Source organism: Enhydra lutris, unplaced genomic scaffold (genome assembly GCF_002288905.1).
Source record: "Enhydra lutris kenyoni isolate GAN:26980312 unplaced genomic scaffold, ASM228890v2 scaffoldscaffold18, whole genome shotgun sequence".
NCBI classification, from domain to species: Eukaryota; Metazoa; Chordata; class Mammalia; order Carnivora; family Mustelidae; genus Enhydra; species Enhydra lutris.
This window is the reverse complement of record NW_019154102.1, coordinates 14,949,602-15,021,690: the sequence shown is the minus strand read 5'-3', so window position 1 is coordinate 15,021,690 and position 72,089 is coordinate 14,949,602. Positions and strand designations below refer to the sequence as shown.

The 72,089-nt window shown below is 38.9% G+C and overlaps 1 pseudogene; it reads right to left on the bottom strand.

Moving 5' to 3' along the window:
- Positions 1–42,710: 42,710 nt before the first annotated feature.
- On the bottom strand, positions 42,711–58,599 carry LOC111147924 (annotated as a pseudogene).
- Between the last annotated feature and the right edge of the window lie 13,490 nt (positions 58,600–72,089).

Below are 72,089 nucleotides of genomic sequence, written 5' to 3'. Positions count from 1 at the left end.
GCATGAATGCATGTATGTGTGCACATACCCACAGAGATAGATGGTGGTGGTAGAAGTCATGTAAGGCTTTTAAGATAGCTCTTCATGAGAGGGTGCCTGGGTGGCTCAGTGGGTTGGGTCGCTGCCTTCGGCTCAGGTCGTGATCTCAGAGTCCTGGGATCGAGTCCCGCATCGGGCTCTTTGCTCAGCGGGGAGCCTGCTTCCCTCCTTCTCTCTCTCTGCCTGCCTCTCCATCTACTTGTGATCTCTCTCTGTCAGATAAATAAATAAAATCTTAAAAAAAAAAAAAGATAGCTCTTCATGAGAAGCACAGCATAATTATTGTACTAGTTTCCTAGGGCTGCTGTAAAAAATGACCACAAACTTAGTGACTTAAAACTAACAGAAATGTTTTCTCTCACCATTGTAGAAGTTGGAAGTCTGAAATCAAGGTTTAGGCAGGACTGTGCTCCCTCCATTGGCTCTAGGGGAGAATCCTTACCTCTTCCAACCCACCAACATCTGGTGGCTCCCAGCATTCCTTGGTGTGCCACATAACTCCATTCTCTGCCTTTTTTCACATGGTTTCTCCTCTTCTCTTCTTTTTCTCCTCCTCTGTTGTCTCTTTTAAAGACTCTTGTCATTGGATTTAGGTCCCACCCCACTAATCCAGTATGAGGTCATCTTAATATACTTTTAATTCCATCTGCAAAGACCCCTTTTCTTTCTTTTTTTTTTTAAGATTTATTTATTTATTTTAGAGCACACAAGTGTGAGTGGGGAAGGGGCAGAGGAAGAGAATCTTCAAGCAGACTCCCTGTTGAGCACAGAGCCTGACATGGGGCTCTATCTCACCATCCATGAGATCAGGACTTGAGCCAAAACCAACAGTTAGATGCTTAACTGACTGAACCACCAGGCACCCCAAGACCCCTTTGCCCAAGAAGGTCACATTCACAATTCTAGGAGTTAGACATAAACAGATCTTTTAGGGGGCTACCATTCAACCCACAACAATTGGGTAGACCAAAACAAGCCATTGAAACTAGAAATCTAAGTATTAAGTGAAGGTTTTTTAATTCTCCCTGATTCTCCAACACTCCATACTTTTCTCTTGTCTGAAATATCTGGCTACTGCCTTAGATCCCAACTTAATGTTGCCACTGGACTTAAGCTCTGCTCTTAGCTCTGAGATCTGTTCATCACCTTGGTTCTCATCTTGGCTTAATCGCTGGAATAGATCTTGATATCTACTTGTATGAACAACTTACTAACCCTGCAGCCCATCTGGTTTGTCACCTTCCATGCTCAACATGGCTTGTGTCCAATTGCCCTGTTCTTGTTACCAATAGGACATACCCATAGTGTTTCAGTGAGTCAAGTAATTATTGCATAGGGGCATGACCCAGTAACTAAAGAGTCTTCTAAAAGGCCTGAGTGGAGCTAGAAACCACTGCATCCCCCCACCAATGGTAATGGAAAGCAGGTGCTTCCCAGAGCCTCCATATTCCATGGCCTCCCTTTATCTTGAATTTCTTTTTACAGAAAAGGATTTGTTCTGAGTAATTGGGATTTATATCATCCTGTGAAAATTTTGGATTTCAGGTATGCTTTGAGATAAACCCATCTTGTTTCTTTCTTGTCCAAGTTCTGCATTTCATTTTTCTTGTTTATCTTTTGCTCTTCTGGCAGTGATGTTCTTCTTTCTCCCTTCAAAATGAACCAGTTACAATTTTCTACTTGAAAATAAATTTCATCATACTTTATTCCCTGTTTTCCAGGTCATTTGTTTTTCTAAGTGACTCAGATCTAGCCAAGAATTTTGTTAGGAACTCCCAAATATGATGCATTGTAATTCTCCTTGAAGGTGAAAAGTTAAAAGTATAAGACCAAGTCTAGCCTTTGGCCTGAAGCTTTTACCCAGAATCCTAAAAGCTGAGCATATCATGTAATTTTGACAGACGTTTTCCCCCACCAAAAAGTTATCCAGAGACTTCATATTGCTGCTACTACCATAACCTCTGTGCCATGAAGACTCATAAAAGCAATAAATGCAAGTGAAAATTACTTGTTATTTAAATATTTTGGTTGACAGTCTTGCTTTGCTTTATTGCTTTATAAATCAATAAGTCTTTTTAAAAAATCTCATAACTAAGGAAGTGTGAAAATGTCAATTTGATCAAAACATCAAACTACTACCAGTATGAGATTATAAGATATTTTTGTAGAATGTTTAAGTGAATATTATCAAAGTTATATTTATTATACTAACCAGGCCTCTAAATTTGAGCAGTGTTCCTAGTTCAATAGACTGAGCACTAGATTGGCAATAATACTCCTAAATTCTAATTTTGGTTCTACAGTTTATTGGCCATGTGTGGTAAGTAAGCCATTTGTTGTTTCTTTGCATTTGGCCTTGTAATATATAAAAGCAGAAAAAGAGTAAGGCTTGCCCAGTTGAGTGTTTAATATTTAATTTGAGGAATTCTTGGCTCCAGGGCCAGTTTTTATTTTCTAATCAAGTACTCATAGAACAGTGAAAGGGAGCTTCTTCTCCTTGCTCCCTGGCCTCCATTCAGCCCCATACTGCAAACCACAAACTCTCCCAAACAAGGGCATTCGTGGCCCTATAGAACAATTGTGACCATCCTTGAGAGCAAGTGTATGAATGACTCAAATATGTTGTTATTTTTGTACATTTATTCAGATTGCCTTTAAGCTTCTTTTCTAAAGTTAGGTTACCCAATCATGAAAATGATTTCAGAAAATAATAAAGAGCTTTAAAATAGTGATAAGAGTGCCACAAAAAATGAACAAGTGAAGAATTAAGATTCTTTCACCCAGAGCATGGAAAATTTATCTAGGGTTGGGGATGAGCCTATTGCTATCAGCTTCAACTGTTTGAAAGTTATTTCATAGGTATAATGACTTTGTTCCTTATCCTCACAAAGATTAAGGCAACAAGAAAGTGTTACTCAGCCATAAAAAAAGAATGATACCTTGCCATGTGCAACAACATGGATGGACCTAGAGGATATTATATTAAGTGAAATAAGTCAGAGAAAGACAAATGGCCTGTGATTTCATTTACATGTGGAAACTAAAGAACAAAACAAATTAACCAAAAAAAAAAAAAAAAAAGCAGAAACACACTCTTAAATACAGAGAACAGACTGGTGGTTGCCAGACAGGGAGGGAGGAGGAGGTTATGGAGGAGAGTTATGGGCAAAATGAGTCAATGAGAGATACTGGCTTCCAGTTATGGAATGAGTAAGTCACAAGGATGAAAGGTACAGCACCGGAAATTGCAGTGGTATTGCGATAGCATTATATGGCGACAGATGGCAGCTACACCTGTGGTGAGCACAGCATAACTTACAGACTTGTAAAATCATTATATTGTACACCTGAAACTAATGTAACATTGTATATAAAAAATACTTCAACTTAAAGGAAAGAAAGAAAGAAAAAAGACAAGAAAGTCATCATGAAGGAATTAAATTACATACAGGTAGCAAGGTCTATTAAAATACCAGACAGATAGCTGCCTTTTCTAAAAAAAAAAAAAAAAAAAAAAAAAAAGGAAGAAAGATCCTGATCCATTGCAGTTCTCCCAGAGTCAGAGAAGTGAGCTGCCTCTTCACAGCTCATCACATTCATCAGCTTCCCAGAGTCTTAAATGCCCCCTGAAGGAACTTTGTAGCTTCCCTTCATGTCTTGTTTCAGTCTGTTTGAAGTCCTGCAGCATTGTTGAATAGAAGCCCCTCTGTACAGGCAGGCTTCCTCCCTCTTTTCTCTGGGAAGGAAGGGCAAATGATCACCACCATCCTGCAAATACTCAATTCCTATACCACTGTCTTATTTTTTTTCTTATTTTTTCTCACTGGGTTTATCTTCCAAAGACTTAATTATTGTTTTTACCCCTTTGATTTTATGATGAAGGGCAATTCTGACACATTCTGACCCTGAGAAGTAGAGAATTCTTGCCTTTATCTTTGCACTGAGAATTTAAATACAATGGAATCTATGGATAGAAATATGTCATTTTTCTTTTGCAGATTGCCAAATGTGAGATTTCTTTTCATAAAAAGCAGTATATCAATTTTCTATTGAAATACCCTTTTTGTAAAGTATGAAAAAATTTAATCTTGTGCTCTGTTGCTGTCAGAGAGGTGAATGGCTGGCTCTTCTACTGCAAAACAGCTGCCAGCAAAAATGAGGACCAGGTATCATTTCTCTCCCTGGTGAACTGTCAGGCTTCTCTTTATGAATCTGGTACATTACAGGTGGCTGAAGTCGCTTCTCATTGTCAGGACCTGGTGCAAACAGTTGTTTGTTTCTCTACCTATGACATATAGGTCCTAGGATTGAAGTGCATTCTGAGTTACAATGTACTTAATGCAGAGAACTGAATCAAATGTGTTTTACATTTATTTTAAAATTATTTTTATTAAGAGAAATTCACATAACAGCCATTTTAAAGTGAACAATTCATTGGCATTAATACCACAATATTGTGCAACTACCAGCTATATCCAATTCCAAACTATTTTTATGACTCCATAAAGAAATCCTATACCTAACAACCTATAGATTTTTGGCAAACAGCAGTCTGCTTTCTGACTCTACAAATTCACCATTTCTGGATATGTCATATAAATGGTCTTGTACGCTATGTGACCTTCTGTACCTGACTTCTTTCATTTAGCACAATGTTTTCAAGATTCATCCACATTGTACCATATATCAGCACTTCATTCCTTTTTTATGACTGAATATTGTATGTATATACCACAATTTGTTTATCAATTCATCCACTGATAGATTGTTTCTACCTTTTGGCTATTGTGTATACTGCTGCTATGAGCCTTCATGTACAAGGATTTGCTTGGGTACCTGTTTTCAGTGCTTCTGGATATACACCCTAGAAGTGGAATTACTGGGCTATACAGTTTTCCTACATTTGAGGAACTGCCAGTTTTCCTACATTTATTTCTGAAAGAGAAAACCCACAGCATTAACAAAATGAACTTGTCTTAGCAGGGAGAGCACAGCCCTCTGAACTTCTGAGAATCCTCTGAACAATCGAAGGGCACTTAGTCATTGGCAGTGGACGTGTGTGCTAGCTGACTGATCTCTGTGCCCGGACAGACAGAACCAAAATAGATTCTGCACCACATGCACGATCTGCATAAAATATCAGAGAAAGATATCTCAAGGCAGCCCCTAAATCCAGGTAAGTTTTTGCCAGTTGTTTCTTTGGGATGCTTCAATCATTGCAGACTGTTGCCCTTTGACCACGTAGCCACTTTAATAAGCCTCAAACCCAATTAAGAATATTGCTTTAATTGAAGAAGCCAATTCTGATGAGGTTCATTCTGATAAAAATCCAAAAAACAGTCTCAGGTTCCCAGAAGTCAGGTTTGTGCCCATTCCCTCCTATCAACATAAGGATTTACACTTTAAATGTTTGACTGATTTTAATATATTAATTACTATTTAATTACCACATAGGAAAACATCTGTCTGTTTTTCCAAAAACTTATGCTGTCTGGGCAAACTGGCATTGAAGACTACTCTAATTTGCCCATTTCAGAAATAAACTGGCCTTCTAAAAGTCCAGTGAAAAGTCCTGTGAAAAGCTTAAAAGTCCACTAAAAACTTCCTTTCAGTTTTCTGATGTCCATAGACATTTCCCTTTGTGACACTGATATTGGAGACGCAGTGGATAACAGCCCACTCCCATCCTGCAGGGCCAATGGAGGTGACATTAGGATGTCTAACTTCATGACACAGACGCAGTTTAGCATCCCTGTAATCCCATGTGTAATTAAGCTGTGCTGGTCATAGTGTGTAATGGAATTATAAGCGTAACCGAATTAAGATGGAAGAAATTAGAAACAAAACCATTACACTTTCTTGGAGGTTTTATTCAAGTTGGTATAGTTAAGATAATGTGCACCCAGAAAATAAGCTCACCTGTCCTGGATCTTGCCATGTTGTAATTCAGAATTTCTCCTTGGGGTTATGAAGCTATTACCGTCTGAGTGGCATCGTTGCCAGAGAATGAATCCTCAGAAAACCCTGGGCAGCTCGAGTCAGAGGAACTGCTCCTTGGCTGCTAACCCACTGTGTCTGTAATAGTTCAGCCTGATCCCTGACATTACGCAGCTGAGTCACATGCTCTTGGAGATGACTTCCACTCTAAGTAAAAAGGTCAAAAAGGGACAGGGAAGCAGGGTAGCTTGGTGCTCTGCAGATACACTCTGGTCAGATGGCAAAGGAACAGATGAGGGAGAACAGACCATATGGGGTCTCCTTCTCTCATCCAGAAAAAGCCCTCCTGGAGGAAGGCTCACAGTCTCCTGAGAAGAGAGTAATGACTACACATGTGAAGAAACAGTGTCACTGCAGTGGGACTTTTGAATCTAGTCATACATAATTGGTGGTGGCAGCCAGGAGAGAGCCTGACAGTTCAGGCTTCAATAATATATAGAATTTGGCTCACAGAAGAATTTGTGTTAAAATTTTAAGCTAGTTAGACCCCTAAAGTTTGATTAACATTTTCCAAAAACGGGAGAGATCATTGTATGAGAGTCAATTTCTCAGGAATTTCTCAGTCATTTCTAAGTAACTTGTCTTCTTGGGCTATTACAAAATTCTTAATATTTTAAGTTAATTGATATTTTTTTAAATCTTGAGAAATGCATTTGATCCTATGTAATAACTCACAGCAATATTTTTGGATGGTGCCTAGGTGTCCTGCTTAGTAAACTAAGTCCAGGCTCCACATAAAATAGAGATCAGCAGGTGATGTCCTTTCAGCTGGTACATAGGATCCTTCCTTCTTGCCAGGGCAAGTTCTTGGTAAACGTGCAAGTCTCATATGACTAATGAGAGTTGGTTTGGCCCCTCGTGAGCTCTGAAGTCCATTAAACCAAAATAGGAATCAGGGTGTCACATCTACTTTGTGAAAGCTCCAAGAATTATTCCTATCTCCAATACAGAGAAAATGAATTGATGTGTCCCTAGCTTCCCAGTAAATAACTACAGTGGAAAGTGTCCTTCCATTTTATACCCAAATTACAATAGCATTCTATCCTAGCAGTCCCTTTGCTAGAAAGTCACCTGTCTCAAGGTGCTTTTAACTACATCCGAAACTTTATTTGTACTCTTTGTATATAAAACTCTAAAATAGAGCTTTTTTATTTATCCCCTCTGGCCTTCTCAATACACTGCTTTGATCTTCAGGAGATTGGCTGTCATGGGCTCAGTTTTTTCTACTGTTGCCCCCCTCTCAGCTTCAGGAAAGAGAAACCCTTTTCCTTTGGGCCAAAGGGAGCATCTTGACAATGTTTCCTACTTTTTGATGGGGTCAGAGTGTGGATACAATGCCTTTCTAGGCCAGGGTTTCCTTATCCCAGGCCCTCAAATGCTGGTTATTTCTGTCTCTGAGCTGCTGTTGTTTGCTCTCATTCCTGACAAGCACAGAAGCTTGATAGTGCTGCCACCCCGGGGAGAGCTCAATGCCGACATGAGCCTGCTCAACTCCTCTCCATACCTCAAAGTCCAGAACCAAATGGATCCCTAATCCAGAGAGAAGCAGAAGTCCTTCCTTCAGTTTCTTTCCTACGTGGGGATTATCCAGTTCCCAAAATGATTTATAGTGGGAACATCCATTTTCTAAAAGAAAAAACTTACTGCAACCCAACCACTGAGCCCAACAGCTGCCCCTTGGACCCAGTAATTCAAAGTGCTATAAGATTGGCCTATTTCACAAAGCCAGGGGTAGTCTCTTGTACTATTTCTTAGGTACAGAGATCTCTAGGTGCATTCATGCAGCAGTCAGGGTTCAGCCAGGGTCTGGAAATGGATTATGTACTCCATGAAGGTAACTGAGGGAAGTTAGTAAAGGCACCACTCACAAGGGATGAGCAGGGTTTATAGAAATCAGCAGGGGTTAATGTAGTGTCTGGGGTTAACAACAATGAGGAGCTATTGCTGCCCATAAATTTGAAGTGAGAAAGGGAGAATGTGTTTCCTAGAACCCAGATAGAATATGGAGAGAGCTGCTGAACCAGCGTGGTAACCCTGAACATGCTGTTAGAGAGGAAGCAATGGAGAGGGGCAATAAATAGCCTAACCTCATGCTTCTCCACCTTCCCTTCTCCTGCCACAGTGCCTCTCAGCACCACCTTGCTCACCAAAGCCAGCCTTAGCCAAAGGGCAAGGGAGCTTGTTGCTGCAGTCCATAAAGGTCAGCCTCCCAGCACTAAAGCAGGGCAGAGAAGGACACAGATTAGACCTGAAGTGACAAAAGAAGGTATCCAGCAAAACTAGCTATTGTAAAGTGCCTTGATCTTTTTCCTCTAAATTCATTAGATTGAAACTTAAAAGTTTCAAGACATGTTCTAATGTCAGGGTAAGGATTCTATCAATAGATTCACCTGATTTTTGCCTTTTGATTTTAAAGGCCTTAACCATATGTCCTCTAAATGACTGCTCTCCTAAACCTAAAATGCCTGATAGTTTTTATTGGTTCCTACTCACCAGCACCCCTTTCTTTTCAAATACTTTATTGTATTTTTCTGTTCTTCTAAATACCCCTCATGATTTCCTTAAGGTGCAGCAACTAAAGCTGCATACCTTATTCTAGAAGCATGCAAACTCAGATAAGAATAGGAAATATGCTAAATCATGAGATCTTGAGCAGTAAAACTAAAATAAAATTTAGAAAAATAGAAAATACAGCAGTATTGAAAATTGAGACAATTTAGAGGTAGTTAGGAATTAATAGAAACTCACATGATAAACTGAAATTCATAGTGGGCTTTGGGGTACAAGTTTCTATAACTTCTAATATATTTTTGGCAGCTTGATATTGATCCTATTTTAGGGGGAGTATTTTGCATAGCATAATCAAATAGCACTCATGACTAGATATGACTCCAGTCCCAAAATATAGCTCCAAATGTAATAATACCAACAAAGTCTGAAAGAGGTGGGGATGAGGATGAAGAGAGGTAGACAGGTAAATCTCCCATTCTGTTTGAGAATGAGCACCTGTTGATTTTTGTTAATATGAAAATGTAGGCTTAAATATGTAAGGGTAGCCATTAGCCATATAAAGATGGGAATTAAAACTTTTTAAACACTAGAGAGAGGAGAAAAAGAATCACAAAACTCTACCATCTAGAAAAATCATGAAAGGCAAAAATATGCAAGAAGAAATGTAAGTTGGAAACATAAAATATGACAGGCCTGCCATATTCTTCCTCATTACCCATCTGGAAATTATCTTTGACTCCTCTCTCGTTCAGCATGTCAGTGTGGTTGATTCACTTGATTTTTCATTGGAAATATCTCTTGGGTCTGACCACTTTGATTCTCACTTCCACCCCTCTGGTTCCCTTGGCCTGTATGAATACAGTAGCTCTAAGACAACATATCCTACCTTGGCCTCACCAAGCAATTAATGCAATCTTCATAGAGCATAATATCAAACCCTTGCTCAGGGCTTCCCTTTTATTACCATCCATCTGTCCTTCTTACCCGATTTTCAAGAACTTCTATACCAGCTAACTGTGTTTCATCAATTCTAAGACATATTTTTTTAAAAAGATTTTATTTATTTGTCAGAAGAGAACACACAGGCAGGGGCAGAGGCAGGCAGAGGGAGAAGCAGTCTCCCCACGGAGCAAGGATCCCGTTGCAGGACTTGATCCCAGGACCCTGGAATCATGACCTGAGCCAAAGGCAGACACTTAACTGACTGAGCCACCAAGGCATCCCTCTAAGACCTTTTTTTATTAAAGTATATTAAAACATCCTGAAATCAGAGTGCATCTTATGGTTGATGGCAATCTTGACATCTTAGATTCAATGAAATACGGTTCTTTTCTCAGTTCTTGGCTTGCTACAGGATACCTCTGTTCTAGAAAACAGGACCTCTCACTTTGCTGTGTTATGACTCATTCTTTCACAGCTCCAGACATTTGTTCAGACATTTCCTTCTGTCAGGGCATCCCTCTCCCCTGCCTCCTTTTCTATATGGGCCCATCTTTGAGGCCCAACTCAAAGGCCTCCTTTACAAAGAATGCTCTGTTTACCACCTCAGCTGGAAACAATCTTCCCTTTGAATCCTTTCAGTTCTTTCTTTGTAACTCTAGCAACACTTACCACATAGTTCCTTTTAGTTTATATACTTGGGTACATATTTGGTCTGTACACAGGACTCCTTGAGTCCTGCAAATTGCTTGGGAAGGCAGCTAAAATTGTAACATTCTGTGAAAGAATGTAAGTTTGCTTCCCTAATGCAATCCAGGACATTCGAACAATTTCTTTAAAATCTATGCAGTACTACCATTCCAGAACTCATTAAGGCCCTGCTTTGAATTGCCCTCTATAAGTAATATATCATTAGTGCATCAGAGAGGCCTAAGACTATGGATCAGCAACACATACTGGTAGACACCCAGCTGGGATGGGGAGCTGCTAGGTGTGGCTGCTAGACTGGCAGGACTCCCTGGCCCTATTCCTGACTGTAGCCACTGGAATGGTCAAGCTCTGAACAACCATGTTGTATAGAGATTTCCAGCCCTCTCCACTGTCTATCCTCATATGAGCCATGATGTGAATCCATGATGGGGTTGAGTGGAAGACTCTGGTTTTTCAATTTACCCTTCCCTCGGGAAACCCAGACTGGACTGGAAGTCCAAGAATTCTGGGTTACCCGAACAGATGCCTACAGGGAGACAATGAATCTAGCCCTGTCAGAGGGCATACCCTGGAAAAGAGTGTTGACACCATCATCTGCAAGAGATTCTTCTCCATCACAGCTAAGTTTGAACTCTCCCAAGTTATGTAAATAAACCTTTGCTGCAATACATTCACAGGCTTTTCTCTCAGCAAAATTTCATGGCCACAAGAAGATAAAAATCTGCTCAAATGCTCTCTTACTATTGACATGCCATTCTCTGGCTAAATGTAAAATGATTTGTGAAATGTCCTGCTGAGTTCTGCATCCTAAGGCTAATGCCATTTCTAAAAGGCCTCCCAGTTAACAAACTTTCAGACTTTCCATGGGTAACCTCTCCAGACTCAGTCTTGGTTTGAGAAACTTGAGACTTCTGCCAGCTTCTGCATTCTAACGTCTGCTCAGTGCTCTACACAGCTCACTTCCCCTGCACTGGGTGTCTGCATTAATGAGCACAAAGCTCCCTGTTCTTGGAGGCAAAATGGCTGGCATGTTCCTTGAAAGCTTTCCATAGAATGTTATTGCTTTCCAGAAGGCCTTGCATAAAGGTCACGATTGTCGAGCTGATTTCACCAAAACAAACCATTTTAAGAATTTTTTTACTCATTAAAAAAGTCATAAGTTTACTACAGAAAATGTAGATGGTATAGTATATTATGAAAAAGGAGGTAAGAATCACTTAAACTCTGACCTCTCATTGTTAACACTATGGCATGTATCTTTATAATAATTTTTCCTTGTGTATATAGCCATACAATTTTAAAAAAAAAATATTTGTTATAGAATTGGAATCACACTTTGCAAACTCTTTTTTTTTTTAGTTTGTTTTTCTCCCTTAATGATAAATGATTAACATTTTCCTTTGTCATTATGTAACAGTTAACAGTGTGGACTCTGGAGCCAGCTTGTCCAGATTTGGTTCCTGGCTCTGTCGCTTACTGTGTGACCCTTGGACACATCCTTTAAATGAAACACATACTAGAGTCCTCATTTGTAAATGGGAATAATAATAGTTACTTCACAGAGTTGTTGTGAATATTTAAGTGAGTCAGCATTTGCCAAGAACTTAGAACACTGCCTTAGGACTTTATAGTACTAGCTAGCACAATTATGACTACTCCTGCATTTTGTTCCACAATATCATTTTAAAGACTAGATAGTATTACATATTTTGGGACATAGCATAATGTATTTACTCAAGGTCCCATTGTTGGATTGTACTTTTTTAGTATTTTGAGCAATACTGCAAACAGACAGCCTTCTTCCATTGCATTTGTAACAGGACAGACTATATGCACCAAGCAGGGAAGGAAAGGAAAATAGTGATGGGAAATGGGAGTACCATGTTTTACCCTTTGTTTTGAGCTTAGTTGGGGAGGCAGATGACATCAGTACCTCACTTTTGCCTGGAAAGCTGCTGCTTCAAAACTATTCAGACTTTATGGTACCACCCAGTCAAATATCTGATGGTCCTTCCCAGATTGAATCACTAGTAATCCTATCCACAGATCCTGATCAGAGAAGGCTCCTTGGCCAGCCATGTCATATACTTCTAGTTCTTCATGCAACAGCTGTCATATAATTACTCAGCCCTGTTGGTTCTGTTCCAGGTTAGCCTTGGAGGATATTCCATGAACTCAGTAAGTCCCTGGAGCCTCCCTCTCTTCTAGTCTGGTACATTTGAAGGTCCTGTTAGAGATGCTCCTGCTCTCTCTTTGAGCTTGATTCCTGTGGCCTTCCTCCCAACACTACGGGGGACAAGCAGAAGGGACCTTTGTCTGAGGCCTGATTCCCTGTCCTTAGTAATGAGGATGGTTATGATGCATTCTGGTAGAATGGGAACAGGATCCTCTCTATAGGTTGAGAGAATTATAGACTTAGAGATATTACATGGCTTCATAGAACCAGCCACCTTAGGCAACAAAACTAGTCAGTGCAGATGAACATCGCCAACATGCAGCCCTTGCTGGGAGGACAGTGACTCATAAGATTACCTTCATGCAGCTGTTCATGGGGAAGCATGTCAAATGCCTATTTCTGCTGTCTCTCTGTTAAATGTATCACCATCAAAACCATCTACTTGGCTCTTAGCTTCTCCTAATGAAAAGGTCATAACCTACTATATTCCAGAAGACTCACAATTTCTGGATTTCTGCCTTTATTATCTTCTGGGTTCCCTGGAAAGTTCTGCCTACATGCTACCCCCGTGGAGTTCTGGATGAATACATTGCCTAGAGAATTTACTTAGTACATGGAGACAGGAGAGCTCTCCCATAACTTCAACTATCTCCAATGAACTGGGCATTTAACCTGGTGCCAGGGGTCTGTGTTTCTGCCAAGTAGGTAAACACTTTAAAATACAAGGATGAGGGACGCCTGGGTGGCTCAGTGGGTTAAAGCCTCTGCCTTCGGCTCGGGTCATGATCCTGGGGTCCTGGAATTGAGCCTCACATCGGGCTCTCTGCTCAGTGGGGAGCCTGCTTCCCCCTCTCTCTGCCTGCCTCTCTGCCTACTTGTGATCTCTCTCTCTGTCAAATAAATAAAATCTTTGAAAAAAATTTAAAATAAAATAAAATAAAATACAAGGACGAGGCCATCGACATTAAATAGAAATAGTGGCAAAATGAGCAAAATTAGTCAGTACTGTTAGAAGTCAGGGAAGTGATTATCCTTAATAGGGGGAAGAGGTGCAAAGACTAGTAACCTAGTCTAGGTTTTGACCTGGGCACTAGTTACATGGATGTGTTCATTTTATGCAAGTTTAATGAACTGTACACTCAGGATAAGTGTACTTTTTGTATGTGTGTTGTACTTCAATAAAAAATTTAACTGGGGCATATTGATAAACTGGATTAAATATGGGAATATTCATCTCTATTAAGACTAGTGACCCTTTCCTATGGCCACCAGATTTAGCAAATAAAAATACAGGATGCCCCATTAAATTTCAATTTCAGATAGACAACAAATAATATTTTAGCCTAAGTATGTTCCATGCATTATTTGAGATATGTTTATAATAAAAAAGTATTCATTGCTCATATGAAATTCAAATATAACTGATCATCCTGTATTTAATCTGGCAACCCTAATCCTAAATCTTCTGTTTCATTTTTTATTTAATTAGAAAGTGAGAAAAGGATATATCTTAAATATATTAAGGATATATAGTATTGGAAGGAAATATTAAAATGCATAAGTAAAGTATAGGAGACAGAAATGAGAAAATAAGTGCTCTAGTTTTTAATTTTCTCCATTCCTCCTTCATTTCATACCCCTCTTCTGTTTTCAGTTTCTCATTCCAATTTCATGTCAATGAAAAGAAATGAGATAAGCCAAAGAAAGTAGTGTCAAAATCTTACACACTTTCATTTATTGAGTTTGAATTTGCAACTTTCTTGGTGTTTCTGAAAATTTCAGTCCTGATTTGTCTGTGTTCTTGTTTCTTATTTTTTACTGATCTATTTCCCCTCTTTTTCAGAACTCTGTAACCTCCGCACAGCTGGAATTTGAACTCTTCCCAACATAAGCAGTGTTTTTCCTTCCTTTTCTTATCTTTAGATTTCATAGGCTAAACTTGAAAAATCTATTTGCTATTGATCTCAGAAAGGTCATTTTTTCCCTTTTCTTTCTCCAGCAATGTTAACTAATATGCAGCTGGTACATTTCAACTATGCTTCTCACACAGTTGGTAGTTTTGTACCAAGTTTTCCAAATTCCATCTTCCTTTTTTTTCTATACTTCCCATTCTTAAAGGTGAAGAAATTCCAGCAATAATTATTTAGTACAACTAGGCTCTGTCAGTAAATGGAATCATGTCTCAAAGGTTTTGTGCTTTGACACATTTTCAGTACATAGAAATGAAGGCAATAAAATGAAATTATTTCCTGCTTCCCCAAAAGCTTCCAAGTTGTGATTTTATATAACCAAGAGCATTACCACTTTATTTAGACTAAAACTCTTAAGTAAAAAATGATTTTAGGGGCACCTGGGTGGCTCGGTGGGTTAAAGCCTCTGCCTTCGGCTCAGGTCATGATCTCAGGGTCCTGGGATCGAGCCCCGCGTTGGGCTCTCTGCTCAGCAGGGAGCCCGCTCCCCCCCCCTTTCTCTCTGCCTGCCTCTCTGCCTACTTGTGATCTCTCTCTCTGTCATAAATAAATAAAATATTTTAAAAAATTATTTTAATATCCTTTTATTAAACAATAAGTACATCTCTGAAAACGCTTGAGGGGAGGGGGTGCCTGGCTGGTGCAGTCACTTAAGCCTCCAAGTCTTAGTTTGGACTCAGGTCCTGATCTCAGTGTCTTGAGATCAAGCCCACATCAGGCTTCACACTCAGCATGGAGTCTGCTTGAGTTTCTCTTTCCCTCTCCCTCTGCCCACCCCCTGACCCCCTGCTTGCTCTTGCTTGCTCTCTCTCTCTCTCTCAAATATAAAAATAAATAAATAAAAACAAAACACTTGAGGGGAGGATGAAAAGGAAGAAGGAAGTTACATCCACATCAAGGAAAGATGATAATGAATTTCAACAACCCACACTTGAAACCACTGCCATAAAAGCTGACCAATTAATCTTTTTAAAAGTTGATGGGTTTTCTGCAATGTTGTCTACTAATATATATTTCTGATTGAATCATTTCATTAATCATTGATTCAGTCTTTTCTAAGTGACTCCAGGTCAAAAACACTCCATGTTTTTCACACAATTGATGGGAATGACAGGTTATCTTGTGGTCATGGAGACTTAAACTTTTTAAAAATCGTATATATTAATGAATGTGTGTGTGTGTGTGTGTGTGAATAAGTGTTACTATTATCAGTTACTTTTGTGGAGAGAGAGGGCGAGGAGGAGGGCAGAATAATAAAACCTACTATGTGCAGAGAATTAAAAAATACACAAAGATAAATTAGCTTAACAAACGAGGCCAAAAAAACATTAATTTTTATAGAACAGTATTAGCATAGGTACATAAATCAAAAAGCTCTGAAAAAGTACATTAATCAATAAATGACTTAAATAATCGCAGAATTTTTAATAACTCTAATAGTGTTTTCAACTCTAATAGTTCCCCTGCAAAAGCAATAGTGACATTTAGCAGCTAAATAAGCTTCCACGAATGTGCTGAGTTGCTAACAATTACTTACCAATTACTTGCTTTCTTGTCCTTAACATTCCTATAACATTCGAAAGTCTTCAAAATCTGTCCCCACCTACTATTCCCACCTGTCTCCCACAATTCATTCACCTGACCTTGAGTTATTTCTGAGCAAGTCTCTTTATTGGCTCCTAGGTCAGTGTCTTTGTACCCTGGGGGCTGCTAGAATACCCCCTTATTCACTTCCTCCCTGCCCTCCCAACTCATATCCACCTGCCCCCCCATGCCCAGCTCAAAACCCACCACATTCATTAAATTATATCAGCCTTCTCTAGCCAACAGCCATCTTTTCTTTTGCCTGACTATATTAGTAAATTATGGTATATACCACTAATGTGGTATTTTATTACATATTAGCTTATACCAGCTTCTGCAATATTTGAGTTACTTAATATGCATGGGTATATGAACACACTTTTATAAACCGTAACAACACATCATTCCAATGTAAATATATTATTGTCCTCATTAACTAGTTTTAAGCCTCCTTCAGATGGAACTTCCACATACATTTTCATATGGTATTTAGGAACGCAGAACATATTCCAGGGCCCCTCAATAAATATTTTCTGATGAATAAATGCATGGAAGGCCACCCAAATTGGAGCTAAACTACCAAGGTTTGCATTTACCACTTGTTACCCATCTAATTTTGAACTATTTAATATCCATGCTTCAGTTTCCTTATCTGTACAATGGGAATAATAATAATATTTACTTCATAGAGTTTCTTTGAGAATTAAATGAATTAATATTTACATGTAAAGTGCCTAAAACAGCTTGTCTAGCACATTGCAAGTACTCAATAAATATCAGCTTTTGAATGAATGAATGACAGAGAGTGTACTGCAATTAAAATCTAGAGAAAGCAATAGCTACTTTTTGTTATTCCTGGAAATATGATTATAAAATAACATGTAGTTCATAAGAATGTTAAGGGAGGGGCACCTCGGTGGCTATGTTGGTTAAGTATCTGACTCTTGGTTTTGGCTCAGGTCATGGTGTTGTGGTTGTGGGGTTGAGCCCCAAGTGGGACTCCCTGCTCGCGGAGAGGAGATTCTCTCCCTCTGCTCCTCCCCCACTCATGTGCGCACACACACACACACACACACACACACACACTCTCTCTCTCTCTCTCTCTCTCTCTCTCTCTCAAATAAATAAATCTTTTTTTTTTAAATAATGAAAAGGGAAATTAATATATCTCTAAGATGTAAACCATGATGATTTATTCACAGAGAGATTTTCAGAGTGAAGTGTTTTCTGTATTACCGATTTTTAAAAACTAATTCCAATATAGTTAACATACAGTGTTGATTTAGTTGCAGGTGTACAATATAGTGATTCAACAATTCTATTACTCAGTGTTCATCACTGTAAGTGTACTCTTAATCCCCCTCATCTATTTCAACCCCCCACCCACCAGCTTCTCTGATAACCCTCTGTTTGGTCTCTACAGTTAACAGTCTATTTTTTGATTTGACTCTTTTTTTCCCCTTTGTTCATCTGTTTTGTTTCTTAAATTCTACATATAAGTAATATCATATGGTGTGTCTTTCTCTGACTGACTTATTTCACTTAGTACTATACCCTCTAGTTCCATCCATGTTGTTGCCAATAGCAAGATTTCATTCTTTTTTACAGCTGAGTAGTATTCAGTTGTATGTATGTGTTCTTTATCTGTTCCTCTGTTGATGGACATGTGGGTTACTTTCATATCTTGGCTATTGTAAATAATGCTGCTGTAAGCAGGAGAGCATATATCCCTTCAAATTAGCGTTTTTATGTTCTTAGGGTAAATACCCAGTAGTGTGATTTCTGGATCATAGGATTGTTCTATTCTTTAAGTTTTTGAGGAATCTCCGTATTGTCTTCCACAGTTGCTGCACTAGTTTACAGTTTCACCAGCAGTGCACAAGGGTTCCTTTTTCTCCACATCCTTGCCAATATTTGTTGTTTCTTGTATTTTTGGTTTTAGCCATTCTGACATGTGTGAGGTGATATCTCATTGTGATGTTGATTTGCATTTCCCTGATAATGAGTGATGTTGAGCATCTTTTCTTGTGTCTGCTGACCATCTGTCTTCTTTGGAAAAATATCTATTTATGTCCTCTGCCCACTTTAAAATTGGATTATTTGTGTTTTTTTGTGTTGAGTTGTATAAATTCTTTATATATTTTGGATACTAACCTTTTACCAGAAATTTCATTTTCAAATATCTCCTCCCATTCGGTAGGTTGTCTTTTGGTTTTGCTGGTTATCTCCTTTGCTGGGGAGAAGACTTTTATCTTGATGTGGTCTCAATAGTTTAATTTTGCTTTGGTTTCCCTTACCTCAGAAGACATACCTAGAAAGATGTTATTATGGCCAATGTCAGAGAAATTACTGCATGTACTCTTTTCTACTATTGTAATGATTCAGGTATCACATTCGGGTCCTTAATCTGTTTTGAGTTTATTTTTGTGTATAGTGTAAGAAACTGGTCCAGTTTCATTCTTTCGCATATAGCTGTCCAGTTTTCCCAACACCGTTTGGCTGTTTTCCCAACTGTTTCCCAAAACAGACTGCTGTTTTCCATTGCATATTCTTGCCTCCTTTGTTGAAGATTAATTGACCTATATTTGTGGGTTTATTTCTATAGTGTTCTATTGATTTATGTTTCTATTTTTGTGTCACTGTCACACTGTTTTGATTATTACAGTTTCATAACATAACTTTAAGTCTGAAATTGTGATACCTCCAGCTTTGTTTTTCTTTTGCAAGATTGCTTTGGCTATAAGGGTCTTTTGTGGTTCCATACAAATTATAGGATTGTTCTAGTTCTGTGAAAAATGCTGTTGGTATTTTTATAGGGATTGCATTAAATCTGAAGATTGCTTTAGGTAGGAATAGACATTTTAAAAATATTGGGTCTTCTGGAAGCCTGGGTGGCTCAGTGGGCTAGGTGTCCAACCCTTGATTTCAGCTCAGGTCATGATCTCAGTGTTGTGAGATGGAGCCCCACATCAGGCCTCCACACTGGGCATTGAGCCTGCTTGAGATTCTCTCCCCCTCTCTCCCTCTGTTCCTCCTCCCCTTTAGAAAAATATATTGGGTTTCCTAATCCAGAGTACGGAATGTCTTTCCATTTCTTTGTGTCATCTCCAATTGCTTTCATCAATGTTTGATACTTTTCATAGTACAGGTCTTTCACCTTCTTGGTTAAGTTTATTCCTAAGTATTTAATTAGATTTGGTGCAATTGTAAGTGACATAGTTTTCTTTATTGCTCTTTCTGCTATTTCATTATTGGTGTATAGAAGTGCATTGGATTTCTGTACATTGATTTTGTATTCTGCCACCTTACTGTATTATTTATAAGTTCTAGCAGTTTTTTTGGTGGAGTCTTTAGGGCATTCTATATATAGTACCATGTCATCCGAAAATAGTGAAAGATTTACTTCTTCCTTACTACTCCTACTCCTTTTATTTCTTTTTGTTTTCTGATTGCTGTGGCTCAGACTTCCAGTACTATGTTGAATAAAAGTAGTGAGTGTGAACATCCTTGTCTTGTTCCTGACCTTAGGGGAAAAGCTCTCAGTTTTTCCCTATTGAGTATGATATTAGTTGTGGGTTTCTCATATAAGGCCATTATTATGTTGAGGTATGTTCCTCTAAACCTGCTTTGTTGAGGGTTTTTATCATGAACAGATGTTGTACTTTGTTAAATGTTCTTTCTGCCTCTAATCAAATGATCATATGGTTCTTATCCTTTCTCTTATTGATGTGATATATCACATTGATTGATTTGTGGATTTGTCAATATTAAAACACCCTAGGATCCGAGGGATATATCACACTTGATCATGGTATATAAATTTTTAATGTATCGTTGGAATGAGTTTGCTAGTATTTTGTTGAGGATTTTTGCATCTGTGTTTATCAGAGATTTTGACCCATGGTTCCTTCTTTCTGTAGTGTCCTTATCTGGTTTTGGTATTGGGGTAATGCTGGCTTCATGAATTTGGAAGCTTTCCCGCCTCTTCTATTTTTTGGAAAAGTGGGAGAAGAATGTTAATTATATTATATATATATATAAATATATTAATTTTATATATTATATATAACATTTATATATATAACATTTAAACATCATATGTATATATTATATTATTATGATATATATGTGATATATTGTGATAATATATATTTTTATAATAATACATTATTATATGATATATGTGATGTTATTATATGATATATATGTGATATTATTATACGATATATATGTGATATATATGATATAAAGATAATGTGTATATTATATTATTATATGATATATATGTGATATAACCTTAGCTTGCTGAGGTTAATTTAGCAAGTTAAATATTTGTTTTTACAATTCAAATTGTTATGATTAGAAAACAGTTCTCTGTCACAAACACACAAACAGTGTAAAAAAGATTTCCAACACTAATGATTTACCCATAGATCAGTCTTAAATCATTTCAAGTAATTTTTATTGCTCTCTCTATATAAAGATCATATCTATATGATCTTTAAATGTTTGATAGAATTCATCTATGAGGTGAGGACATCTGGTCCTGGACTTCTGTTTGTTGGGAATTTTTTGATTATTGATTCAATTTTGTTGGTTATAATTAGTCTGTTCAAATATTCTTTATCTTCTTGATTCAGTTTTCAAAGGCTGTATGTTTCAAGGAATTTATACATTTCTTCTAGGTTGTGCAGTTTGTTGGCATATAATTTTTCATAGTCTTGTCATACTTTGTATTTCTTTGGTTTTGGTTGTTATTTCTTCTCTTTGTTTCTGATTTTGAGTTCTCTCTCTCTGAGTTTTGTTGATCTTTTCAAAGAATCAGGTCCTGGTTTCATTGATCTGTTCTATTGTTTTTTTAGTTTCTATATCATTTATAGATCTATTCTGCTCCTATCTTTATTATTTCCTTCCTTTGACTGGCTTGGGTTTTGTTTGTTCTTATTTTTCTAGCTCTTTAAGTGTAAGCTTACATTGCTTATATAAGATTTTTTCTGCTTCTTGAGTTAGGCCTGTGTTGCAATAAACTTCCCAAAGTTTTTTGGGAATCCCAAAGATTTTTTTGCTGCATCCCAAAAGATTTTGGACCATTGTGTTTTCATTTTCTTTTGTCTCCCTGTATTTTTTTATTTCCCTTTGATTTCTTGATTGACCCATTCATTAGCTAGTAGCATGTCATTTAACCTCCATGTATTTGTGCTCTTTCCAGATTTTTCCACGTGCTTGATTTCTAGTTTCATATCATTGTGGTTGGAGAAGTGGTGTGGTATACCTTAGATCTTTTTTAATTTGTTGAGATTTGTTTTGTGGCCTAATATGTAATCTGTTCTGAAGAATGTTCATGTGAACTTGAAGAGAATGTGTATTTTGCTGTTTTAGGGTAGAATGTTCTGAATATGTTTATTAAATCCATCTGTTCTGGTATGTCATTTAAAGCCACTGTTTTCTTTATTTTCTGTTTGGATGATCTATGCATTGATATAAGTGAAGTGTTAAATTTCCCTCCTGTTGTATTACTATTCACTTGTTCCATTATATTTGTTATTAACATTTTATGTATTTGTGTGCTCACATGTTGGATGCATAAATATTTACAATTGTTATGTCTTCTTTTGGATTGTCCTCTTAATGATTATATAGTGCCTTTTGTCTCTTATTACAGTCTTTGTTTTGAAGTCTGTTATGTCTGGAGGTGCCTGGGTTGCTTGGCTGGTCCTCCACTCTTTTGTCAAATCCAGTGAGAATCTTTATGATCATTGTTTAAATTCTCTATCTGGTATATTATATCTGTTTTGCTTAGGTCTCTTGCTGTGGCTTTGTCCTCTTCTTTCATTTGGGACATAGTGCTCTGTCTCCTCATTTTGTCTAACTCTCTGTGTCTGTTTCTGTGTATTAGGAAAGTCAGTTCTTGAAAGTAGTAGGTGGGGCACCACACTTTTAACAAGATGATGCTTTGCCAGCTGTATGTGTCTTTGTGGAGACCAGGGCTGGCCAGCCCAGTCTTCAGAGCATGCATGGACAAAGTATGCAGTTTTAACAAGAGGCATGCTTCATGGGAGATGACTGGGCATCACCAGTACTGAAGCTCCACAAGTTGTGCAGTAAGGAGATTCAGTGTTGGCAAGGACTGCACCAGTCTTCTGGTAGAGGAGACCTGTAGCAACAGGACTGAGACAGGAATGGCTGGAGGAGGTGGGGCACAGTGTAAGAAAGTTAGGTAGTGAATGCTGGCATAGTGTTAGTTCCTGCAAGTGACTGCATGTTTGTGCTAGGCAGGAGAGAAATGATGCCAGCCAGCTTCTTTGTCATGGAGGCATCTCCCAGCAAAATCTGTCCCTCTGGGACATACTCCAGAATTAGTAAATAACTCTGCCTCCCATATGTACCAGGCATTTTTCAAACTGCTGCTTCTATGCTGTATCTCCAGGGGGTGTTTGTTGTGTTATCTCTTTAAGGGCAAGGACTCAGTTTCCTCTCACCCTCCAGGCTTTCCAGAGATTTTTAAAATTTTAGGCTTTTAGTCCCAATGGTTGTAAGAACTGACAAAATTTGGCCTCTCTGGTTTTCCGAACAAAATGCTATGGACTTTATCTTCACCATGGCAACTCTTCAGTGTGAGGGTCTGTTTCTCTCCCTCCTCCATGTCCAGGACTCCTTCCCATAGATGACATGTAAGTCCATTCAGCTCCCACATCTCCACCCTTCCTACTCTCTTTGATGTGGTCTTGGGTCATTTTCTGACTTATTTACACTGATGTGAATGTTACCGAGTTGGTGGGAGGAAGTGAGCTTAGGGTTCTCGTATTCTACCACCTTCCCCCTTACTTTGTATTTTTTTAAATAAAAAATCATATAAGCCTTATATAAAAGAGATTTTAGTACACTAATTTTTCTAGATATCCCATTACTTTTAGATCTGAATAAATGATATTGCTGAATATTCCTGACCTTGTTTATAATGTTTAGAATATAGTAGCAATTATTTCTACATGATTTGCTTTTCATATCTGTGTTTAACTACTTCCGTGTGTGTATATGAGTTAATTTTGAAATAGAAATTGACAATAACAATTTCATGACGAACTTCTTAAAATATATTTGTTTTTAAAATTTTATCAAAACATTAGCTTGCCAAGGTTAATTTAGCAAGTTAAATATTTCTTTTTACAATTCAAATTGTTATGATTAGAAAACAATTCTCTGTCACAAACACACAGTGTAAAAAAGATTTCCAGCACTAATGATTTACCCATAGATCAGTCTTAAATCATTTCAAGTAATTTTTATTGCTCTGTGGAGCCATCTGCTGGTCAGTGGTGTTTATGTATGTAAATATAAAAGTCTATGTATATGTTTTTTTCTGAATGGATAAAGCCAGGCTCTAATTAGATGAGTACTTCCCATAAAGTATAACTAGAAATTTGTGACCCAAACAAAACCTACCAGGAATATTCTTCCAGATATAAGTAATGAGAGCAATTTGGCAAAGATAATGGAGAAAATAATCACATTTAAAAAATGAGTAGATTCTATATTTTGGGGAATTTTTCACTCTTGAAAGAGGTTTTTGTAAACTTCTTAGAAAAACACCAACATGCACACACATACATTCATGTATATACATTATATTTTTTTTTCAAAAATCTGTATAGATCAATGCCTTTCTACTTATTAAAATTAATAAGGTAAACCAAAATGTTATATTTGTTATTATTTTGTCTGGAAACTATATTTTTATAACTTTTAATTAACTATGAATTCATAGCCTTTTACAGTTTTAACACGTTTCAATTAACCATTATTATTATCACTTCTTTTTTGTAACTTAAATATTCACAACCTGTTCAGGGGAAGTTTCCTTGTATAGTTTCTTTTGTCTTCTAAATAATTCTATCCTTGCATCCTTGATTTCTGTCAAGAATCTGATATTTCAAATGCAACATAATTTTTCCTGCCCCTAAATTATGGAGTCATCTATCCTATAAGAATCTTGGTTCATTTTAATGAAGAATAGCCTAAGAGACTAAAATCTGGGTCTTAAGGGTACCCACATGAGATTTGGTTGTAGGCAAAACTGGTACTGTTGATGTTGGTATTGCTTATGACAGAGCTAGGTAAATTAATATTTGTTTTTAAGGTTATGCATGTACATTGACCTTTGTCCAGTTTGATATTGGGAAAAATATTATGTTTCTCTACTTTTTTTTTTTTTGGTATTTTTTTTCTTACCACCATGACTTGCCATCTTTGGTAGATATTTATATTAGTACTGATCTTTTTTGCCTTCAACAGCTCTGCAATGGGATCATTACAAATACAGTTTAGATACCCATGATTTTTACCTTAGAACAAACTGCTTGACATTTTTAATGTGTATTGCCAAAATTCAGAGAGCCTTAGTTGTTCCTGAGTGGGATTTATTGGGATGGTGAGAAAAGAACACAGAGCCAGGAAGTAAATGGGGGCAAAATAGCAAACTCTACTTAAATCACTTGACCTCATTGTGCCTCAGTTTCCTCATTTGTAAAATTATGATAATTAACCTTTGCAGCTGAGTTTAACAGTTTTAAATAGCCTTTTATAATAAATTATTTTCCATCCTACTCCATAGGAAACTGTTTCATAGGTTAATTAAAGTAACTGATTGTAACTACTTTCAACAATGCAGGATAGGCTGTACAAATGGAAGAAACAGATGGTCTTTTGACAAACCTTTGTTCATGTTTCCACTCAGCCTGATTCCTACTCATTCCCTGCCCCCCACTGCCCTGATTCTTTACCTCTTTAAGTACTCAACTTGTAATGATATTTTATAACTTTTATTCTTGCTTCTGTATAGTATGGTGTGCTGATAACATTAAGTGGACCCTTTGGCAAGGAAGTTTACATAGAACCTGGCAAATTTCTGGAGGTCTTTATTTGTATTACACCAAATAGCTGAGTTAGTAACTTTGAATAAGTCAAGAAATAACATAGAATAATAGGAAAATGTTGAATCAGCCTTACTTTTTTTTTTAAAATATTCATTTATTTTATTGCAAGCACTGTGAAGTCATGTTTTTCTCAGACTGAAAGAAACCAAGGACCAAAAGTGCTGTCTCTGATGTCAAAGCCAGTGCTGAGAAGACTCTCTAGCAGGGTGGTATAGTTTTCATTGCTTCAATGCCCATAAACCACTCCTGTGGATGTTCTCATACCAGGGTTAGGTAAACCTTTCCATCATATAGGTTAGTGAGTGTCTGTGACGTGTTTGTTACCTACTGTTCTTAATGTTTCATGTTGTAGTCTCACATTTAGAATCCATATTACCTAAGATCATGGCTTTTCCTAGCTGATTATTGCTTATTGGTATTCTCACCTGGAACTTGTCTGCAATAAGTTTCATAAACATTTCCTCCACAGTAATTCAGAGTCTTAACACTTCATCTAACCATGTTTACATTAAAAAGAGAACACTTTTAAACCATTAAGCAAATACTTTTAAAATGTGTAAAAGTTACCACGTAAGTAAATTAATACTGAGAAACAAATGCAGTTTTTATGAACACTTTTTTGTGCTGCATTAAGTTGACAGTAAGTGCTGTGGAATTTTCTAAGCTTAAAGAATAAGAAGAAAGCCAATGCTTCAAGAATATGTAATTCCTTTAAAGAATCACTACTCGTCATCAGTTTATAAATTAATAGCCACATTGATTCCTCCAACCTTACACATTTGTCAGTGGAAATGAATCCATGAAATCTTACCTGAGCCTCCATGGAAGTATTTCTTTCATCTATAAAATGGGAATAGTAGTTGTACCTGTCTCATCAGTTTGTTGTGAAGACTTCACGTATATGAAATATTTAGTTTGTGCTCAGTTACTAATTGTTCTCAATCAGCTATTATTATATAAGATATTTTTACTCCTGTTTGGAATAGAAGTTGAGGGAAAAAAATCAGCTTCCAGTTACCACAAACCCTCTTTCATAACTGCTTCTGGAAAGGGCTAACCTCATGACAGATATGCTGGTGGTGGTGACAGAAGCAGGGGAACTCAACAGCCTTTTCAGAGCCATGAGTGGTTGTCCTGCAAACTGATCTCATTGTTAAGCTCACTCTCTCTTGTACCTTCATGGTCAAAAACCTGGTTGAGGAAAGAAGAGACAGGGAACATTGACTTTCATCTTTTTGATAATGGCCATTCTGAGAGGTGTGAAGTGATCGCTCATTGTGGTTTTGATTTGCATTTCCCTGAAAATTAGTGATGTTGAGCAACTTTTCATGTACTTGTTGGCCACCTGCATGCTTTCTTTGAAAAAATGTCTAGCTGAGTCCTCTGCCCAATTTTAATAGGATTGTTTTTTGCTATTGAGTTGTACAAGTTCCTTATATATTTTGAATATTAACTCCCTGTCAGATATAAGGTTTGCAAGTGTTTTCACCCATTTCGTAGTTTGCCTTTTCATTTTGTTGACGGTTTTATTTGCTGTGCAGAGGCCTTTTCATTTGATGTAGTCCCACTTGTAGCTTTTGTTGCTTATACTTTTGGGGGTCATATCCAAAAAATTATTGCCAAGACCCACATCAAGGAGCTTTTCCCTTATTTTCTTCTAGAACTTATATGGTTTATGGTCTTATGTTTAAGTCCTTAGTCCAGTTCAACTGAGTGGTAACATAGGGATGCACTTTCATTCTTTTGCAAATGGATATTCTGGTTTTCTCAACACCATTTATTAAAGAAACAGTCTTTTCCTCATTGAGTATTCTTGGACCCTTTGTCATATATTAGCTGAGCATATACACATGGGTTTATTTCTACAATCTGAATTCTGTTCATTGATCTATCAGTCTGTTTTTATGCCAGTACCATAATGTATTGATTATTATAACTTTGTAATATATTGTGAAATTAATACGTGTAAAGCCTCCAGTTTGTTCTCTCTCAGCTATTCACAGTCTTTTGAGGTTCCACACAACTTTAGAATTGTGTTTTCTATTTCTGTGAAAATTGCTGTTAGAATTTTGATAGGGATTGCATTGAATCTATAGATAGTTCTGAATGGTAAGGCCATTTTAACAATATTAACATTTCTCTTTTTTTCAAATTTTTAAAATATTTTAAACTAATTTTTAAATTTTTTAAAAAATTTTTTGTTTATTTTCATTTTTTTAATTTTTTAGAAAGAGAGAGCACACAGAAGAAACAGTTAAGAGGGGTTGTGGAAGGGGCAGAGGGAGAGAGAAAATCCTAAGCAGTCTCCAAGTCAACATGGAGTCTGACACAGGACTCAGTCTCACTCACAACCCTGAGATCATGATCTGAGCCAAAATCAAGAGTAAGGTGCTTAACTGACTAAGCCACCCAGGTGCCCTAATATTAACATTTCTGCTCCATGAACACATGATATCTTTCTATTGATTTGTGTCTTCCTCAATTTCTTTCATTAACATCTTGTAGTTTTCAGTGTACAGATCTTTTACCTCCTTAGTAAAGTTTATTTTTAAGTATTTTATTGCTTTTGATGCTATTGTAAATGAGATTGTTTTCATTATTTTTTTGGATAGTTCATTGTTATTGTATAAAAGTGCAACTGATTTTTTTATTGACTTTATGTTCTTAAGTTAGTAAATTTTTAAAATTCTAAAATTTTTTTGGTGCAGTCTTTAGTATTTTCTATGTACAAGTTCATATCATCAGCAAAGACCATTTTACTTCTTCCTTTCCAATGTAAAAGCCTTTTATTTCTTTTTCTTACCTAATCTCTCATGCTAGGACTTCCAGTACTATAAAGAATAGGAGTGGTGAGAATGGGAACCCTTGCCTTATTCCTGATTTTAGAGGTAACCCTTTCAACCTTTCACCACTGAGTGTGACATTAGCTGTAGATTTGTCATATGTGGTCTTCATATGTGGAGGTATGTTCCTTCTATACTTGGTCTGTTGAGAGTTTTTATCATGAAACAGTGTTGAATTTTTCAGATGCTTTTTCTGCATCTATTGAGATGATCATGTTATTTTTATCTTTCAAGTTATTAATGTGGTGTATCATATTCATTGAGTTGCATATATTGAATCATCCGTGCATCCCAGGAATAAATCCCACTTGGTCATGTTATACAATTATTTCAATGTGTTCTTAAATTTGGTTTGCTAACATTTTTTTGCAATGGATTCATCAAAGATATTGGCCTATACTTTTCTCATAGTATTCTTATCTGGCTTTGGTATTAGGCTAATAGTAGCCTCTTGATTTTTTTGGAAGAGTTTAAGAAGACTTGGTGTTCTTTAAATGTTTGGGAAACTTCACCTGTGAAACCATCTGGGGCTGGACTCTTCTTTGTTGAGAGGTTTTTTATTTTTTATTTTTTTAGTTTTGTTTCTATTTTTTTATTTCTTTTTTAAAATTCCAGTATAGTTAACATACAGTGTTGTATTTTAAGTGTACAATATGATGATTTAATAATTCTGCACAGTACTCATTATAGTAAGTGTATTCTTTTTTTTTTTTAAAGATTTTATTTATTTATTTGACAGACAGAGATCACAAGTAGGCAAAGAGGCAGGCAGAGAGAGAGGAAGGGAAGCAGGCTCCCTGCTGAGCAGAGAGCCTGACGCGGGGCTCGATCCCAGGACCCTGGGATCATGACCTGGGCCGAAGGCAGAGGCTTTAACCCACTGAGCCACCCAGGTGCCCCAGTAAGTGTATTCTTAATCTTCTTCATCTATTTATCTATTTCATCCATACACCCACCCTCCTCCCCTCTGGCAATCTATATTTAAGAGGCTGTTTTTTTGTTTTTCTTTCCTTTTTTTTTTTTTGTTAAATTACATATATGAATGAAATCATATGGTATTTGTCTTTCTCTCACTGACTTATTTCACTTAGCACTATACCCTCTAGACCCATCCATCCATGATGTTGTAAATGGCAAGATTTCATTCTTTTTTTGGCTAAGTAGAATTCGATTGTATGTGCGTGTTCTTTATCCATTCATCTATCAATGGATATGTGGGTTACTTCCATATCTTGGCTATTGTAAATAATACTGCAATAAACAGGGGAGCATATATCCCTTCAAATTAGTGTTTTTGTGTTCTTTAGATAAGTATATATGATTTCTGGATCATAGGATTGTTCCATTTTCTAAGTTTTTGAGGAATCTCTGTCTTCCAGAGTAGATGCACTAGTTTGCAGTCCCATCAACATTGCACAATGGTTTCTTTTTCTCCACATCCTTGCCAATATTTATTTCTCATATTTTTTATTTAATCATTCTGATAAGTGTGAGATGATAGTTCATTGGGGTTTTGATTTGCATTTCCCTGATGATGAGTGATGTTGAACATCTTTTCATGTGTATACTGACTGTCTTCTTTGGAAGAATATCCATTTATGTCCTCTGCTCATTTTTAGATTAGATTATTTGGAGTTTTTTGTGTTGAGTTGTATAAATTCTTTATATATTTTCGATATAAACCCCTTATCAAATATATGATTTGTGAACATCCTCTGTCATTCAACAGGTTGTCTTTTAGTTTTGTTGGTTGTCTCTTTTGCTGTGTAGAAGGTTTTTATTTTGATGTAGTCTCAATAAATTCAATTTTGCTTTTATTTCCCCTGCCAAAGTAGACATATCTAGAAAAATGTTGCTATAGCTGATATCAAAGAGATAACTGCCTACATATTCTTCTGTGAATTTTATAATTCAGGTATCACATTCAGGTCCTTAATCTATTTTGAGTTTATCTTAATATATGGTGTAAGGAAGTGGTCCAGTTTCATTCTTTTGCAAGTAAATGTCCACATTTTCCAACACTATTTGTTGAAGAGATTTTTTTTCCATCACATATTCTTGCCTCCTTTGTCAATAATTATTTGACCATATAATCATGGTTTTATATTATAATCTCCTGTCCCATGGATCTCTGTGTCTGTTTTTGTGCCAGTAATATACTACTTTGATTCTACAACTTTGTAGTATATCTTGAAATCTGGGATTGCAATGTTTCCAGTTTTATTCTTCTTTTCCAAGATTGCTTTGTCTATTCAGGGTCTTTGGTGATACCAAACAAATTTTAGGATTATTTGTTCAATGTTCTGTGAAAAATGCTCTTGGTATTTTGTTATGGATTGCATTAAATCTATAGCTTGCTTTGAGTAGTATGGACATTTTAAAAATACTGGGTCTTCTAATCTAGAGTATGGAATGTCTTTCCATTTCTTTGTATCATCTGCAGTTGCTTTCATTAATGTTTTATAGTTTTCATAGTACAGGTATTTTACCTTCTTGGATAAGTTTATTCCTAAGTATTTAATTATTTTGGTGCAATTGTAAATGACATAGTTTTATTTATTGTTTTTTCTGCTACTTCATTATTGATGTATAGAAATGGATTGGATTTTGTATCCTGCCAACTTACTGCATTCATTTATCAGTTCTAGTAGTTTTTTTATGGAGTCTTTAGGGTTTTCTATATAGTATCTCATCATCTGCAAATAATGAGAGATTTAATTCTTTACCAATTTGGATGCCATTCATTTCATCCAAATGAAATGAATTCAAATTTCATTTCAATTTGAAAGTCATTGCTGTGGCTCAGACTTCCAGTACTATGTTGAATAAAAGTGGTGAGAGTGGAAATCCTTGTCTTTTTCTGGACTTTAGGGGGAAAGCTCTCAGTTTTCCCCTATTAGGTATGATGTTAGCTGTGGGTTTTTTACATAAGACCTTTATTTATTTGTTTGTTTGTTTATTTACTTACTTACTAGAACAAACTAGTTAAGTTTTATTTGATATTTACCTTTTTTCCCCCCAGTGTTCCAAGATTCATTGTTTATGCACCACAACCAGTGCTCCATGCAATACGTGCCCTCCTTAATACCCACCACTAGGCTCACCTAACTCCCCACCTTTCTCCCCTCCGAAACCCTCAGTTTGTTTCTCAGAGCCCAAAGAAGACCATTATTATGTTGAGGTATATTCCCTCTAAACCTACGTTGTTGAGAGTTTTTAATCATGAATGGATGTAGTACTTTGTCAAATATTTTTTTTCTGCATCTAATCAAATGATCATATGGTTTTTATCCTTTCTCTTGTTGATGTGATATATTATGTAGATTGGTTTGTGAATATTGAACCACCCTTGCATTCTGGGAATAAATCCCACTTGATTGTGGTGAATGATTTTTTTTTAAGATTTTATTTATTTATTTGACAGACAGAGATCACAAGTAGACAGAGAGAGAAGGAAGCAGGCTCCCTGCCGAGCAGAGAGCCCGATGCGGGGCTTGATCCCAGGACCCTGAGATCATGACCTGAACCGAAGGCAGAGGCATCAACCCACTGAGCCATCCAGGTGCCCCAGTGAATGATTTATTTTTAATATATTGCTGGAATGAGTTTGCTAATAATATTCTGTTGAGGATTTTTGCATCTATGTTCAGAAATAGTGACCTATAATTCCTTTTTTTGGTAGTGTCTTTATCTGGTTTTGGTAACAGGTAATACAAGCCACACAGAATAAAATTTGGAAGCTTTCCTTCTTCTATTTTTGAAAAGTTTGAGAAGAATAGGTATTAATTCTTTCTTAAATGTTTGGTAGAATTCATCTGTGAGGCCATCTGGGCCTGGACTTTTGTTTGTTGGGAGCTTTTTGATTACTGATTCAATTGATGATAATTAGTCTATTCAAATATTCTATATCTTCTTGATTCAGTTTTGGAAGGTTTTTTGTTTCAAGGAATGTGTACATTTCTTCTAGGTTGTGCAGTTTTTTGGCATATAATTTTTCATAATATTATCTTACAATCCTCTGCATTTCTGTGATGTCAGCTATTATTTCTCCTCTTTCTTTTCTGATTTTGTTTTGAGTACTCTTTCTCTTTCTTTTTTTAATGAGTCTAGCTAAAGGCTTATCAATTTTGTTCATCTTTTCAAAGAATCAGCTCCTGGTTTCACTGATGTTAATGTGTGGAGGTGGTGGGGGTGGTGTTGTTGCTGTTGTTGTTTTAGTCTCTATATCATTTATTTCTGCTGTAATCTTTATTATTTCCTTCCTTCAACTGATTTAGGGTTTTGTTTATTCTTCTTTTTCTACCTCCTTTAGGTGTAAGTTTACGTTGCTTTTTCCTGCTTCTTGAGTTAGACTTGTATTGCCATAAACTTGCCTCTTAGGACCATTTTTGCTGCATCCCAAAGATTTTGGATCAATGTGTTTTCATTTTCATTTGTCTCCCTGTATTTTTTTTATTTCCTCTTTGATTTCTTGATAGACCCATTCATTATTTAGTAGCACATAATTTAACTTCCATGTATTTGTGCTCTTTCCAGATTTCTTCTTGTGGTTGATTTCTAGTTGAATATCATCGTGGTTGGAGAAGTTGCACAGTATACCTTAGATCTTTTTTGAGTTTGTTGAGACTTGCTTTGTGGCCTAATATGTGATCTATTCTGAAGGACGTTCCATGTGCTCTTTGAAAAGAATGTGTATTCTATGGTTTTAGTATGGAATGTTCTGAATATATTTGTTAAATCTATGTGGTCTAATGTGTTATTCAAAACCACTGTGTCCTTGTTGATTTTCTGTGTGGGTGATTTATCCATTGTCGTAAGTGGGGTATTAAAGTTCCCTCCTATTCTTGTATTGCTATTGATCACTTCCTTTATTCATTATTAGCTGCTTTATGTATATGGGTGTTCCCATGTTGGATGCATAAACACTTAAAATTGTTGTATCTTCTTGCTGAATTGTTTCATTTATGATCTTATGGTATCTTTCTTTGTCTATTATCATGGTCTTTGTTTTAAAGTCCATTTTGTCTGATATAAGCATTATTACTGCAGCTTTTTTTCACTTCTATTTGTGTAACAGATGCTTTTCCATCCTTCTATCTTCATGTTTCTTTGGGTCTGAAATGAGTATCTTGTAAACAACATATCAATGGGTCTTGCTTTTTATCATTCAGTCACCCTATGTCTTTTGATTGGAGCATTTTGTCCATTTACATTCAAAGTAATTATTGATATGTACGTACTTACTGCCATTTTGTTACTTGTTTTATGGTTGTTTTTATAGTTCTTCTATGTTCCTTTCTTCCTTTACTTCTCTCATAATTTGCTGGATTTCTTTAGTGATATACTTGGATTCCTTTCTCTCTTTTCTTACATATCTATTACTGGTTTTTTAATTTGTGGTTACCATTAGATTTGTATATATAACATCTTATGCATGCAGCCATCTATATTAAGTTGATGGTCAAATAAGTTTGAACCCATTCTTTCCCACAAGTAAGATCCTCCACTCTTCTCAAGTCCATAAATATCTTTATGACTATTACTTTAAATTCTCTATCAGATATATTACTTAGGTCTATTTCACTTAGCTCTCCTGCTGTGATTTTTCTCCTGTTCTTTCATTTAGGACATACTCCTCTGTCTCCTCATTTTGTCTTAACTCTGTGTCTATTTCTGTGTGTTAGGAAAGTCAGCTTTTGTCTCCTGATTGAAAGTAGTGGCCTAATGAAGAAGAGAACTTGTGGTGCAATGTCCTCTGTTCACCAGAATCTGGCACTTCAGAAGTATATTTATGTTACTACATGTGCCCTACTATTGTGGTTGAGCTGCATTTATCTTCAGTCCAGTTGGCTACAATGGCCCTTTCTGCCTATTTTGGGCAAGTTATATCTCTGTGCTAGTAAGTAAGAATCAAGTCTACTGCCACACTGGGCTTGTCATTGGATCAGACCAGATGCCTGTCTTCAGCCTGTTTGCCCGATCTGCTGTTGCACCAAACTGCAGGGCACTCTCCTTGTGATGTCCCCTGAAAGGTGGGCAGAGCCTGCAATCAGACCAGACATCTGCTCCTTGGGGTTGGAGTGACCCTCAACTATGGGAACATTGTAGTTTGTGCTGTGGTTTGTACTGCTACCTGTGATTTTTTTATTTTTATTTTATTTTTTTTTTTTGGTGTGCTGGGGTGGTAGTTAGATCAGCTCTCTGTCCCCAACCCACCATTGGGGCTGCAGTCAAACTTGTGTATATAGTTATCTTCCCCTCTCTCCAGGGCAAGAGTCACTTTGGAGTGTTTCTGGACAGTGTTGGGGCTGCTTCAGAATGAGATAGGCCAGGTATCACTTTGAAGGGACTCCTGTCAAGTGGGGCAGGTTGGATGGAGAAGGTCCACAGGTAGGGACAGGGCATGGTGTTAGCAAACTGGGTAGTGAGTATCTACACTGGTTCCCACTGACATCCATGTGAAGAAGTTCTAGAACATAGGTGAGGTTCTGTGGGGTGAGGTCTGAAGCCGATGACCAAGAAAGAATTCTTGAGACATCTTTGGTGCAAAATGGTCGTTTATTAAAGCACGGGGACAGGACCTGTGGGCAGGAAGAGCTGCTGCCCCAGAGATGTGAGGAGTGGTCTATTATATACTTGTAAGTTGGGGAGGGGATTAGGGATGATGTAAGTCTCTAAGGAATTTTGGAAGCAAGGTTTCTAGGACCTTGAGGGGCTAACTATTATCTGGGAAAAAGGTTATTCATTACCAGTAATAAAACCTTCTTGTGAGACCCTTTAGATGTATATCAGTGGGCCATATGCTTGGGAATGATTCTTGACACTATCTTGGAGGTTTAGAGATAAAGTTTCCTAAAGGAATTGTTAAAGTAGACTTACAGGATCCTGGTTGGGGGTAGGGGATTGGTCAGGCTAGGATTGTCCTTTGCCCTTAGCAAAACCTCAAGGTGAGGGTAGTTGAGTCCCTAGAGGAGAGCCACTCTGCCTGTTTCAAGGGCTTGTCAGTAGGTAAGGAATTTCAATGATTTTCTTCTGCCTCTGTTTCCCACATCATTCCCCCCTGAACAATTTTGACGCTTAAATCTTTAAGGTAGTTGAAGGTGGAAGGTCTCATCTTCTGTAACTTCTTCCTGCTGAATAGGGGCATAGAGTTGTCCCTACCTACTAGGGTCAACATTGATCAGTTGAGGAATGTGTAGGGGAGTTACAAAAGACAGAGGCAGCTGAGTCCAGTGCTGACAGTGAAGAAGTGTCTCTGTGTGTGGTAAGGATCATCTGTCATCGTGGAGTCATTGCAGCAATGGAGTCTTGGCACCAAGTAGAGAAGCATTGAACAAGGCAACACATTAAGATTAATAAGGCTATAAGAATGAGAAGTCCAGAAGGGAGATTTTTGGCCATAGTCCTCCTTTAAACCAGGAACTTAACCAATCACTGAGAGAGAGAAGGATCCTGTAGAGCCTCAATCTGGGTATTCATATCTTTTATTAGTCCTGTGACATTTTTGTGATATTCTGGGATGTACACACAACATTCTGCTTTGATAATTGCACATGTGCCACCCTGTGCTACTGTCAGGACATCTAAGGCCATCCTAGATGTCGTGTGTTATTTTCCCAAGTATCATATGTATGATTTCTTCATTCCCAGTGTAAAACTGCCTTTTGACTGAGCTGGCCAATAGGGGGTATGAGCCACAAATATGTATCCCAAGTTTGATATATGCCATCCTCAGTATAGCGATAAGTAGGGTTTTGTAGCTTAGGCCCTAGTTGGTGGGTATTAATTTGTGGGCTTGTAAGGTCAGTTGGGATTTTAATAGTTTGAGAGTATGAAAAGGTTTGGTTATGTCCTGGTGAATTCCATGTTTCACTGATCATGGGCCAGGAAGAAACACCTTGATTAGTGATAGATTTATCCTGGTACATACTGTCTCCATATATTATATCTGAAATATAATCCTGCAGAGAATGCCAATCGGTGCCCTGTAAAGGGAAAACCCAGCAGGGTAACCCAGACGTATTTGACATAGGCAAAATTTCACATATCCAACAATATGTTTGGGTTTTTTTAAAGATTTTATTTATTTATTTGACAGACAGAGATCACAAGTAGGCAGAGAGGCAGGCAGAGAGAGAGAGGAAGGGAAGCAGGCTCCCTGCTGAGCAGAGAGCCCGATGCGGGGCTTGATCCCAGGACCTGAGACCAGGACCTGAGCCGAAGGCAGAGGCTTAACCCACTGAACCACCCAGGCGCCCCTCCAGCAATATGTTTGATTTTGAAGTTCAGCATAATGCTGTGTGCACTATAGAAAGGAACTTTCAGTTAAGATAGGTGAAAGGAAGATAAAGAGAATATACACAACCTTCATTTCTTTTGGAAGAGAAGTTTGAGGTCTTCTATGGGCTCACAGGAGTAAGAAGGCACGTTATTTTGCTCACTGGGTTCCTTTTGCTGCTTCTTTAGCTGTATGGTCTGCTAAATTGTTTCCTTTAGATTCTAAGGTCATATCCTTTTGATATCCTTTGATGTGAATCACCACTACCTCCTTGGGCAGATATACAGCCTCAAGAAGGGTTATGATCTCAGGCCCATATTTGATCGGGGAGTTATGGCTTGACAAAAATCCCTTTTCCTTCCAAATAGCTCCATGGGCATGTGGTACCAGGAAGGCATATTTGGAGTCACTATTAATATTAATTTTTAAAGCTTTGGCAATTGCAAAGTGCTAGTGATCACTACAGCATACCCAGATTTTCTTATTCCTTTTATGAAAACTATTGTCGTCAGTAAATCAACTGTCATTTGTATTTTTAACGGGGGCATCTTAAATCTGGCCAACTAGAGTAAGCAAGATCAATAACCTCTGAAGAGTTATGCTCTATAGTGAAAGAAGTACAATGGTCAGGTTCAGGCATTTGGGTAACTAGGTTTAAAGTCTGGCAAGTTTTAAGTATTATTTCTGGCATATCTGTAAGTGTAGCCCAGTATTTAATAAGTTGGCCTCCATCATCCATTGGTGGCCTTTGGTTTCTAAGACAAATCTGGACCTGATGTGAAGTCATTACAGTCAGGACTGTCCCATAGTGAGCTTTGAGGCTCTTTTTATGAGGAGGGCTAGTCTATGCTTAGCTAAAGCATTTGTTTGCAATTGTACCTCAACAGAGGTGGCTTTTAGGATAAATATGACTAAGGGATGAAACCACTAAGAAGCCCTTTGAGTGGTCCAGCCTTAACAATACCCTGATTACAGAGGATCACTGGCAAGTGGGAGAAAACTTGTCAAGAGATAAGGGGAGTCCCACATGCATCATCCAATCCAATCATAAAGAAAGTGGGGTCATCCATTATCTCCACAAGACCATAGTTAATCCTATGGAGTGCGTTATGCTGGCTTTTAGGCAATTTCATTATTCCAGCCACATACAAGGTGATAGTTAAGTTATACAATTGTTGGGGGAATCAATCCCATTTTTCCAGTTGTTTAAATATTTAAGTTATGTGCCCAATGGGTTCTGTTATTATCCCTACAGAATATTAGGCAAGATCGTCTAAACAAGCATTGTGCAACTTCTCTGAAGTTTACCTCAAGTTGTCTAGCTTAGGTAAACAAACATTTAAAGACAATCAAATCTAGAATTTAACATCCATAAAAGTGTGTTATTAAAACATAATTTTTCTCTCTGAAATAACCCTCATTTGTGGAGATAACCAAATCAGGACTAATTTATTTGAAAAACAAGTCCAGTTTTAACAAACTCGGCCTAATTATTTACATAAGCTCAGCAAGAACACTGAGTGATCATATAGATCTTTTAGAATTTGTTTTGCTGGAACTCCTTATAAGGAATCTCTAGGTTGAACTTTTAGTAGCCTCTCCAGGCCAGAAGCCAAGCCAAGTACTTGCCCTCAGACATGCCTGCAATACCTGTCGATTTGGGGGAATTTATCTTCCTGAGGTCCCCAAAGTATCCTGAGGTTCCTGCACCTGCCAGGAAATGACATTCTTTACTAACCTGGTGAGGCTGCTAGGAACTCTGTGAGCAAGGTATCAGGCCAGTCGTTCCAAGGGGCTTTATGGCTCCAGGTTTCATAAAGTTAACCTTACTTGTTCCTTAAAGCTGTCTGGTCATATCTGAGTCTATGCATGTCTTTCTCAAATATGACATTCCAGTCAAAGCCTTGGTAAAATAACCAATGTTTCCAATAGTGTCCTGTTACAAGGAGAACAGATTCTTATTGAACTTATGCAAATGACTGATTGCCATGGAAGAAGAATACTTACTGAGACCTTTTGCATTATAGAGGGTTCAGATAGAAAATTTGAATGCTTTGATTTGTTTACAAATAAATATTTTTACATCTCTATAAGTCACAGACATCTTAAGTAAAATTTTTCTTGGTCCAGAAGAGCAAACATTAGAGAACGAGCAATGCCTAAAATAAAAAACATAACACTATGATCTTTTAGTTCATTTAGTCCCATGTTACTAATTCTGGTTTAGTTTGAATGCAGCTTTAGTTAGTTCTGGAAATTCTTACCCATTTTAGTTTAATATAGTGAATACCTGTATTGTCCTGAAAGTCCTCTATATGAATCTCCTTGAAGATAAAACTCATTTTACAAGAGAATCAAGATTTTGTTCAAGATTTAAATCTTGGGGAAGTTTGTTAAAACCTTTTAAAGCACATGCCTAAATAGGATTAGGGATGTTAAAGATCTGATAAAACAAAACGTAGAAACTGGTTTTTCTGGGCAGGCAAAGAGAAAACCATTTACATTTTCTTCTTAACAACAGATCAATTAATCTAAGAAAACTTTGTCTTTTTGAACAGAGAGAACTTCAGCCTTATACCAATGTACATTTAAAACCCATTCATTTCAATCTTAGTCCACCCTGACCATACCTAAATTCCATTCCAAAGATTTCCCTTCGCAAACCTTCTGCAACTTTCTTTTGCACCAAGGTTTTGTCCCAAGCCATTTCCTTCCAAACAACCATCTCATTTAGGACAAAATTACCTTCTCTTGCCTTCAGCAAAATGTATTCCCTTTCCTTAAATCTTTCTTACACATCTCCTACTTTCCTACATACAGAGTTGCTTCCTTTATTTCCATCAGTCTTACAGTTAGCGGAATTTTGTACTTTTAGAAACACCTTAATCTCTAGTGAAGACTAAATATAAACCAATTGTGAACTGTTACAACAGAATTCTTTAGATGGCAAATTTATGAATCAGTTAAGCGCAAAACATGGCTACCAACAGATTGAAATATTCTTAGTTTCTTTGCAGTAAGAAGTCAAAAGCACAAACCTACACTCAATGCTTTAGCACTTTATCCTATTTGGAAAAGACTTAGATGTCCAACAAATTTAATTCCATTTGTCATCCAAGCAAAACTTTAAACTTTCAGGTTACCAAAGACTTTGAAAGCTATCTCAGCAATTACCCATTAAAACTTTGAGACAGACAATTAACCATCAGTTCAGTCATCTCTTTGCTAACAGATTTTAACAAATAACAAAAGCTTATTTGACCTTCAGTAAACTTTGAAGTTTCACATTTGTGGCTGATAACTTAAAGGACATGTATATCTTAATTAAACCAACAAACTTAACTTAGTTCAAATACTGATTTATGTTCCACCTTGAATGTTCCACTCCACTTTGAATGTTTACCTGAGACACGGGTGGGAAGATCTGGAGTGGGGGGTGTTAGGTCCAGGGGGTGCTCTTCTTGCTCCTTGACAGTGAAGAGAGAAGGAGCCGTAGTGCAGGAAGCACCAAGGATGGTCTAGAGGCCAGTTATGCAGGCCACATGCACGTTGGTGCAGAAACAGGAGAAGAGGGAGACAGAAGGAACAAAGTGCTGCCAGGGGGCAGAGAAAGGATTCCCAGTTTTAGAGTTCATAAGCCCCAACAGAGGAGCAGACGCCATGTTTTCCCACCAACAAAGGGGGAGGAGTTAGGCAGTCCATGTCGGGCCAGAGAAGATAGGGAATTTCCCCGAAACAAAGGGAGTTTCAGCAGCTGCTTGGGAATATTCCTTACGGTCTCTGTCTCGAGTTAGACTAACCCCAGTTGGCTCCAGTTATAGCCATTAACATGGGAAGTGAGTGAGGGAGAAGCCCCCACATATATTAGGAGGAACACAGAGAGATAAAGTCAGAGTCCCCTTTGCTAGGAATGGCCTGTGTTTGCTCCAGCAACCTTGGTTTACAGGAAGAAGGCTTATTTACATAATTATCAGCCAACATGTCAGGAGGGAGTTTACTAGCTGACTCATTTGGGCAAACGCATTCTGCAAAAGGCCCTTAGATCGGGGTCCTGGTGTAGAGCAATGAAGGTCTAGGTATGAGCAATGAAGGTATCCTAGGTCCATTTGCCCTGTTTCCTGCAGAGGAGATCTAACTGACAGATCCCACTGAGGCCATGCAGTGTTACAGGAGTTCAGTCCTTTCCTAAGTTTTGCAATCCAAATTATTTCCAGTGGGTTAAAAGGCACCCCAAGGTAGAGTCCTTGGGAACTGAAGAAGCCTACTGAGGCCATGCTCCCAGAAAAATAAAGAAGGTCCATTACCAAATCCCCCTGATGCCTGGGTGGTGTCCCACGCAGGATATGTCAGAGGTTCCCGTGTGTAAAAAGCGACCAGAAGCATCCCTCAAGACATCGCTATTGATCACGATCTTGCTTCCCCAGAAAGCATTCCTGCCATAAAAGGCTCTGGAGGGGTGCTGGCATCCCTCCTCTTCCCCATCGCATCCTAGGCTGCTGTGGGTGCCTGGTGAATGGGCCAAAATACTGTGCCATGCCATGCCATCGTCTGTCCTGAAGACTGCATGCTGTTTTTGCCATTTTAACCCATGGAAATACTAGAAAAGTTTGGCAAGGGGAAATTACCCAATTTTGTAGCTTTAAGTAGTTAGTAGAAGACACTGACAAGAAACAGTAAAGACTGAAATCCATCATGGTCTATGCGACATTCCAACACTTGTGGTCCTTATAGCCAACTTCCCTAGGAAACGATCCCCGGTTGTGTTTTAATTCAATTGGGTACTGGTTTTGGCCAGCTCCCAATGGAGGTCCCGTGGCCAGAAATGGCTAGACCAGGGATGTGGAGGGGATCACATTAGATCAATCAGGAGGAAACCTCACACAGGAGTCTTAAGATTAGCAGCTGTCCTGGTGACTTAGGTGTCTGTCCCGTGCCCAAGAGAGACAACTCTATATAAGAACAGGAACAGAGAGAGGGCATCAAGTTTCTGGGTCTTATTACCATTCCAGCCAGGGTACTAACTTCCAGCCAAAAGGCAGATGTTCTCCTCCCCATAGAGTTGCCACGGGCTAGAGGATTACAGCCTGAGCAATCAACATGCAAGTGTTCCAACAAGACCATACTCCTTGAAAAGCCCCTGAAATGAGACTAAAGGAAGAGGAGAGAAAGTACTCACCAATTTTGCACAGAAGCTCAGAGTCCAAATGTAAAGACTCACAGCCCCATGTTGGATGCCAAATGATGAAGTTCTAGAACATAGGTGAGGTTCTGTGGGGTGAGGTCCAAAGCCGATGACCAAGAAAGAATTCCTGAGACATCTTTGGTGCAAAATGGTCGTTTATTAAAGCACGGGGACAGGACCTGTGGGCAGGAAGAGCTGCTGCCCCAGAGATGTGAGGAGTGGTCTATTATATACTTGTAAGTTGGGGAGGGGATTAGGGATGATGTAAGTCTCTAAGGAATTTTGGAAGCAAGGTTTCTAGGACCTTGAGGGGCTAGCTATTGTCTGGGAAAAAGGTTATTCATTACCAGTAATAAAACCTTCTCATGAGACCCTTTAGATGAATATCAGTGGCCCATATGCTTGGGAATGATTCTCTCTTGGAGGTTTAGAGATAAAGTTTCCTAAAGGAATTGTTAAAGTAGACTTACAGGATCCTGGTTGGGGGTAGGGGATTGGTCAGGCTAGGATTGTCCTTTGCCCTTAGCAAAACCTCAAGATGAGGGCAGTTGAGTCCCTAGAGGAGAGCCACTCTGCCTGTTTCAAGGGCTTGTCAGTAGGTAAGGAATTTCAATGATTTTCTTCTGCCTCTGTTTCCCACATCACATGTATCTAGGTGCGGGGAGGGGGGGGCGCTAGGGAATGGTACCTGCTAACTCTTTTGTTCTTGGAGATATCTCCTAAAAATCTCTGTACCTCCAGCACACGTTCTGAGATAAGTAAGTCTTCCTGAATACCCCAGCTGCTTTCAAACTGCTGCTTCTATTCTGTCTCAGTGGGACTGTTTGTTATGCTGTTTCTTTAAAAGGGGAGGGGACTCAGTTTCCTATCACCCTCTGGCTCTCCCAGAGCTGAGCCCACTGATTTTTAAAGTTCTCAGAGATAAGCCCTACTGATGGTAAAAATTCACATAGTCAAGACCCTCTGGGTTTCAAAGCCAAATGTTAATGAGGACTCTATCCAAGTGTGTCATCTGTGTCTCAGGTATCCCTCCTCTGTTTTTGTGGCATTCTTTCCATTGGTGGTTAATCTTGCAGATTAGTTTGGGTCCCAACCAGAACTCTGACCTTCCGATCTTTTTTTATGGGGCCTCCTCTCTACAATTAACTATGAAGAATCTGTTCTGTCAGTCTTTAGTTTATTTTTCTGGGTTAGTCACACTGATGTGTCTGTAAACTAGGTGTATCCGTGGGATAAGGTGCACTTAGGATTCTTCTACTCTGTCATCTTTCCAGGTTCCTATTGGGAGTTTTTTGATTATTCTTTCAGTCCTCCTAATTTTTTTTTTAAAGACACATTTATTCAGCGTCATGATCAGACTATTACATTTAGCAATCAACAGCGTGGGTGCAAAAAAAAATAATCTAAAACCTTTTGTTGGAATGCTTTACACTTTCCACAGAACAGAAACTAAAATAACCTGTTGTACAATTAGTCACAAATACAGTCCTCGAGTTTTTTTGCCCATACACATGAGCATTGTCTAAAACATGTCTTCTTTGTAGCAGCTAGGCCCTGCCACCACTGTGCTTGGCTGAGTTCACAAATCTGTTGTAACCTGTAGCTTCCCTGTCACTTCTCTGGCTCTCCTCTCCTGCTAAGCTTTGTTTCCTGGCAGTAATTAAAACCTTCTGCCACTGCCGTAGCTGCTGCTGCTGCTGCTGCTGCTGCTGCTGGAACCACCATAGCACCTTGGTTTCGTGATTTGGCGAAGTATTGGCCTCCACCACCATAAGGGCCAGAGCTTCTGCCTCCAAAATTGCCTCCTTTCATGGGTCCAAAATTTGAGGATTGATTGTTGTAATTGCCAAAATCATTATAGCTTCCACCACCTCCTAAGTTGCTTCCACCATTATCAAATCCGTTATAGCCATCCCCACTGCCACCATATCCACCACCACCTCGACTGCCACCAAAGCCACCTCGACCACTGAAGTTTCCTCCGCAACCAAAGTTGTCATTCCCACCAAAACCACCTCCACGACCACCACTAAAGTTTCCAGAACCACTAAGACCTCTTTGGCTGGATGAAGCACTAGCCATCTCTTGCTTAGAGAGCGCTTTCCTTACTTCACAGTTGTGTCCATTCACAGTATGGTATTTTTGAATGACAATCTTGTCTACAGAATCATGGTCATCCAATGTTACAAAAGCAAAACCCCTCTTTTTGCCACTGCCTCGGTCAGTCATGATCTCAATCACGATTTTCCCATACTGTTCGAAATAATCTCTTAGATGATGTTCTTCAGGGTCTTCTTTAATGCCACCAACAAAAATCTTTTTCACAGTTAAGTGGGCACCAGGTCTTTGAGAATCTTCTCTTGAGACAGCCCTCTTTGGTTCCACAACTCTTCCATCCACCTTGTGTGGCCTTGCATTCATGGCTGCATCCACCTCCTCCACAGTGGCATGTGTGACAAACCCAAAGCCTCTGGAGTGCTTGGTGTTTGGATCTCTCATTACCACACAGTCCGTAAGTGTTCCCCATTGCTCAAAATGGCTCCTCAGAGTCTCATCGGTTGTTTCAAAGCTCAGACCTCCGATGAAGAGCTTCCGCAGCTGTTCAGGCTCTTTGGGAGACTCTGACTTAGACAGTGGGAGGGGAGACTTCAACGATGCTTACTCGGCGGCATCCACGGGCAGAAAAGCTATCCTCTTAATTTTTTATTGGTCTGTTCAGGCTTTCTATTTCTTCATGATTCATTCTTGGTAGATTGTATGTTTCTAGGAATTTCTCGATTTTTTCTGGGTTGTTCCAATTTGTTGGCATATAATTGTTCCTAATAGTTTTATATGATCCTTTATATTTTTGCAGTATCAGTTGTAGTATCTCCTCTTACAGTTCTAAGATTATTTGAGACCTTTCTCTTTTTCTTGCTAAGTCCAGCTAAAGGTTTATAAATTTTTATCATCTTTTCAAAAAACCAACTCTTAGTCTCATTGATCTTTTCTATTGTTTTCCTTTCTCTCTATTTCATTTATTTCTGCTCTAGTATATGTCACTTTTTTCCTTCTGCTAATTTGAGGCTTTGTTTGTTCTTTTTTCTAGTTCCTTGAGGTGTAAAGTTAAGTTTTTTTATGTTAGATTTTTCTCATTTTTTAAAAATATAGATTTTTTTAAAGATTTTATTTATTTATTTGACAGACAGAGATCACAAGTAGGCAGAGAGGCAGGCAGAGAGAGAGGAGGAAGCAGGCTCCCTGCTGAACAGAGAGCCCGATGCGGAGCTCGATCCCAGGACCCTGAGACCATGACCTGAGCTGAAGGCAGAGGCTTTAACCCACTAAGCCACCCAGGTGCCCCCAAAAAATATAGATGTTTTTATTGTAAACTTCTTTCTTAGAACTGCTTTTGCTGCATTCCATAAGTTTTGGTATATTGTATTTCTATTTTCATTTGTCTCAATTTTTTAAAAAATTTTGTTTTGATTTATTCTTTGACCCATTGGTTACTTAATAGCATATTATTTAATCTCTATCTTTGTGACTTTTCCAATTTTATTCTTGTATTGATTTCTGGTTTCATACTATTGTGGTCAGAAGGAATGCTTGATATAATTTCAACCTTCTTAAATTTATTAAGATTTGTTTTGTGGCCTAACATATAATCTATCTTGGACAATGTTCTATGTGCCCTTGAGAAGAAAATGTATTCTGCTGCTTTTGGATGAAATGTTCTGTAAATGTCTGTAAAGTCAATCTGGTCTAATGTATTAAGGCCAACATTTCCTTCTTGATTTTCTGTTTGGATGGACTTATCCATTGGTGAAAGGGAGGTTTTAAAGTCTCCTACTATTATTATATTGTTGTCTATTTCTTTCTTTGGATCTGTTGATATTTGCATTATATATATTTAGGGCTTCCTAGGTTGAGTGTGTTAATATTTGTAAATGTTGTATCCTCCTGTTGGATTGATCCCTTCATCATTATATAATGATATTCTTTAAAGTATGCAAATATAACTCTTTAAGGGGAAGACTGGATGATGGGCATTTCTGCCTTCTCTGTTTACATTGAACCCTGAGGTGATAACCATAGTTGTGTCTATCAAGGGATGTGTCCTCTGGGTGGCAGTTACAAAACCTGGGGTGCCAGACATGTACTCAAGCTCCTTTCAGAGACACAAACAACCTGGGATGAATCACAGGGAGAGCATGAAGTAGGCATTTGCTAGCTTCCCTAGTATCTAGAGAGAACTGTAGTCAGCTCCTAGATGAGAATTAAAAGTCTGACCTTCAGGCCACAGCTTTTAAGATAAACAAATAGGCCTCTTTCATGCAGGCTGGGCATTTAAGTCTGCTGCCTCTGTACTATGCCCTAGGGGGTTCTGGTGGTTGTTCAGAACCTCCTCATTTTCCTCTTGTCACTGATTCCTCTTGTTTCTCTTGGTACTTTCATACTACTGTAGTCAGGGAAGATAGATGGTAGGATTTCGGGCTTCTTAAATTTGCCAAGATTTATTTTGTGGCCTTTCATGATCCATCCTGAGAATGTTCCATGTGCACAATGTGTGTTCTGCTGTTCTTAGATAGTATGTATATGTCTATGAAATCTATTCTAAATTGTGGTTAAATTCCAATGTTTTCTTGTTGATTTTCTATCTGGATGATCTATCCAACACTGACAGTGGGATGTTGAAATCTCCTACAATTACTATATTGATGTCTACTTCTCTCTTATGATCTGTTATTAATTGCTTAATATGTTTCAGTGTTTTCACTGTGTGTTTGGGTGTTTCAGTGTTTGGGTGTTAGAAGTCTATACAGTTACAGTTGTTATATCTTCTTAATATATTGACACTTTTATCACTATAAAATAACTTTTGTTTCTTTTTACCTTTTTTGGCTTGAAGTCTATTTTGTCTGATACAAGTATTGCTATGCCCACCTTCTTTTCACTTCTGTGTACTTGGAATATCATATTTATTTTTTCTTCCAAGATTTTATTTAAATTCAATTTGGTTAACATATAGTGTAATATTGGTTTCAGAAGTAGAATTTAGTGATTCATCACTTACATCTAACACCCAGTGTTCATCACTGATCTATCTCATCTCCCTGCCATCTCCCCTCCAGCAACCTTGTTTGTTCTCTATAGTTAAGACTCTCTTGTGTTTTTATCTTATTTTATTTTGCCTTGCCTTCCCCTATATTCATCTGTTTTGTTTCATAAGTTCCACATATGAGTGAAATCATATGGTATTAGTCTTACTCTGACTGACTTATTTCACTTAGGATAATACACTCTAGTGCTATCCACATCATTGCAAATGGCAAGATTTCATTCTCTTGATGGCTGAGTAGTAAGTCATCATCATTATTATTATTATTATTACCCCAAAGATACAGATGTAGTGAAAAGAAGGGCCATATGTACCCCAATGTTCATAGCAACAAAGGCCACAATCGCCAAATTGTGGAAAGAGCCAAGATACCCTTCAACAGACAAATGGATAAAGAAGATATGGTCCATATATACAATGGAATATTATGCCTCCATCAGAAAGGATGAATACCCAACTTTTGTATCAACATGGACGGGACGGAAGGAGATAATGCTGAGTGAAATAAGTCAAGCAGAGAGAGTCAATTATCATATGGTTTCACTTATTTGTAGAGCATAAGGAACAACATGGAAAACATTAGGAAAAGGGAAGGAAAAGTGAATTGGGGGAAATCGGCAGGGGAGATGAACCATGAGAGACTGTGGACTCTGAAAAACAATCTGAGGGTTTTGGAGGGGCGGAGGGTGGGAGGTTGGATGAGCCTGGTGGTGGGTATTAAGGAGGGCACGTATTGCATGGAGCACTAGGTGTGGTACATAAACAATCAATCTTGGAACACTGAAAAAAATTTTTTAAATAAATAAATAAATAAATAAATAAATATTTATATTAATAAATAAATTCTAAATTATAATAAACAAATATACTTATGTATAATATTCTGTTATGAATATATATATTTATATGCATACATATCACATCTTCTTTATCCATTCATCAGTCCACAGACATTTGGTCTCTTTCCATAATTTGGTTGATACATGTGCCCCTTTGAATCAGTATTTTTTAATCCTTTGGTTAAGTATCTAGTAGTGCAATTGCTGGATTGAAGGGTAGCTCTAGTTTTAACTTTTTTTTTTTTAAGATTTTATTTATTTATTTGACAGACAGAGATCACAACTAGGCAGAGAGGCAGGCAGAGAGAGAGGGGGAAGCAGACTCCCTGCTGAGCAGAGAGCCTGATGCAGGGCTCAATCCCAGGACCCTGAGATCATGACCTGAGCTGAAGGCAGAGGCTTAACCCACTGAGCCACCCAGGCGCCCCTAGTTTTAACTTTTTGAGGAATGTCCATACTGTTTCCTGGAATGGCTACAACAGTTAGCATTCAGTGTAAGGGAGTTCCCCTTTCTCTGCAGTGTAACAAACAATGTAAGAGGGTTCCCCTTTCTCTGGATCACCAACACCTGTTGTTTGCTGAGTTGTTGATTTTAGCTATTCTGACAGGTATGAGGTGGTATCTCATTGTGGTCTTGATTTGTATTTTCCTGATGATGAGTACGTTGAGCATTTTTTTTCCTGTGTCTGTTACCCATCTGTATGTCTTCTTTGGAGAAACCTGTTCATGTCTTCTGCCCATTTCCTAACAGGATTATTTATTCTGGGTGTTGATTTTTGTAAGTTCTTTATAGATGTTGGATACTAGCCCTTTATGCAATATGTCATTTGCAAATATCTCTTCCTAATCCAAAATTGCCTTTAGTTTTGTAGATTATTTCCTTTGCTGTGCAGAAACTTTTTATCTTGATGAAGTCTCAATAGTTTATTTTTGTTATTGTTTCCCTTGCCTCCAGAGACATGCCCAGCTGAGATCAAAGAGGTTGCTGCCTGTGTTCTGCTCTAGGATTTTGATGGTTGCCTGTGTCACATTGAGGCCTTTTGTCCATTTTGAATTTACTTTTGTGTATGGTGTAAAAAAGTGGTCCAATTTCATTCTTCTGCTTGTCACAGTCCACTTTTCCTAACACCATTTATTGAATAGACTGTCTTTTTCCATTGGATATTCTTCCCTGCTTTGTCAATGATTAGTTGACTATATAGTTTTGTGTCCATTTCTGGGTTCTCTCTTCTGTTCCTTTGATGTATGTGTCTAATTTTTTTTTAAGATTATTTATTTATTTATTTATTTGACAGATATCACAAGTAGGCAGAGAGGCAGGCAGAGAGAGGGGAAGGGAAGCAGCTCCCTGTTGAGCAGAGAGCCCGATGCGGGGCTCAATCCCAGGACCCTGGGATCAGGACCTGAGTCGAAGGCAGAGGCTTTAACCCACTGAGCCACCCAGGTGCCCCATATGTGTCTATTTTTGTAGTACTATACTGAATTGATGGTTACAGCTTTTGCAATATAGCTTGAAGTCCAGAATTGTGATGCCACCAGGTTTGGTTTCCTTTTTCTACATTATTTTCATATTTGGGGTCTTTTCTGATTCCATACAAATTTTAGGATTGTTTGTTCTAGCTCTGTGCAAAATGCTTTTGGTATTTTGATAGGGATTGCATTAAATGTGGAGATTGCTTTGGGTCATATAGACGTTTGAACAATATTTGTATTTCCAATCCATGAGCATGGAATATTTTTCAATTTCTTTGTGTTATCTTGAATTTCTTTCATCAGTGTTTTATAATTTTCAGAGTACAGGTCTTTTACCTCATTGGTTAGATTTATTCCTAGGTGTCTTCTGGGTTTTGATACAATTATACATAGGATTGATTCCTTGATTTATCTTTCTGTTGCTTCATTTTGGTGTATAGAAATGAAACAGATTTCTGTACATTGATTTTATATCCAGTACCTTTGCTGAATTCATGTATCAGTTCTAGCAATTTTTTGATTGAAGTCTTTCAGGTTTTCTATATACACCATCATGTCATCTGCAAAGAGTTAAAGTTTGACTTCTTGCCAATTTGGATCCCTTTTATTTCTCGTTGTTGTCTGATTACTGAAGCTAGTATTTCCAGTACTATGTTGAACAACAGTGGTGAGAGTAGACATCCCTGTCATGTTCCTTACCTTAGCAGAAAAGATCTCAGCTTTTCCCCATTGAGGATGATATTTGCTGTGGGTTTTTCATATATGGCTTTTATGATAATGAGGTAATTTTCCTCTATCCTTACATGTTGGAGAGTTTTTATCAAGAAAGGATGCTGTAGGGCGCCTGGGTGGCTCAGTGGGTTAAGCCTCTGCCTTCGGCTCAGGTCATGATCTCAGGGTCCTGGGATCGAGGCCCGCATCGGGCTCTCTGCTCAGCGGGGAGCCTGCTTTCTCCTCTGTCTCTCTATGCCTGCCTCTCTGCATACTTGTGATCTCTCTCTCTCTCTGTTTCAAATAAATAAATAAAATCTTTAAAAAAAAAAAAAAAAGGATGCTGTAACCAATGTCCACAATAGCCAAACTATGGACAGAGCCTAAATGTCCATCAACAGATGAATGGATAAAGAAGATGTGGTATATATATATATATATATATATATATATATATTATGGAGCCATCAAAAAAATTAAATCTTACCATTTGCAACAACATGGATGGAGCTAGGGAGTATTATGCTAAGCGAAATAAGTCAATCAGAGAAAGACAATTATCATATGCTCTCACTGATGTGAGGAATTTGAGAAACAAGACAGAGGATCATAGGGGAAGGGAGGGAAAAATGAAACAAGACAAAACAAGAGAGGGAGACAAACCATAAGAGATTTAATCTCTGGAAACAAAATGAGGGTTCCTAGAGTTGAGGGGGATGGGAGGGATGGGGTCCCTGGGTGATGGACACTGGGGAGGGTATGTGTTGTGGTGAGTGCTGTGAATTGATGAATCTGATGAATCACAGACCTGTACCCATAAAATAAATAATGTATTATATATTAATAAAAAAAAAATAGTCACCATTGCCTCTACAGGAAGCTTCTTAAGAGCAATAACCTGACAGCAGTTTAGCTAGAGCAGAATTGACCTGGAAGGAAGGGTTTTCATTGGTTGCCCCAATCAGAGTGATTGTCCCACATTCCACATGAGGAAGGAAAGTGTCCTGCTGAGATTTATTAAACTGATGAATCTTATCAATAAAAAGGATGGTTTTCCTTTTGGGAAAAAAAAAAAAGGATGCAATATTTTGCCAAATGCTTTTTCTGTATCTATTGAGAGGATCATATGGTTCTTATCTTTTCCTTTATGAATGTGGTATATCACATTGATTTGCAGATATGGAACCATCTCTGCAGTCAAGGAATAAATATCACTTGGCCATGGTGACTAATCCTTAAAACGTACTGTTGGATTAGATTAGGTAGTATCTTGTTGAGAATTTTCATATCCATGTTCAGCAGGGATATTGGTCTATAATTCTCCTTTTTAGCGGAGGCTTTGGTTTTGGAATCAAGGTAATACTGGCCTCATAAAGTAAGTTTGGAAGCTTTCCTTCTGTATCTCTTTTCTGGAACAGTTTCAGAAGAATAGGTATTAATTTTTATTTAAATGTTTGGTAGTATTCCCCTGAAAGCCATCTGGCCATGGACTCTTGTTTGTTAAGAGATTTCTTCTTTACTGATTCAACTTCTTTGCTGGTTATGGATCTGTTCAAGTTTTCTGTTTTGTTCTGTTTCAGTTTGAGTAGTTTATATGTTTCTAGAATTTTACCCATTTCTTCCAGATTGCCCAATTTGTTGACATATACCTGCTCATAATCTTCTCTTATAATTGTTTGTATTTCTTTGTTGTTGGCTGTGATCTCTCCTCTTTCCTTCATTTTATTTATTTGGGTCCTTTCTCTTTTCTTTTTGATGAGTCTGGCTAAGAGTTTATCAATTTTGTTAATTCTTTTAAACAATCAGCTCCAAGTTTTGTTGATCTGTTCTACTATTTTTATTTTTATTTCATTTATTTCTGTTTTAATCTTAATTATTTCCTTTCTTCAGTAGGAAGTCCTTCAGCCTCCATGTATTTGTGGTCTTTCCAAATTTTCTTGCAGTTGTGTTCAAGTTTCATAGTGTTGTTGTCAGAAAATATGCATGGTATGATCTCAGTCTTTTTGTACTAGCTGAGGCCTGATTTGTGACACAGTATGAGAGCTATTCTGGAGAATGTTCCATGTGCATTCAAAAAGAATGTGTATTCTGCTGCTTTAGGATTAAGTGGTCTCAATAAATCTGTTAAGTCCATCTGGTCCAGTGCATCATTCAAAGCCATTGTTTCCTTATTGATCTTCTGCTTAGATGATCTGTGCATTGCTGTGAGTGGGGTCTTAAAGTCCCCCATTACTATTGTATTATTATCAATGATTTTCCTTAAGCTTATTATTGATTTATATATCTGGGTGTTCTCACATTGGGAGCATAAGTATTTATAATTGTTAAGTCTTCTTGTTGGATAGACCTCTTTATTATGATATAGTGCCCTTCTTCATCTCTTGTTACTCTCCTTGGTTTAAAATCTACTTTATCTGATACATGTATGGCTACTCCAGCTTTCTTTTGATGTCCATTGGCAGGATAGATAGTTCTCTACCCCCTCACTTTTAATCTGGATGTGTCTTTGGGTCTAAAGTGACTTTCTTATAAGCAGCATACTGATGGGTCTTGGGTTTTGTTTTTTTTTTTTCATTTTTTTATCCATTCTAATACCCTATGTCTTTTGATTGTAGCATTAAGTCCATTAATATTCAGAGTAATCATTAATAGATATGAATTTAGTGCCATTACCTGTAAAGTTGTTGTTGCTATCGATTGTCTCTGTTCCTTTTTAGTCTTCATTGGTTTTGGTCTTTCTTTCCCACTCAAAGGGCCCCCTTTGATATTTCTTGCAGAGCTGGTTTAGTGTTCATGGCCTCCCTTTAGTCTTTGTTTAGACTTTTCATCTCTCCTATTCTGAATGACAGCCTTGCTGGATATAGTATTCTTGGCTGCATATTTTTCCCACTTAGCATATTGAATATATTATGTCACTTTCTTCTGGCCTGTCAAGTTTCTGTGGACAGTTCTGCTACTAAACTTATGCCTACCCTTGTAGGTTAAGCACCTTTTGTCCCTAGCTGCTTTCCAAATTCTTCTTTATCTTTGTATTTTGCAAGCTTCACTATGACATGTCTTGGTGTTGACCTGTTTTTGCTGATTTTTAAGGGGAGTGCTCTGGGCCTTTTGGACTTGAATGCTTGTTTTCTTCCCCAGATAAGGGAAGTTCTCAGCTATAATTTGTTCAAAGAAACCTTCTGTCCCTTTTTCCCTGCTCTTCTTCTTATGGAGTTCCTATGATATGGGTATTACTGCACTTTGTGGAATTGTTGAGTTCCCTAAGTCTTTATCTGTGATCTAATAGTTTCTTTCCCTCCTCTTTTATGATTAATTATTTTCCATATTTTTAATCTCCTGTATCACCTATTCGATCCTCTATTTCTTCTGTCCTCATTGTGATTACATCCAGTGAGTTTTGCATCTCAATTATAGCATTTTTGTTTTAGCCTGACTAGTTTTTAGGTCTTTATCTCTGCAGCAAGGGTTTCTCTGTTGTCTTCTATGCTTTTTCAAGCTCAGCTAGTATCCTTATGAATGTTGCTCTAAATTCTTGTTCAGATATAATGCTCATACCTGTTTTGAGCAAATCCCTGGCTGTGATTTCTTCTTGATCTTTCTTTTGGGGAGAATTCCTCTGTCTTGTCATTTTGTCTAGGTTTCTGTCTTTTTTGTGTTATGAAAACGTGTTATGTTTCCTGCTCCTGAGACAAATGCTATATTGAGAAAGGGTCATACACTGTTCAGGGCCTGGCACTTCAGGAAGTGTTTTTGGTGTGCGCTGTGTGCACTCTACTGTTGTGTTTTGACTGTTCTTTCCCACAGGTCAGTCCTCTGCAGAATTCCTCCTTGTATGCAGTGGGGAGTGTTTAGACCTTTCACTAGGTGTGCTTTTGTTTTTTTTTTAAAAAAAAAAAAAATAAAAAAAAAAAAAAAAAAACTCTTGATTCAAAGAAAGAGAAAGGAAAAGGAATAACAACAGCAGCAACAAAAGCAAATAAACAGACAAATAAAGAACAATAAACCCGATTCCAAAGAAAAAGAAAGAAAAAAAAAGAAGACTGATGGAAAAAATAAGGAAACAAACAAACATATAAAAACCCCCGAAAAACAAATGAATGAACAGAAACTACAAACTTGATTCTAAAGAGGAAAGAAAGAAAGAAGAGAGAGAGACACACACACACTGCTCCTATTCCCACCAGATCTGATGTTGATGCCGTAGAGCACTCCATGATCAGTAGACTTGGTACGTGTGGGGGACCTGTTTTGGTCCTCTGTGGGAGAGGCCTGCTTGGCTGGCTGACAGTCAGACCTGCCCTGGTAAAGATGCTCCTACAAGGTGCAGAGGAGCAGGGTTTGGTATAAGTGGCTCCAGCTTCCACTGGGGCAGGGAGTACTGTATTGCTCACTGAAGTCCAACTGTGCTGGTGGGCAGGGGGTGGGGAGTGGAAAATGGCATCACTGCACCTTTTTGTTCCCAGGGAGGGGAACTCATTTCTGCCACTCTTCAGGAAGCCCTCACAGAAAAGCAAACAATCTCTCCTCTTGTGTCCCAGGCTTCTGTCATATCCCTGCCCTCAACCTGAATGAGATGCCCAGCACCACAGTTCTCCTGCTTTTTATCTCTGGCATGTAGCTGGGATTTAAAACTCTAAATCTTAAAGGACCCAGCAAGGTGCAGATCCTCCCCTCCTCCTCCTTCCCAGCAGTGTACCTGGTGTCATTCTGTCACAGAAAAGCAATCAAATGACTGCACAGGTGCCTGGAGTCTATGGTAAAGCACAGCAAGAAAAGTGTGACCGGGTTATCTGCCCTCTGTATGCCTCTGTCCTCTCAATGGCACCCACCAGGTCCCTTGTTCTTGGAGAGGCAGTATACCCTCTTCCAAATGTACTGCAGGAAGGGGAATGTTCTCTCCCACTGTGGCCCAGGGCATCTCCACACTATGGTGTGCACTGTCCACTCCTGGGCCTCTGCCCTCCCTCTCCTCAGGATCACCATTGCTTACCTGCCTTGGATTCAACAAATGGCACAGACTTCTAAAACCTCAGGTTTGGGGGCACCTCTGTGGCTCAGTCAGTTAAGCATCCAACTCTTGATTTGGGCTCAGGTCATAATCTTAGGGTTGTGAGATCAAGGCCTCCATCGGGCTCTGAGCTGGGCATGGGGCCTACTTAAGATTCTCTCTCTTCCTCTCCCTCTACCCCTCCCCCCACTCACAATTAATTAATTAATTTAAAAATAAATAAAACCTCAGAATTTGAACTCCACTGTTTGCAAAAAGTTGCCATAGTTACCTCTTCCCAATTCCCCAGTCAGTGGTCTTGGGGGAGTGTTTCTCCTGCAAAAAACCAAAATGCTGCTCTTCTCTCTGCCAAGAAGCACTTCCTTCCCTCCGTGGCACCAGGACTTTTCTCTCCCCCAATTCACATATCCAAACCTTGCGCCTGCCTTGTTCTCTCCCTCTAATTGTGCAGATTGTTCTCTTAACCCTCAGATCAATTTTTTAGTTGTTCTAAATGATTTGCTGCTGATCTAGCTGTATTCAAGAGATGAGGCAAGCCAAGGGTCCCCCTAATACCCCACCATCTTAACTCTTCCCTGGAATATCAGCTTCTGAGCCTATGAGTGTCTTTAGAACTTTAATGAATCTACTGTAGGCAGCATATAGTTGGGTCCTGTTTTGTTTTTGTTTTGTTTTGTTTTTTTAATCCATCCAGCCACTCTGTGCCTTATTGATGAGTTCAGTCCATTTACATGTAGGGTAATTATTGACATTAAGGATCTCCTATTGCCATTTTATCTTTTGCTTTCTGGTTATTTTGCCTCTTCATCATTTCCTTTCCCTTCTGTTTTTGTTTACCTTTGTACGTTTGTGGTTTTCCATTGTAATTTGCTCAGGCTCCTCTTTTAATTTTATGTTTTGTGTCTCTGCTCTAGGTCTTTGCTTTGTGGTTACCATGAGATTTACATGGTAACATATCATAATAGTCCTTTTTTCTGCTGATAGCAATTTATCTTCTTCATTCACTTATAAATGTTCCATCCTTTTGTTCTTCCCCTTTTATATTTTTTGATGTCACAAATGATGTCTTTATGCTGTGATTTCATTACCTAGTTGTAGTATCTACAGTTATTTTTCATAATCTTTCCCTTTAATCTTTATGTTTAATATATACCATTAGTTTATATACCATTGAGTTTAATATATACCATTCTTTAAAAAAAAAGATTATAGTATTCTATTTATCACCTTAATCAGAGTTTTGTGTACTTTTGTTTTTTCACTTCAGCTTGAAGAGCTACTTCCAATATTTCTTATAAGGCAGATCTAAGGGTGGTGGACTCCCTCAGCTTTTGTTTGTCTGGGAAAGCCATTATTTCTCCTTCATATCTGAAGTATAACTTTGCTGGATAGAATATTTTTGGCTGGCAATTTTTATCTTTCAATATTTTGAATATGTCACTCCATCCTCTCCTGGGCTATAGAGCTTCTGCTGAGAAATCTGTAGATAGCCTAATGGGGGACTCCTTTGTAGGTTACTCCCTTTTTCTCCCCCTGGCTGCTTTTCAAACTCTTTATTATTGATTTTTGACAGTTTTAATATAATGTGATGTGGAGAAGGTCTTTTTGCATTGGGACAGCAAGGTGTTCTTTTCGTTTCATGGGCTTGTATTTCCAGCTTCTTCCTCAGGTTTGAGAACTTCTCAGCTATTATTTCTTTAAATACACTCTCTACTCCCCCCTCCCTGTCTTCCTTCTGGGATACCCATTATTCTTATGTTGACTTTTTTAATGGAGTCAGATAGTTCTTATAAGGTTATCTTGCTGTTTTAAAATCTTAGTTCTCTCTTCTACCAGAGTTATTTCTATATTCTCGAGCTTACTAAGTCTCTCTTCCATATGATCTGCTCTATTTCCAATGCATTCTATTTTTTATTTCATTACTGAATTCTTCAGCTCCAGAATTTCTGTTTGGTTCTTCTTAAGAATTTTAATGTCTTTAGTAAAGTATTCCTTCTGTTCTTTCATTTTATTCCTGACGTCGTTGTATTACCTTTCTGAGTTTTCTTGTAGTTTATTGAATTTCTTCATAACAGCTCTTTAAATTTCTTAATCAGTTAGATAACAATATCCATATCTTTGAGTTCAGTTGCTGAAAAATTGTCATTTTCTTTTTGTGATACTGTGTTATTGTGATTTTCATGGTGTTTGATGAGAAGTAACTTTGCCACCACATTTGTTCCCTAACTTTCTCATTTTAAGCAATGTTTTGTTTACTTTGATTCTAACAGTTCCAACAGGTTGATAGTTAGGAATCTTCCTTTTGTTTTCCAGAAGGTGGCGCGATAGCACAAGTTTTGATTTCTCTCATGGGCACTGACTGGCCACTAGAGTTAGGAGCCAGTACTTAAAAAAAAAAAAAAAAGAAAGAAAGAAAGAAAGAAAGAAAGAAAGAAAAGCAAAGGGTGGCGGTGGTGGGATGGGAGATGTATACTTAGCACTTGGCATTCTGGGTGCCCACAGTCCTGAAGGGGAATCCTCGTGTTGGGGGAAGGAGTATGTCCCAGATAATGTGTGTTGTCCTCTGGCCTCATGGGGCAGACAACAGGAGATAGTTTTCTTCACTTCTTTTTGCCTACTTCTCTTTCCTTTCCCTCCCCCAAGTCACTGTCATCTCTCCTCAGAGAGAATAACTGGTCCCTCCAGTGGCAGCCCGCGCATGATGAGGCACTCCTCTCCCCTCAACACACGTGCACGCGCGCACACACACACACACACACATACTCACCAACTTCAACTTCCATCTCCTGTGCCCGAAACAGTTGGGCTGGCTCGCTGCCAGAGGGCTGCCATGGGTTTCACTGCCCCACTACCTTTTATGGAGTTTCTTGCTCCACTACCTTTTCCACAGTCTAATCCACCTGCACAGATGGATGGATCTCTCAGGTGTCCTGGTTTGCTGTACACATGTGTTTGTTTTATTTGTTTGTTTGTGTTGTTTCTTGTTGTTGTTGTTGTTATGGATAACTGATTAGTTGTAAATCAAAGGGGAGGGAAAAGAGGAACAACTCACACTACCATGGTGCTGATGTCATTCTCCCTCTCTGAGCATCTTTAGAATAATTATTTTGAAGACTTTGTCAGGCAATTAATGTGTCTCCATTTCTTCAGGGTCAGTTACTAGGAGTTTATTGTGTTCCTTTGATTGTGTCATGATTCCCTGATTCTTTGTGATATCTGTAGCCTTGTGTAGGTACAAGATAGGTACCTTGTGTATTTGAAGATGCTTCCAGAATTTATGGACTGACTGTGGTTAAGAAGGACTTTCATTTGTGGGTAGGGACATGCTGGAACATGCTATGATTCTAGTGTTAGTGGTGCCAGCTGTCAAGTACAGGGACATGTAGTGGCTCTGGATCTGGGGAGGCATGATGGCTCTGGCTCAGGCTGCTGAGGTCCACAGTATTGATTGCTTAGTGTTGTGGGATGCCTGTAGTGGCTACAAAGTCTATTGGGGCCTTCACTAGCACCTCCAGGTCCAATGGTTAAGGACAAGAGCAGGCAGTGCTAGTGGCTGGAGATTGTGGTATGCACACGTGCAGCTACAGGAGGCAGCTGTAGGTACCTATATAGTGCCAGTGGCTTTTTGTAGATACACACATAGTGGTAGGGGCCAGGCCAGCAAAGAGGGCCAGGGCCAAACAACTGCAGGCACACTGGCAGCTATGAAAGTCCTGACTGTTGGTGTGCACTGCTGTGGCTGCTGGGTCTTGCCATGAGCACACAGCATTGGAGGCTGGTGTTGAGAGTCAGACTGGGGGCATGCAAGGGTATGCAAGAGAAACTAGTTGCAGATGAGCCCCATGATACGGGGCAGTGACAGGAAAAAGGGTCAATTTACACTTCTGGGGTTGCAAGATCTTGCTATGCATGCACACACATCAGTGGAGGCTGATGACAGGCATCAGGCTGTCAACATGCCGGTGCACCGCTGGAGGGGCTAGTACTGAGTGTGCACACATCAATGGTGCACAACTGTAGGGCCTAGGTTAGTGACTTGCACTAATGCAGCTGCAGAAGACTGAGCTGACTACCATTGTATGTCCTGGGCTCTGGCAAGGGTTGGGGGTCAGGAGGAAGCTGGAAGGGTCTTAGATGTCTGATGTCTGTGACATAAATACCTGTGGGGTAAAAACTGGTAAAATCTGGAGGGAGTCCACCGTGGCTGTGCTGGCCATTGGTTTCTCCACCTCTGCCAGGAGTTCATTAAAAACTGCAGTTGCTCCTGATGCATGGCTGATTCTGATACTCTGCTTTCCCTCCATGGTCCTTGCTGTCTCTATACATCTCAGTTTTGCTGATCTCTGGGTATGGTAAAACTGAAGTGGATCCTTCATTTCACCAAAAAGCTGGAGAAGCTGATTGTTCACTCCACTTTCCCTCTCTCAGCAAGGGGAACTGTTTCCAGCTCCCTCCTGGTGCTGAGCAATGAAAGCCTGGGGGATGGGATGATACAGACAAAATGAAGCTATTTTCCTTTCTGTTTTGTGCTCTTATTCACCCGTTTTCTGCTCCACTGTGCTGCTAAAGTTTCTTACATAGACTCCAGATCTTTCCCAGAACTGTTTTTGTTCATGAATAACTGTCTAACTGTTGATCTTTGTTGGGGGGATAGAAGCTGGGGTCTCCTACACCACCATTGTGGTGACATCATCCAGGCCTTACTTTAAAAATGCTTTTCAGTGGAAGAAAATCTATTCAGTTGAAGAAAATTTTATAAAGAAAAATAAACTGGTTGCTCAGAATACTTTGGATAGTTTTTTTAAAAACGAGTTTGATGCGTTCAAATTATGCACCTCCTACCTCCCACCCCCAACACACACCCTATTGAGAATGCTTGCCACTTTCTACCAAGTCCTACGAAAGAGATGAACTTGGCCCAAGAGGAGCCAGTCTGGAAGAGGTGAAAGAAAATGCAGCTTTGCCTGGAGAAGTGCTCTGCCTGCTGCCACCCTAAATTCTTGAAACTCATAGGATTTGGAACTTTAGAGAGGTTAAAAGCTAATTTCTATTATTGATGCAGAAAGTTATCTAAGGGCAAGAAAAGGACAGCTTTAGCAAAAGACAAGATTAGGGCCCCAGGCCTTTCTCATGCAATTTCCCTTAGAAATTCTCTACCAGGGAGAAGAGGAGAGGGAGAGTACAGAAAAAAGAAGTGATTAAATGTGGTGTCTCCCCACAGGAGGCTACTGACTGAAAGTGCCCTAAGGCAGTGGCTATGATTAGCTTAGAGCTAAGGGAAAAAATAGAGCATACAGGCCCTACAGGTTAAAAAAAAATGTTCAGACTTAAATTCTTTGTCAAAATAAGTCTTTGACTATGGTTAGTCATGCACGGGATTGACAAAAAAACCTCCTAAGTTGGTGGAAGCTTCAAAGAAATGCCAGGCCTGGCTGTCCAAAAGCCAGCGACTGACTCCTCAGCCCCAAAGGCAATCCCAGGACTCCTGAATCCATGTCAGTAGGAGATGGGCTACAAAATCTCTATAAGAATGGAATGTTCTGCAGTGACCAAATAAGATGTGGCCATTGAGGATAAAGAGATTTTCCCAGAGAACAGAACAGGACTGACAAAAAGATGGTTCAACCACGAGCTTATTAATTCCACTGTCCCTGTAGAGAGTCCTCCCCATTCCTGCCCAGTAGGATTCTGTGTGTGTGCTGTGTGTGTGTGCTGTGGACCACCGACAGCTCCAGGTTTCATATTTATATTGTAGTCCTCCTGCTGCTTCTCCACACATGGAAGGTAGACTAACCATGGTGGTGGGAGCCATACGTGAACCTGACAGGGAGGGATAAAAATCACTCAAACTGAATCCAAGAACTGGATGAAATCTTGGGGGAAGGAATGACCCCTCCAAATAAAGAGATACTCGATGGAAAGATAGGTATGCATATCAGAAACCTAGAGAGGTAAACTGTAGCAGATTATATTAGCCAGGATCCACTGCAAAAAAACCAAACTATTTTAAACAAAAGTACTGAACACATGGAATTAGAAACTTTTAAAATTTTAGGTAGAGTTGAAGAGTTAAGTTCCAGGCCAGATCTGCAAAAATAAGTCCCAGAACAGCTTTGCAGAACTAGTCACTGGCAGAGATGTTATTTCTGCCACCAGCAGGAGACCATCATTGGGACTATTGGCTTGAGGAGCACACACCAAGGATCAGATGGCTCTGCTATCACCACCACTGCTGACTTTAGAGCTCTGCCAAATCTCTGAAATGTGCATGTTCTACTGCAGGTCCACCGCTACCAAGGAAACTAGCAACTTGCCACCCAGAACAACAGAATGGCTTCCACCTCACTCACTTTTACCTCCCAACTCTTGTGTAAGTGCATCTGATTAGCAAAAACTAAATAATACAGGATCCCAGTTGGGAAAATTTGTTGTTACCTTTCTAGTCTCTATACAAAATGGTACACTGAAAGATGGGTGGAATGAATATTTAGAGAGCCAGTTTACCTTATCTACCATGCAGGTACTGTAGGTTGGCTTGCTTCACATTAATTCCCAGCCCCCTTCCCTTTTACCTTCCTCTATAATAAAGTCTGGAAAGACAAATGCTCTATCAATTCCCAGTCTCTCTCATAAGTGAAGGTGCCCTTGTGAAACAGTTCTAGCCAGTAAGATGTAAACAGAAGTTTGCTAAGCAGATTGGGGAAAGTATTGCTTTCCCCTTAAAGGAAACAAAACAGCTGATGAGGTTTTTTCCTTCCCTTTTCTTACTTCAAATGGGAATGTGATTCGTGGAGGTATGTCCATCTGTTGACTATAAAAATGAAAGCTAACAAACTAAGAATAATAGAGCAAAGAAAGAGAGAAAACCTGAGTCCTTGATTACACTGAGCAGCTATATATGCCATGGATTATATGCCTTAAATTTGATGCTTTATGAGAAAAATAAACCCCTATTTGTTTAAGCTATAGTTAGGTTTTCAAACACTTGTAGCCAAATATCCCTTAAAAAAAAAAAGACTTTATTTATTTATCAGAGAGAGAGAGAGGGAGAGCACAAGCACGTGGAGCAGGAGTGGGAGAAGCAGACTCCCTGCTGAGCAGGGAGCCCAATGCCCAGAACCGATCCCAGGACTCTGGGATCATGACCTGGGCCAAAGGCAGACGCTTAACCGACGGAGCCACACAGGTGACCCACAGCCAAACATTCCTAAGTGATAAACACTTTTTTGTCATAGAGTGGTTATGAAATGACATGATATGCTTTATGTATGTAATTTCCTTCACTGTATATATGCCACCTACCAGGAGTTAAAGCCCAGATTGAAAGAGTGTGATAGAAACACCAAGAAAGCTTTGGGGAATCCCAGTCAAGGAAACTATAGAGCTCTTAGAGTAGCCCCAAATTCAGGGATTTCAGCAAGGATGCTAAGAACTCACTGCCTGGATGGTAAAAGAGCCATGCTGGTACTTGCTGGGGCAAGTGTGTAGGCAGATGGGCCTAAGAGGCACTGACAGAGTCTCATACTCCAGGGGGGTTCCAGAAGGCACAAAAAGCTACTGAGTTCCCAATGGAGGTGAAAAAGTGATAAGAGCCAGAGGACACAAAGAAGCTTAGATTGGGGTTCAAAAGGATCCCCAAGACAGGGCAGGTGAGGACCAGGTATACTTTCATTTTGACAAAGCCTGGTATAAACAATAAGATGCCCTTGGCCCATGCCAAGTTGTCTGATGAACTCTCAGGGTAAGTTAGATTAAACACACACCCGGCAAGAAGTTGGGCAGCCTCTCATCTTCGAGCTGATTGAGTATTTACTACATGTTAGGCCAAACTGACTGCGTTAAAATAAAGAGGCAGTATTGAGTATTCTCTATCATCAAGAAAAATAAAAGTCAAAAAACTAAGTTGAATTCAGTTGTAGTACCTTGGTCTGTAAATTTTAAACTACTATAATATTCTTTTTTTTTTTAAGACTTTATTTATTTATTTGAAAGAGAGAGAGAGAGAGTGCAGGAGCGGGGACAGAGGGAGAGGGAGAAGCAGACTCCCTGCTGGGCCTGACTAGGGATCTCGATCCCAGGACCCTGGGATCATGACCTGAGCCAAAGGCAGACACTTAACTGACTGAGCAATCAGGTACCCTTGTAATATTCTTTATAATATGTTTTTTAGATCAGATAAGGAAATGCCCCTCTGTAGCTTTTCTTTTTAGAAATGATTTGATTCTTCTGCGTTTTTCATTCCATCTGTTAAACTCTGAATTACTCTATCAAATTTCCCAAAAGTTACTGGGGAAATATTGATTACTATATATAAATCTATATTGTAATCGGTTGGGGGAATAAAACAAAAAATTTAATCTGTTATAAGTTGAAGTCAAAGAAAAAGTAAATATATAAAGTCAATCCCATTCTTCTTTTTTTTTTTTTTTAAAGATTTTATTTATTTATTTGACAGAGAGAAATCACAAGTAGGCAGAGAGGCAGGCAGAGAGAGAGAAGGAAGCAGGCTCCCTGCTGAGCAGAAAGCCCGATGTGGGGCTTGAACCCAGGACCTGGGATCATGACCTGAGCCGAAGGCAGCGGCTTAACCCACTGAGCCACCCAGGCGCCCCCCATTATTCTTTTTATCCATGAGGAGAAAACATTTGTTTCTCAGTTACTAGATTCAGACCAGTGGGGCCCTAGGACTCTGATATGGGTTTGGTTTCTGGAAACCAGGACTGGCATTAGGAATAGGGCAGGGTTGATCTAAAGCTTTGGGGACATGAAACAAGTAGAAAAGCAAGAACAGTATTCATGGAAAAAGACCTGGGAATACATAAAGCAGACCCAGTCTCACATCCAACAGGACCTGAGTAGAAAGGCAAAATCCACTGCAAAGGGAATGAGAAACGAAACCAGTTCATGAAGACAATTAGAAGGAAGTTTGGTGATTACCTGCAATGGTGAGCCTGAGTACCTGGCCTTTATGGAGCTTTCCCTATGTATGGGGAAATAGTTGTTACAGGAACCAAGTTTCTTGAGACAGGAAGGGAGGACTTTTCAAATAAGACTTCAATAGAAGTTACAGATAAATGGGGGGAAAATATTTTCTTCCTCGGAACTCTGATCTGCTCTTCTCTGTTTCCATCCGTTGCATTCTGCCTGTCCCATTAACTTAAGTATCCGCCTGATACTTTGATTTGTACCATTCCTAGCCTCCTTGATTTTGATTTTCTTTTGTCCCTGACCTCCTTTTGATCACCTCCTTTAGTCTGCAGCTCAAAGCCCAATTCTGTTTTCTCCCTGAGCCCAACCTGAATCCTTAGTATCCTGTGTCTCTTCCTTTGCCTTTTATTCCCTAAGTCCCCTTCACCATTAAGCAGCACATTTTTGTCGCCTTATACTGATTAAAAACTGAGGACATCTGGTTATATGCCCCCAAAGATTTGAAAAAAAAAAAAGGGGGTGTTCAAACAAAGGTTGTATGCAAATATTTGTACAGCATTGCTGATAAGAGCCAAAAAAGTGGAAACAACCTAAATGTCCATCAACTGAAGAATGAATAAATAAAATGTGGACTATATAGTCAAATCTCATTACTCAAGGTAATTATGTTGTGTAAAGTCACCATGAACATTGAATTAGTGAATATTGAACTACTGCTCCTAGAGGAAATACAGGGTTAGTTTTCTATGAGCCTCTGGTTACAACATTTTCATCAACTATTTAATGCATAACCTTGTCTTAAGTGTGTTTCTGTTTAAAGACTGTTTGATAGAGGTGCTTAGGGTGCTTAGGGTGGCTTAGTCAGTTAAGCATCTGCCTTCAGCTCAGGTCATGATCCCAGGGTCCTGGGATCGAGTCCCCTTATCCGGCTTCTTGCTCGGCAAGGAGCCTGCTTCTCCCTCTTCCTGCCACTCCCCTTGCTTGTGCTTTCGTTCTCTCTCTCTCTGACAAATAAATAAAATACAAAAAAAATTTTTTTTTTTTGAAGAAAACATCTTGTTACATGAAAGAAGCCAGACAGAATTGTAGGATTCCATTTATATGAAATATCCAGAATAAGTAAATCCATAAAGACAGAAATCAGATTAGTGGTTGCCTTGGGCTGGGGAAGGAATGAGAAATGTAAGTTAAGTGCTTAGTGGGTACAAGGTTTCCTTTAGGAGTGATGAAAATGTTCTGAAACTAAGTAGGTGGTGATGGTTGCACAACACTGAGAATGTACTAAATGTCACTGAACTGTACAGGTTAAAATACTAGATTTTATGTTATGTTTATTTTACCATAATTTTAAAAATTAGAAAATCTTAGATTCTCAAGGAAATAAAAATAAGCCTTCTCATTTAGAAGGCTATGTTGGGTAGACTTCTTTAAACAAGAGAAAATACTATGATTTGCATGTTTTCTATGCCAAATAATACTATGCCAGCATCCTCAAATATATGTTCATTGTGTGCATGCTCTAATTTATATAGAAATTATAAGCTCATGAAAGTAATGCTTTTCAGAAAACAAAACAAAACTGTGAGGGCATAGCTTCATAGTGACCCCAGTTTTTTCTTTGTATGTCCAAGGCAACCTGTACAAGTATTGAGCTTTTCGTGGATCTAATGATGAAGTCTAGAATCTGCAGGATTGGCTGGACAAACAAGGTTCCCAACATATCTCCAAATAGGTTTCTTCCCTTCAATGGGTCAATTGAAGGTCAAGGCCATCAGGAAGAAATGGACAGCAATTATTCCAAGTCTTGTTAAGTTGGACCCCTATAATGTAGAGATTGAATAAGCTGCTGTTGCAGTTGACTCCTTTCTAATGGAATCTGAAGAGTAAAACCCAAGCTTTCAACTGGAAAAAATGGTTATCCCACCTCCTCACAGAGATGGAATGAGGGAATATCCACAGATAAAGCCAGAACTGCTCTATTCGAGCATGGGAACCTTGAACCTGAAGCTTTTTCATCACACCAGAGCACAATGACGATTGTCTAAGTACAATTGAACAAGCGTTGGCTTAAGGCATTGCATTATAGATGCGTAGTGAGAATGAGGATTTCCTGTTCCTGCTAGTGCTTGGAGATTATGTTAGTTTGGGAAACAGGTGCCAAGCTGGAATTAAATATATGAAGATTTTATCAGGAAGGACCATCTGTGAAAGAAAATGAGGAGGAAGCCTGGCAAGGCTAGGGGAGTTATCAGTTCATGAAACAAGTCTGACCCCAGGAGGAGAGAGGAAAGAAGAGATGGGTGAAAGTGTCTCAGATTGCCATAGTGTAAGAAAGGTTCAGGAGTCCCTAAGCCAAAGTAGTCATCAGAAGTTTCCTGTGTCTCCTAGAAGTGGGCCTGCCTTTACTATCTCTGCTGCACTCTGTCATTGACTGGGAGCAGCCCATGGGAAGCATGGCCTTGGAATAAATGTGATGATGGATTTCAGAGCATGGGAACTCTCCATCAGTTATACCCCTGGTAGTTGAGGGCCTGGTGGGCATTCTCACGGCAGCCACACAGGTGAGACAGGCACATGCCAGCAGAAGGAAGAGGATCTTAACTGCCCTCCTGGTCCCTCTGAGGACTATTCTAGTCTGTCTAACAATCTCAAGGCTGGGCCTGGGTGAGGACAGAATTAAAAGTCCTACCTAGAGATACAGATGTAGTGAAAAGAAGGGCCATCTGTACCCCAATGTTTATAGCAGCAATGGCCACGGTTGCCAAACTGTGGAAAGAACCAAGATGCCCTTCAACGGACAAATGGATAAGGAAGATGTGGTCCATATACACTATGGAGTATTATGCCTCCATCAGAAAGGATGAATACCCAACTTTTGTAGCAACATGGACGGGACTGGAAGAGATTATGCTGAGTGAAATAAGTCAAGCAGAGAGAGTCAATTATCATATGGTTTCACTTATTTGTGGAGCATAACAAATAGCATGGAGGACATGGGGAGTTAGGAGAAGGGAGTTGGAGGAAATTGGAAGGGGAGGTGAACAATGAGAAACTATGGACTCTGAAAAACAAGCTGAAGGGTTTGAAGAGGTGGGGGGGTGGGAGGTTGGGGGAACCAGGTGGTGGGTATTAGAGAGGGCACGGATTGCATGGAGCACTGGGTGTGGTACAAAAACAATGAATACTGTTATGCTGAAAATAAAATAAAAAATGATTAAAAAAAATAAAAAATAAAATAAAGTGCCACAGTAAAAAAAAAAAAAAAGTCCTACCTAGTTCTGCAGTAGGCCTCACCTTTTTCACTCCCTTCTCTGCACAATACTTTATGCATTTATTAACTGATTAACCCTGCCTGTTAATTAGTTCCTCAAGAGCAATAACATTTTAGCCTTTCTTTCCCCCTCTCTCCTGTTCTCTAGTCCTCTTCCCCCCCTTTTTCCTACTTCTTACACAACTCTCTCTCATTTCACGCTTTTACCTTAGATGTACCCACATTACCCCAGGTAATAAGAGGTTGCTGAGTCTTGTTATTTACAATGTTAACTCAGTCCAAAGGTGAGTGTGATTAATAGCCTCAGGTGCCATTTTTGACTAGAGCCCAGACTTTGATGTAGGTTGATAAAGGGCAGGTTGGAACATGGTCTCCAGCAACTATAGGCTCCCATCACTTATGTTCTCCATCTTACTTTCTCTTTTATTCTCTTATTTCTCTTTTATTTATTTCTTTTTTTACCCCATGTCCCCTCCATGTCCTTACCCCTATACACACTCAGCCTTGGGCATTTACATTCCTGTAATTTCCCTGCTGCATTGTGATTTTGCTGCCTCTGTCGCTTCTTGCATGGAACCAGACCTGGCATTCAAGGGGCCAGGAGGGAAAAACCCAGAAGCCACCTTTCCCGGTATACTTGGTCCTAGAACTTACAGCTCCCCACACTAGATCACAGGATCCCACCTTCCCTAGGTCCTAACTATGCATGTTCCATGTAAATTCTCCATGTTGGGCAGGCATTGGGCTGGGAGAAAGAAGGAAAGGGGCCATGTGACATGTTGGGTGTGCTGGGTATCTGCAGCAGACCTGAGAGTGAAGATTGATAATATAAAAGCCTTAAAGAATTTCTAGGGCTCAAGATTCATAAAATTGCATCAAGTTTGGGCTTTTGAAAAACTACATTCCTGTGAGTGGTAACACATGTTACCACCTGTGTGGGTGTGCTCCTGCTCTATGAACATGCTCACTTAGCACCATTACAGATTGTTCTCAGTGACTGAGTATCGGAGCAATGGGAACCTTAGAGTATCAGAACTTTAGTACCCTTTTGTTATTTTTATCAATGATACCTAACGATTATTATATTCATGTCATTAATTAGTTTACTTCATTGAATCTCATGGTAATCCTAAGCAGTAGGCACCATTAGTACTCCCTCCTTATAGTTGAGGCACATGTTGCTTACAGAAAATTAAAAACTTCCCTGAATTCACACAGCTGGTCAGTAGTAGACCAGGATTCAAACTAGGGGCTCCATGTACTGTTGTGCATGCTGTGCACTAGATAAACTCCTGGGATAGTTATTCACAGAGACTATGATGGATTCAGTGGAGTTGTACAGCGCAGAATCCTGATGAACCCAGAGTGCTTAAGCACACCACTGGGCCTCTGAATTAAATGTACGTAACAAGAATGTACGTACTTTAAAGAATGTATTCTTTAAGTTAAAAATTAAACATCGAGGAAGACTCAGATTGCTTAAATTGCATTTAAATGGATATTCATTGTTGTGTTGTGTTTAGACTTTTATTACTTTGTGCTGTACAGGCTTCAGCTACTGTTTGTTTCCTGCCAGATTTCATAGTTTTATCTTCTGGAGTTCCAAAAGGAAGACATAGAGTTCAAAAAGCCAGTATCAAATCTTTCCTCCTAATATTTTTTCTGGATGTGGCTTGGGACACTGTTACACTACTTCATACCAGAAAAGAACAAATATGTTGCCAACTTATGTACCCTGGAGAGGCTTACCTAACAACTGCCAAGTTTTGAGCTTTTTAGATCACTGGGATCTGCCTGAAATGATGCCAGCAGCAATTTCAAATGCCTGTTCTTTCCCTCCTGGAAAGGAAAGTTAATAGAGAGCAATTAGTGCCCTTAAAATTACACCAGCACTAATTTATGAGTGATACACCGAAATCAGCTTTAGATCTAACTCCAGCCTTTAGAATCTTCCACAACATAAGTAAAGATAGAAGCCTCAGAATAAGACAGGAGTGTACAGAAAGGAGGAGGTAGGAATAGAAGAAAGAGCCCAAACCCCTCAGTTTTCCTGGAAAGATTGTGGGGATCATAAGGTGTGTGACAAATCTACCATTCCATCCCCACCACATCTGTGGATTGTTAGCGGGGGAGGGAAACACAGATACTGGTCTTGATCCTGAGTCCTGCCAATGAATGTATATTTACATTACACATAAAAAGTGTTAATTTCACAGATTTTTAAATCGATGCCCTAAAGGTGCACATCTGGATTATCTTCTAGTATAGACAGCTGTTCTCCTGGGGTGGCAAAAGAGAACTTTGAATGGTTTTAAAGTTGTGCTAAAGTCAAATCCAGAAAAACCCGAACAATTTGAGCTAAAGCTTTTCTGTTGGCTCTTTTACAAAAGGATTGGCTTCTTTTGGTGGAGAAATTATTTTTGTGTTAAAACTTTTTAATTTTTTTTTTTCATTTTCTTAGGGACATTGTACGTGGAATTTTGAGGCTGGGGAATGGCGGGAGAGAGGATGCAGGAGCCACTACCCCAGAGTTCTAGGGAGAAATGACCAGAGACAGCCAGCAACTCCCTGCAGAAGTCAGGGGTTGGGGAGAGAGGCATAGATTCTAAGAACAGAGATGCCCATCTGATGTCTCAATTTGTGTCCTGTTCTACCTCATAATGGCCACCTATCCGTGCTTCTCTTTTCACCAAAACACTTTTAAAAGCTTTCGTTAATCATCTCAATTTATTTGCTGACTTTGGTGAGCACTCACTGTCTTAGGGAGAATCTGGGCTTTAAAACAAAAAGAACCAGAGAGAGGGTCCAGCGTCCTGGAAAAGCAGTAATCAGGTAGAGAAAAGAGGGGATTAGGACAGAGTCCTGAGAGTGTGAACACTGTCCTTGGAGGCCTAAGAAACATGCAAAAAGCATTGGGATTTCTAGCTGTGCAGCAGGGGGCTTGAGTTTCTTTGCTTGAATATTAAAGTAGGGAAGCTTGGAAAACTTGAAGACCTCTTGATTTCATTAGTGGGAACCCAAAGGGGGTAGTGAAATATTAGCTGAAGCTCTTCTTTCTGGGTTAGAAAGGGACCTTGTCCTTACGCATTTCCCCTCTACCTCCTCGTTCTCCCCCCTACCCTGCAAAAAACATCCAAGGAGGAAAAATGGGTTTAATACAACTCTGGAAAAAATATGAAAGAGAGGGGGCCCCTGAGTGGCTCAGTGGGTTGAGCATATGCCTTTGGCTCAGGTCATGATCTCAGAGTCCTGGAATCAAGCCCCGCATCAGGCTCTCCGCTCAGCAGGGAACCTGCTTCCCTCTCTCTCTCTGCCTGCCTCTCTGCCTACTTGTGATCTCTCTCTCTCTGTCAAATAAATAAATAAAATGTTTAAAAAAAAAAATGAAAGAGAGGAAGAGAAAGAGAAAACAAGAAAAACACCAGAAAGTTTTTGAACTGCTTCTGGATGTACATAATCTACCTGCCCCTTGAAAAGTGGTCAATTATTATTGTTAAAATGTTAAAAAAAATCATAATTTCAGTATTCCATCTACTGAGCCAGAAGTCACTGGATTATTTGCCAGGCTTTTCCAATCACTTTGCATGCAATATGAAGTGTTGCCTCTCCCTGAAACCTCTGCCAGCTTTGTCCTGCCCTAGAGGGCAAGTCAATTGCCAGCCTTACCCTTTGTGAATAAATGGGTGTGTGAATGTTATTGACCAAATTCTGAGATAAAACAATGGCAGTGAGAGACCACTCCCCCAAAACCAGAAGGGTAAGTTTGCTCAGGAGCCCACACATTTTAACAACCCTATTGAGGTGTAATTAACATACAATAAGCTGCATTTATTTAAAGTATACATTGTTAAGTTTTAACAAATGGAGCCCCTCCACCCCCAAACCACCTCTATAATCAAGACAGGGGCCCATCCCGCTACTAAACATGTATGGATGCTTTCTGGAGATGTTTCTTTTTGAGTCAAGTACCTCCTCAAAGGAAATAAACTTACTAAAATGTTTTAACAGAAAACATCTGTATTGTGATTCAGCCCCCTTTTCTGTGGTTCTGTTGGGCTCTGTCAGTGGGAGATCTGACAGGATTCCAATGTTGCTTTCCTTGATTCTCCAGCAGAGAATGTCTGTGGAACGTGGAGAGTGTGGATATTTTTGTGTGGGGTAGGAGTCATGCTAAGGTTCCAACATGCTCAGTGTGGACTCTCACAATGTTAAGCAAATGAAAGCAAGGGAATGGAAACGGGAGGAAGTGGAAAATGCCCAGCGTTGAGCCTCTAGGCTGTAGCAGGAACTTCAAAAGGCCCAGGCGGCCAGGTGGTCACACTTGGGGAGAATCAGGCATCAGCACACAGGGCTAAACTATTTCCATTCTGAAAGGGGGAACACAAAACTCAGTCCTGTGGGATCATGCAAGAAATGAATTCACTGAAACAGTGGGGAAGTTTGAAAAGGAATAAAGCATTTCTTTCAAACTGGAGTTTTAAACATACATAGGAAACCAATTCCATGTTTCCAGTCACACATCTTTGCTTTCAGAGCTTCTCTATTTCTGAAATACAGCAACTGGCCTTAGCAAAGAGAAATGAAAACACAGCAGGCACTGAAATCAGCCTTCTAAATCCTAACTCCTTCCTGCTGTACAGCTCAAAAACTCTATTTGAATTTGCAGTTATTTGAGCTTTTGCATTTTAGAAGGGTATCTCCAGACAGAGGAAAGAAAGGCATTTCATTTTCAAGGAATGAAAGTGTTTGAAGTGTTCTATTACTCATTTGAATAGCATTAACATTCAGGAGGGATTTGCATAAAGGTCATTAGTATCTAAAATTATGTCTTCATTTTGGAACACAGAAGCTTCCGTGTAAATGTCCTACCCTGGATTTCTTAGAGTGACAATCACTATGGCAAGCCCATCACATGTTATGCAGATGTCTGCCCAAAACAAGTTGACTTTAAATTACAACTTTTAAAGATTTGGCTTGACACATAGGCAATAACACCACCAAACCATAAAATTTCCATTCATACCATTGGGTCCTTGGTAAAGGGATCTGCCTCCCTGTATGGAGGGGGCTATACCCTTCCTATCACGTCAGACTTATGTAAAGAGTTGTCTGTGTATACTTCCTCTGCATCCTCTCCTAAGCCCCTATCCTATATCTTTATATTCTATGTCTGCCAGTAGCATGCTACTTAATTGTTCTCACCAAATCATCATAACCTCCCAGTTGCCAAATAACAATAGTTTATTTGTAGTCTTCATCCTTCTTTAGCTTTCAGCAGCATTTGTGCAGTTTACCACTATTATGTGTTGAATTGTGTCCCCCTCCCAAAATGTATATGTTGAAATTTTAGCCCCCAGTATCTTACCATGTGATCCTATTTGGAAGTGGGGCCATTGCAGATGTAATTAGTTTAAATGGGATCATACTGGAGTAGTGTGGGCCCCTAATTCAATATGACTGGTGTTGTTCTAAAAAGGGAAAATTTGGAAACAGACATACAAAGAGGGAAGACTGTATGAATGATACAGAGAGAATGCCCTGTGTGGCAGAGATTGGGGTGATCCATCTACAAGCCAAGGAATGCCAAAGATTGCC